Here is a 72,089-nt window from a genome sequence, read left to right on the forward strand (position 1 = left end):
GAAGGAATTGAGGTGAGAAGGACAGTGAGTTTGCAGAGGTTGTGATGAAAATCACTACCCACAAAGGTAATGAGGTACGAAGCAGGAAACTTTCCTACCCTGCAAGGCCCTTTATTTATGCTCTCATGTCTCGCAAAAAAATTCTGTGCACATGTCCCGAAAGAAGCATATGTGTGTTTAACTGACACAGTTGTGGTGTGAGAGAGAAACCTAAAATATCTTAATGTTCTTGGAACAAAAGTCCTAGGTGTAGAGAGAGAACATGAATTGGGGTAGAGGTGTCGGCACGTCTTTGTCAAATGTTGTTTCTGACACTGTGGACGTTAACCTTATGTTAGAAGTGACAGAGCTTTGAACAAAAGACTTCATTTTAGCTAGCAACATGAAGGATTATTGAAAAGCACTGGACTGAAGACACAAAGAACCAGTTAGTAGGCAGTTATTATAATCCAAGAGAGAGAAGGTAAGGGTCTGAGCTATACTAAATCCATATCTTGATATACACATGGAGGAATCCCTTGCCTGACACATAGGCCCTTTATCTATGCTCTCATATCTCGCAAAATATTCTGTGCACATGTCTGGAAATAAATAGGTGCTTAGTTACTAACTGTGGAATGAATGAATAAATTCAGGATGTATTTAGGGAAAGATGGAAATCATAGGCATCAAATGTAGGACTGACAGGGTTAGAAATCAAGGATAATTCCAGAATGTCTTGGTGAGTGTTGAACAGATAGATGATGCCAATGACTAAGACGGGATGTCCTCTGAGGGTGAGATGATGAAACAAGTTTGGGACCAGCTCAGCTCTAGGCGATTGAAGATTGTCAGCCCAAGAGGTAACTCAGAAGCAAAAAATGGACACAAATTTTATTTTGTACCAGTTTGCCTAGGACATTGCCGGGGTCCGACCCCAGCAGGTAAGGATTTTCCCCTGAAGTTAGGGAGGGAATAAAACCCCTCAACTAAGTGCCAGGTGGGTAATTAATCCCTTTAACTACGAACAATCATGCTTAAACTACATAATCTTTTCTCCCTGGAATGGAGATAAGAAACGCCCTAACCTTTGTAATAGAGATTGATAGGATTGAATCAACTGGTATAAATACAGTTGTAACAAGACAGAAACACTCAGAACTTAGAACAGAATCAAGAAGACAGAATCTACACGGAGCCTAAAGACAGAAGAACTTCGCTGGAGAGAACATGCCAGAGGATCCTGGAGAGGGACTGGCCTCGGAGCCTAGAGACAGAGCCTAGCGGGAGAACATGGCAAGGGATCCTGGACTGAACCTGACTACAGAGATTGGCAGGAGAACCTGACTGGAACCTGGACACTGAACCTGACTGGAGAGCCTGGACAGAACCTGGCTGGAGAACCTAGCGAGGAACATGGCTACAGAACCTCGCTGGAGATCCGAAGCAGAACCTCTCTGGAGATCCAGACCAGAACTTGGCTGGAGATCCTGGCTAGAGATCCTGGCTAGGCTGCTGATCAACTGAACGCTGCCTCTGTGTCCTTCCTTCTTCGCCGACTCCGTCTACACCTTTGGGGACCCCTGGACCCGCTGGGGTTGGACCCCGGCAGGACATTAGTTAAAATACAGTTTTTTTAAGTCTCATCCTCAGACATTCTGATTCATGAAATATGGGATTAGGTCTAGGAATCTGCATTTTGAGTATGCATCTCAGGTTATTCTAGTGCAGGTTAATAAGACAATTTGTGGAGGCAATTTGTTTAAATCTAGAGTTTGGGTGATAGTTTAGAAATATAAACTTGTGAACACTGAAATAAAGATTATAACCAACACTAACCATTTGCAATGTAGCAAACCATTCTAAGCACTTTGTATAAACCTCACACCTCTATCAAGTAGGTATTATTATTATTGCCTGCATTCTACAGATTAAAAAAACTGAACCTCAAGAGGTTTGTGAGTGGCAAAGATGAGATTTGAAGTCAGGCAGGCTAATGTCATGGCGAGAGCCTGTGTTTTTAACCGTTATACTATTCTAGCCCTCACATTACCATAATACTTGCTAAAAGTAATTAATAGTGGCAAAGGGAGTGAGATTGCCCAGGAAGGTGTCATGTTTATGGGCCAAACACATAATCCTGGAAAACACCAAATATGAGTGGCAGATGAAGGTAGAAGATTAAGAGACTAAAAAGGATTTGAACCCATACTGGGTTTTTAAGGAATGCTATATTTCTTAACACAGAGAATACAAATGCAGAAATATTTTTTATAAATATTTTGGTAATAATATTGATGATGGAAACTTAAGTATTCTCAGGTATCCTGAAGGATTTCTTTACTAAGTTACCATTTAATGGCATACTGTGACATTTCTTCATAGTATTCTCAACTACATTGGATTTTGTTTTTTTATTTTGTTTGTTTGTTGTTATTGTTTAATCCTCACCCCAGGATATTTTTCCATTGACTTCTTAGAGAGAAGGAAAGAAAGAAAGAAACATCAATGTGAAAGAAACATCAACTGGTTGCCTCCTACACACACACACCGCAAGGCACTGGCTGCGGAGGAACCTGCAACCCAAGTATGTGCCCTTGACCAGAATCGAAGCCAGGACCCTTTAGCCCATAAGCCAACGCTCTATTCACTGAGCCAAACCAGCTAAGTTGTACATTGGATTTTTCACACTGCCAAAAAGGGAAGAAATAGTGAGAGAGAATATAACCTAAGTTAAAATTTTTAAAATGAATATGCTTTACAGGTGAATATAAAATAATGGATGACAATGTGAAGAACTGCTTTTGTTACTTTTAAGTTATCCAGTTGTAATGAAAACAAGTATCAGAATAGGGACTTAAATTCTGGTCATTTTTGTACAATTCATCCTCAATATCTCAGCCAACCTCAAACATGAACATGAAAATGGTTTTTCTTAATATTTGCAAATGCTTGGAATTTACTAATTCTCAGTGTCTACAATCCTTGTCTAGTCATAGGGATACATTTTAACCCCCTGAATTTCCTATTATTTGTTTGTTAGCAGTGTGATAGTGCTGGCAAGATTTTGTTGATTTACATGTTAGGAGACACAAAATAAAGGCCTTTATTTAGCCTAAGAGACAATATTCTGTCAATAATTTAGTCAAACATTGAAATAAATTTTGACAATTATGGAATTATTTGCTCCACTTGCATATGCCTTGGATTTCTAATATGTTTGTTTTGGTTCAAAGACATTTTCTTTCACGTGTAGGTCCGTGAAACCATAGATGATCTAAACGTTTGAAGAAACATAGAACTTCTCCATTATCCCGTCTGGACTCAGTTACAGGAGAGCCTTGACTAATGTGTTTAGGGTAAAAGAATATCCTTCTTCGAAGGGGGTCTACCCCAAAAGAATATCCCTTATTGTAACTTTGCTGGACATTTTAAAACAAAGAACAAGAAAATGCTGATAGTAAGCACCTGTGTCAGAACCTTACGGGAGCAAAGGCAGCATTTGTCTAACAGCCTGTTCTAGTGTTTGGTTTTGCCCATCATGACTTATCTCATATTGCTTCTGCCAGATAACAAGCAAGTGATGAATGGGTGTTTTGACACAGAGCATGTTGTGTGAGTGCTGGAAGGACAGGTGAGTGCTTTTAGAAAACATTTTGAACATGATCTGTCACTAAATCAGAGGATTTGGGGTAGGAGAGAAAGAGTGTAGAAATGATATTAATACAGTGAGGCGCAAGACCCTCATTTAATCATATAGCTGAATGTAGATCTGCAGCAATTTGCAAATAACACATAATTAAGGATAGTTTTTGTAATGCAAAAATAAACCCTCTAATTATATATAGAACTGATTGCAGATAATGATAGTGATCTACTAGGAATAGATTAAAGGATTTAGACCATTTTTTCCCATCCCATTCAGCACTGAGGTTTTCTGCACTGACCTGTAGAAACAACATTCATGGGAGACACTGAAGAGAGATGGTCTGGATTGTTGCAGGGGCTTGATTTCCATATCCCCCAGGAGCTTCCTTGTCAGGAAACTTAGAATATAATTATTCTCAAATCCTCAACATGCTCACTAGCTAGTCAAAATATGAAAGACAGAAAAAGACCATTAATTTTGATCCATTTTGTAAGACCCAGGTAAAGGTTTTAGAACTTTGGACACTTATCAGAAAACTTTATTTTTTTCACTCTCACTTCCACCCTTCTCTTCCCCTCCTCTCATCTCTCTTTCTTTCTTACCCTGTTTTTCTTTTTCTTTCATATTAGTGTATTACTTGATACTACTAGATATTTTTGATTTGGGGCATTTAAAAAATATCTAAAAAGTACTTGAAGCTCTCTGAAAAACAAATTTATCTTGGGAACCCCAAGAGGGTGAGCTGTGTTTGGGTCAACTTGAAATATTCAAGGAGCAAAGTCAAAGTTGTCACTGGATGTATGAGAGCATGAAAAAGATAGAAAAAAGAGATTTAGAGTTATCCACATATGGGGTAGAGTAAAAGTAGGTTTACAAATATTTGTATAAAAATAAGACAATAATTTAATAATAATACAAAAATAAACTCACAATGTAAACCTACTTTTGCCCCAACCTGTATGGGTGGCAATTAAAAAAGTAGGGAGAGTATGGTGAGATACATATACTGTAGGCTTGAACTTCAAGGAATTCTGACATTTGTTGTCTGTGCAGAGATCAGCCTGGAAAGGAAAATGGAAAAGTAGTCAAATATGTTAGAGAAGAGTCAAGTGTGTGTGATATGGGAATTAAGGGTTAGAGTATGCAGGGAGCAGCTCTAGGGTCAAGCTTCGGATTGACCTGTGGCAGGGACACAAACAAGTCCCAGCTTGGAGGGCAGAGCCCTCTTCGCATAATTAAGCTTAACCTTATAGCCCTCCCTAGTTCCTTCCTAGGTAGCTAATGGGCTGTGGGAGGTGCAGCAAGAGCCGCCAAAACAAGGTGAAACTCACAAGAACATTGTAAACATGTTGACCACTACCCTTGTTTTGATCTGACTATAAAATAAAGCCTCAGCTTGCAAGCTGGGTCTTTCTGTGTCCTCATCCAGGCATGGGAGATCCGCAAAGCCCCAGCTGTATTCTCTTGTCTGTCTTCTTTAATCCTTCACTACTCCTCCTCAAGTTCACCCTTGGCCGTGCTGGCATGGCACAAGGGTATTTCAAAAGGAATGAGTATCCAAAAGTAAATACCGCTGAAAATACAAGGAAGACTAGAACTAAAAAAAAAAATGACCATAGGATTTCTTGACAATGGGATTATTAATGACCTTGATGAGAGGAATTTGGTGGAGGAAAGGGAATAAAAGTCATCTTGGAGTGGACAAAGGGATAAATAAAAAATTAAAACATAGAGATGGTAAGTGAAGATACTTCTTTTGAGAATTTTGACTGTGAAGAAGAGGATGATAATGGTAAATGAAGCTGAGGGAGATGGTTTATTCATTTATTTATTCATTCATTTATTGTTTAAATATGGGTATAGGCTTTCTTGTTGTCTTTTTTGTATTTTTGTTATTTTTTAGGGGAAAAAGACTAGACAAAATTATGAGAAAGAGGCTGAAGAAAGGGGGAAGTTGATTCTCTAATTTTTTTGTCAAAGAAAAGAAAGGATAAGAATCAAAGTATGAGCAAGGGATTGGCCTTTCATAGTTGTGCCTCTTCCTCACAGGAAAAACATACAGATTTCCTCTGAGGAAATGCATACAGATCTGATTTGGTGGATTGTGTGGACAACTTTAGGGAGTTCTTATCTGGTGTTTTTGTTTTTCTTAAATATCTTACTTTAATAATTCCCACTTAAGGAAAATATAAGAATGTAAGAATTATCTTTGATATCCACAGATAAAAAAACAATATTTTTCATACCAAAAAAGGAAAAAAATATGCAAAAGGTGGGAGACTTATTGCAAAGTCTTTTACATAAAAATTTTGTCAGTAGTATAAAAGTTAAGGTATACATAATCTTGCAATTAACTAACACTCACCTAATTGTCTTAATTGAAAAGAAGAAAGTTATCTAAAATTGGAACTGTTCTGAAAAGTAAAAATATATGTAGACTCTTGGTTGAAAGTTCACACAATAGCTAAACTGCTTTAGGCAAAAATAAAATGATATTACTACAATTTTTAGAAGTAGGGGATGCCTTCAGCATATCTGTATTCAGGCCTGAACTGATACCATGGAAACCTCAGCTCTGCCTTCAGCTGTATTATTGCAATGTCAGCTAAACTGGGAAATAGCAGCAGTGGAATCTTGTGCTTTATTCTTTTAGATTCACATCCAGTAGAGAAGGTCAAGGATACCTTTCCTAGAAAACCTAGAGAAATCTCACTGGTTTTAATTGAGCCATGTTCTAATCCCTGAAATAAGGCCCGATTTCAGGGAGGATGAGATGCATTGATTAGCTTAGGTTTGTGGTCACTGTTGGAGGTGAGTGTGGAGTCACATAGTCTACAATGGGAATACGTAGATCACCAAATGACCAAGGAAGGTCAAATTCTGATTATTCAAAGTATAATCAAACTAATTGACAGTTTCACTTTTCTGCCCAGTATATAACCTTTGATGGTAACAGCTAATAAATATGACAAATCACTGATCTGAGTTTCTCTTCTGCTTGTCTTTACTGTAAACTTCTGCTGATGGTGCTGGAGGCTGAAGAGATGACCAATAGGAATATGCTAGATGGATAAGTGATGAATCATGGTGAGTGGGTTGTGATAGTAATTAATAATTAAGGAGCTCTAGCTGATTTGGCTCAGTGGATAAAGCGTCAGCTTGCGGACTGAAGGGTCCCAGGTTCCATTCCAGCCAAGGGCACAGGCCCGGGTTGCAGGCTCAATTCCCAGTAGGGGGCATGCAGGAGGCAACCACTCAATGATTCTCTCTCATCATTGATGTTTCTCTCTCTCTCCCTCTCCCTTCCTCTCTGAAATCAATAAAAATATATTTTTTTAAAAGAAAAAATTCTTAGGGCAAGATAAAAATTGTCTTATTTTATTTAACCTTGAATATGTAGAGTTTACTATAAAATGTGAAAAGATGCAATTTCAATATTATTAACTATAACTCCACCATTATGCATTTCTCTGAGTAACTTCTTGATATGGTACTTCCTAAAATTAGTTTTTATCATCATAATCATTAAGCATATTATAGCACACAACATGATTTTCTTCACACTTAATAAATACAAAACAAGCCGGAACCGGTTTGGCTCAGTGGATAGAGCATCGGCCTGCGGACTGAAAGGTCCCAGGCTCGATTCCAGTCAAGGGCATGTGCCTGGGTTGTGGGCACATCCCCAGTAGGAGATGTGCAGGAGGCAGCTAATCGATGTTTCTCTCTCATCGATGTTTCTAACTCTCTATCTCTCTCTCCCTTCCTCTCTGTAAAAAATCAATAAAATATATTTTAAAAATAAATAAATAAATACAAAACAAGACTTCTGTCCAGTAAGGCTTAGGTCTGACCCAATGCAAGAACATAAAAACGTATCAGCTCTAGTACACTGTGAGTTTCTCTAGAGCCACAATTAAATTCTTTGAACTCTAAATGTTCATGGTTCTTCTCACCTTTTAGAGGTTCAAGTACATGAACATCATCAAGTGAGCTTTGTTCTCATTGTCCTTTTGCGTATACGATATCTACATTTTGCTTTTGTGCATAAAACCTATTCCTGTTGTATGTTCTTACAGCCACAGCAATGCCCTTTTCATTCTGAAATACTACCTCAGTGCTATAGTAGGAGCAGATTCAGTTGAAAACTGGGCTTATTGTAAACAGTGTAAACGTGGGTTCCCAGAAACTGGTTGCTAGGCTATCAACACAATGAAAAATATCCACATCACCAGAAGATAATAAAGGACCAAGGTGATGGAAAAACAATCAATTGTCAGTGGCTCCATTGAGAGGTGGTCTCTGAGGTCAATGTCAACAAGCATCTTCACCATTGTCTTTTCAAAAAGGTTAAAGTTTCCCAGTCCAAATGTGAGAACAAACAAAAAAAATGTATACCCTGGAATAATAATCTGCAGAGACAAGACAGCGCCAGAAAGACAAAGCCTGTTCAGCTGTGTTTCCTGACAGCCCTGCCCAGTACACTTCCCCTAAGGCTGAGAACCCAGTTGCTAAAGAATAATTTTATCAAGTGATGTCATGATGGATGGTCTCTTTCCAATAACTTCATGGCTTATCTTTTGGGACAGAGAAGTAGGGGAGATAGCAGACTATAAACTGTTGTCACCATTTGATGGGGGTGGAGGGGTGGGAAGAAAGGTCAATTTTTGGTGTTCTAACTCATGGGAGTGCAAAGTCTGATTTCCACCCTCCAAGTCCTTTGATAACCAAGTCCTTTATTTAGCCCTGCACTAATGCAGGTCCTTTAATAAAACAAATCTCAATATGAGATCAACTTCACTTATGAATGTAAATTTTTGTCCAATAGTTTTGTAAAACTAGGCAACATTCAAAGTGTTTTACATATATTTACTAATTGAATAATCATTGCAACCCTACTTAAAAGTAGTATCATTGTTCCCATTTTATAGGTGAGGAAAATGAGCTCAGAAGGTGAAATGACATGTGTAGGTCACATGGTATGTAGGTGGTAATGCCAGGAACAAAAACACCCCGGAGGCTGTCTTAGCCACTCATGGTGCTATATTTATTATGATTTTAAAAAATATTATGGTATTATTATTTCTAGTTAACTTTTAGGCAAAGCTTACAAAAACAAACCATCACATATTTCTTAATAAGATTCAGTCAGAAGTTTTCATTATAGGATGCCAAAAACTTGATAGTTCTCTTTGTATATCTAAATCACATGTAATTACTGCTTTAAATCATGAGTGAAGTAGCTTATTCTTTAAAACATAGCAAAAGAGTCTATTTTCTGATAGTCTTAGCTCATACTTCTCAAACAGGAGTACACACACCAATGTGGATGTAGCCAGATCACAGGAAGTACAAGATACATCTCTTGGGAATATCCACATTTATATGAAGATTTAGAGGTAATTATGTTAAATCAAATGTGAGTATATATTATAAAGTAGAAAGAAAAATGAATAAGATAAAAACAAAAATCATCCAAGAAATGTTAAACGTCAAACAGCTTGCTTCAACTTCTAGCTGAAGACTGGGGGTTTCTGGGTTTGTGTTCATGACCTTTTGCCACTTTGAGCTACTTTACTGGATAAGTCTAAAAAGCATTAAAGAAGAAAATGCAAATGCCATTGGTGCAAGAGTAAAGTGTCATGAGAATATTTTTCTTGATTTCCACAGAAATATTCATAATAATTCTCATCATTTTTATAATTTGAGGGAATGGTGAGAAGAATTCAGTGATGAAAATAAGAAGGGATCTCCTGATGTGAGAGCCATAAATAACACAGTTTATAAAAAGTAAGAACAGAAAGAACTAACCTCTAGATTTTAAACAAAGAAATTATTATTATTCCCATATTCTTAAAAAGGTAGAAACAGCATAATTGTCTCTCAGGGACCATAGTGTTCATTGAACCATCCCTGTAGGCACAACATTATCTCAGGTACTGTGTCAGCTTTCAAGGAAACGAAAGGAGAAGACATGTTCTTAACCCATGACAGCATCCAAGAAAATGGCACAGATGAGATGGATACAAATTATAATGCTTAGAAATACAAATACTAGTACAGTGAGTATGTATAGCAGCTGAGGACAGTTTTGTTTTGGTAATATGGTTATATATATACTAGAGGCCTGATGCATGAAATTCATGCAAGAGTAGGCCTTCCTTCCCCTGGCTGTCAGCACTGGCTTCCTCTGGCACCCGGGACCCAGGCTTCTCTCCAGCTTCTGGCAGGCACCCAGGACCTGGGCTTTCCTTGCAGCCCCGGCTTCGTCCGGAAGGATGGAAGGACATCCAGTCTAATTAGCATGTTATATTTTTATTGTTATATATATATATATTACAGGCCTGTTGCATGAAAAGATTCGTGCAATAGGCCTTACCTTCCCCTGGCTGCCGGCACCAATTTTCCTCTGGCACCCGGGACCCAGGCCTTCGCTCAGGCCGGAGCCGCCTTCAGTCTTCACTCGGCCGCTTCACGCCTACATATGCAAATTAACTGCCATCTTTGTTGGCAGTTAATTTGTATATCTCGCTGATTAGCCAATGGGAGGAGTAGTGAAGGTACGGTCAATTACCATGTTTGTCTATTATTAGATAAGATATATATATCCTGGATATATATATTTGATACTTCAATGCTCAACAAGTGTAGCTACACCAAATTAAATAGGTAAACTTATTATGCCTCTTATAAATAAAATGTATGTCAATCTTTGTGTAACAAAGCAAATCTAGACTAAGGCATAAAAACTTCTGATAATTCAAGTTAAATGTTCATAATCCCTCTGTAAAGGGACCATTGAATACATAATTAAAGCATTGAATACATAGTGGCTGTTGGCTTTGATGGTTTGCAAAGTTCACACACCCAAACCTTCTACCTTCCTTTGCTACTTCCCTATTCCCCCTACATTTTTTAAACCATGTGCACTGTCATGTGAGTGCTCTACTCAATACTGCAATCCCTCCCAGGAATCATCCCAGTGAAACACATAAATATTCTGTTCTTTTAGTTGTAGTAATATTCTCTTAGACTTTAGTATTTAAAATATAAAGTTCATTTCAAGCTTAAGGGAAGCTCAACTTCAAACATGAAAAGAAATTCAATGCAATAATCTAGTTTTGCAATTTTCTCACTCCATCTGTTTGACACCTTGGTTTGGTTCTTACTTAAAAAAGCAAAATTGAATTAAAAATCCATATCAATATCAACCACATGAAGTCACTATTTGCTGATATGTTATTGATCTCAAGGAAACTCTAATTCCATTCAATTATATGGCCGATATAATTATATAAATCTAATTAAAATGCAATTATATAATTCTCCTTTTCAGGCACAGATATGCTCCAATAAAATCATTTCAAATTTTATACTCAGAAAATGAAGCACAAATAGTGCCAACCTTTATCCATTACAAGAAAAGAATAGTTGCTTTTTAAAAATTCAATGATGGCTCCTCAATTATATTTTTTAAATAAGTTGGTTTTAAATTTCCCCTCCTAATTAGAAAGTTGAATAAATGTAATATGGATAAGAAGCAGAGACTATGGCTCTGGTGGGGTGGCTCAGTTGATTGGAGTGTTGCCCTGTATACCAAAAGCTTACGAGTTCAATTCTGGATCAGGGCACATGCCTAGGTTGCAGTTTCCATCCCTGGTCAGGGAGTGTGTGGGAGGCAACTGATTGATGCTTCTTTCTATCTCCCTCTCCCTTCCTCTCTTTCTAAAATCAATAAAACATAACCTCAGGTGAGGATTAAAAAAAAGAAGAAGCAGAGACCATATTCAAGAACAGCATCATTATTCAAATATTTGTTTTTAAAGATTTTATTGGTCTGAATAGCAATCATTTTTTAATTAATGTTTTATGAATCTGTTGCTATGCATAATATTCTACTTATGACATTTTAAAAAAAATTTTTATTGATTTCAGAGAGGAAGGGAGAGGTAGAGAGAGATAGAAACATCAATGATGAGAGAGAATCATTGGTTGGCTGCCTCTTGCATGCCTCCTACTTGGGATTGAGCCCCAACCCGGGCATGTGCCCTTGACCAGAATCAAATCAGGGGCCCTTCATTCCATAGGCCAATGCTGTATCCACTGTGCCAAACCAGCTAGGGCAACTTGTGGCATGTTTTAATAGACTCTTTGGTCATGTTTTAGCACAGTTATAAAATAACAAGTACAGTGCTATTATTGCTCAACAAGCACATAACATAACTCATCTTATGATAACATCATTAGTAAAGGGGAAGACGCATGCCTATGCTATGAGCAAGGATGGCAGCCCAGTAATTTCAAGGAGCAAGCACATTGATGCATCATGAGGTGCATTTGCCTGGTTGGACCTCAAAGCTTTGCAATGGGTTCCATTCCAGAAAGAAAAAGAAGGGTGTGGGTGTGACCTGGAAGAAGAGCTACAGGTTAGCCTTGAGAAAGGTGATGGTGTGGCCCCAGTATGGTTTTCATCTTCTTCCTCTTTCCTGCACTATGTATAAAAACTGTTTGGGAAATAATAAACTGGGAACTTTGACCATAGGATACATGGTCATAATACATTAAAAATATTTTTTGCAAGAACAATTATTCAAGTTTGAAAAATCTTCTAATAGTTATCTGTGGGCCAGGGGCCTACAGAACATTACTGCTCTAGGAAATGCTCTTTGAACCATAAAGAAACAAAAACTCACTTGATTTCAGGGAAGAGGGGCTGGTGTTATCTCAACATATTTATACAAACCAGAAAGAATCAGAGGTTATAGGCCCTAGATGTTACCTAGTTTTAGACCCTAATCTCCCTCCCTTGGTCTCTTTCTTATCCCCTTTCATAGCCTCTCTCCAATTCAGTCTCTCACGAGGACATTCTTTCCCGGACAGCTTTTTCTCTTTCCTATGCCACTTCACAACTTCATCTTGCACATGGCGTTGGCTTACTCAACCCTATGGCAATTTGACAACTCTAGTAAAATTGCTTCTTGGCAATTCATTCCTTGTTTCTTACTTCAGATTTGCAAGGCAAAGACTCTAGCATGTCATCTCCTGAGTAGGTGATGATAAGTCTATGATTTGGCTGTCCTTGGGCCTGGCTTGTCCAATCTCAGTGTGTGTGTGTGTGTGTGTGTGTGTGTGTGTGTGTGTGTGTGTGTGGCAGGGGGGAATTGGGGAACGTGCAGCTCATGAAACAAGTCAAGACTTCCCAGGCCTTCCTTTGAAAGGCCTGCAGTGGGGCTGACAGTGACTGATATCTCTAGGACACTTTAGTTTTGATATCCCATCTGTTCATTATTAAAATATTCAGTTATTCATCTAACATTTTTATTAAGCAACCTCAATGGATCAGATATAAGGGAGAAAAAACAACATAAGGCAGAAAGTGAGTTTGTTACAAGCACTTGTTTTCTAGTGATTCCCTTCACTGCAAGTTTCATGCCCTCACAGACCTGTAGAGGTTCCCATGGTTGGCATTCATCTCTGAGAGCACATTGTGACTTGACTGCTCTATGAAATGTACTTATTCTGTCAGTATGAAGGAAAGATGTCTCTGTATGCGTAATCTCCACCTTCACATGAAAAATCAGCTTGTGTCATCATAGGGCAAAATTTAACATTGCAGTATTAAGTGGTGACATTTGATTGATTGATTGATTGATTGATTGATTTCAGAGAGGAAGAGAGAAAGATAGAAACATAAATGATGAGAGAGAATCATGGATTGGCTGACTCCTGCACACCCCCAACTAGGGATTGAGCCTGTTACCAGGGCATGTGCCCTGACCGGGAATCGAACCATGACCTCCTGGTAGATAGGTCGATGCTCAACCACTGAGCACACAAGCAGGTCGGTTTTTGGCATTTTAATCTCTAAAATGATATCTCATTAAACTATAAATGAAAACAAATATAGATATCAAGGCAGGGAGGACTGGGGCAGATGGATATATGAGGAGGATGAGAAGAAGGGGACTACATAATTTAATAAATTCTGAGAGTCACAGATTAGACTTTTTTCATGTTTGTTTGTGAGTTTATTGTTTATGTTTTTTGTTTGCCATTTTTTAACTCATCTTTTTTGGCAAGTTGTGAAATGCTTTAAAAGGTTTTTTACTAGGTGATCAAGGTAAATATCAACAGTGTAAGTCATGGTGATAGTATGTACCCTTGATATGATGTGAAAATAGCTCTTTACTTCTGTGTTGTTGTTTAAAAAAACAGACACAAAAACACATAACCCCAGAAAAATCACCATTGAGGGACATTCTAGAAAGTACCTGACCACTACTCTGACCACTGCCAGCGTTATAAAAAAGCAAGTCACAGCCATGAGATATAAGGAGACGATGAGCAAATGTCATGTGGTATCTTGGATAGGATCCTGAGACAGAAAAGGGACACTAGGCGAAAACTAAGATGTGAATGAAGTGTGGGCTTTAGTTAATAACAATGTATCAATATTGGTTTAATAGTTTTAATAAATATATCATAATAATGTAAGGTGTTAATAATGGGAAACTGATTAGAGGATATATCAGAACTCTGTATTACCTTCCTAACTTTTCTGTAAATCTGAAGCTTTTCTAAAAAATAAAATAAAATTAATTTTAGAAATCAATACTATTTAGAAAAACACGAAAGGCCTTTTTGTTTGTTTTAATCTGAAATTTTTATATGATAATTCTAATCTTTTATGCTTGTGCTTCAAAGATTCTCTTAAAAATTCTCTAAAGTGATGATACTTTATAACATCTAGCTCACAGGTTCTGGAGATTTAAAAAAATAGAGAAAGAGGGAGTGGAAGGGGTTATACTACTCTAGACCTTGCCCCTCTATCAAAATACATGGCTTAAAAAATCAAGTATTTTATAATACAATCATTAAATACTGGGCTGAAAATCATTTCTGTCTAGACTCCACTTTAAAAAGCAATACAACCATAGTATAACAAATATTATACACATATAAAAAGAGAAAAAAGCTCCCAGCTCAACCCATATAAAAATCATCTATTTTCTCTATTTCTTTTTTCATATTACTTCCCTCTTTTCTTCACTCATAGTATTGATGAAATTGGGCATTCTGATTTTTATACAATAATTTTATCATAAACATAATAGTCCATCAAGTGGATATAGCATAGTTTAGTTGAACTCCGTATTGCTGACATATCAAAGAACCATTGCTACCATTGGAAGAATCAAATTCTCTCTCCCCTTTCTGTGTTACCCAGATGAGGGTGAGATGCTGACTGCAGTGTATTTATTCCTTGGAAAAACATTCAGTGTCTGACCCCTTGACCTGTACCTCCTGCTGGGGCCCAGGAGGGGCAGTGTACAGAGCCCTGCTCAGCAGTCTTCAGGCTGCAGAGCAGAAACTGCAGCTCCTGGTGCTATGCTAGGCATCAGCCACCCTCTCTAGTTCTGACTGACGATGCCTCACTCTAAATTCAGTCATCTGGCCTCAGGCATTTAAATACCTCCAACCTGCTCACAAAAGAGAAAATGAAAGTGGCTGCTCTTAATTTTATGCATCACATGTCTTAAAAATGAAATCTCTCCATGGACAGGACCGTGAAAGAGGGAATAATAACAGGTGAGAGCAGCAGTGCTAGATAATAAATCACAACGCTGCAATGTCTTGGAAGGTAATGTGTTATTTGTAAGATGTCATCATGCTGAGATCATCTCTGAAGCCTGTCAACTCCAGAGAGATAAATGCTACATACAGCTGCCTTCTTTTCACGTGTGTGTGTGTGTGCATGTGTGTGTGTTTAAATCACAAGTGACTAAATGAGACTTATTATTCTTTCTAATGTCACTTCAAAAGCACAAGCTCATTTTTGGTCTTGTTACAGATAGAGAAAGGAAGGGAAATAGACTGATCACGAATTTTTAAAAAATGGTCTATGAGAAAAGGCACAGAAGAATGGGGGGCCGGTACCCAGATGTTGTAGGAGTGCTCGGTACCAACTCATAAAAATGATCACTGAATTGGCAGAACTTACATCAGGGAGATGAAGGGCATGAGCAGTGTTCCTATCAGAAAAGGATGTTCTGGACTGTCCTCTACAAACAAGCAACAGAAGGAGGCTGGAGTCCTGCCAACAGCCTCATGAGTAAACACTGGAGCGGTCAGGCCCCCTGTGGAAACAGGTAGTTCCTTTCTTCGTGAATTGGAAGCAATACTTAGAGCCCATGCTCATCCCAAGAGAGAATGGACGAGCCCAGAAAACTGAAATGGAGTAGATCATGTCACCTCAGTCAGCTGAGATCCACCCTGTGACAATGAGCCAGATGCAGGTGGGGAGAAGGATGATGTGGAAGCAGAGACTACTGCCTTGGTCTGGATGCATTGGGTCAGACTTGGACACCTTGGGAAAATGTTGCAGGATGAGGGACTTACAATCTATTGGGGATTTTTATAATTAGTCATGATAATCATCTTTTCTTTGTTGGTTAAGTTACCCTGTTTCCTTTAGGTAAGAGTCCTTTGTATGTCAATAGACCTCAATCCAGCACAGGAGAATTTAAAGTTCTAAAAATTCCATGCATTCTTTTTCCCCCTATAATTTTTGTTCTCTTCATATTTTCCTGTTTCCAGATTATTTCTCCCTTTTCAAATTCTGGTAACATATTTCTATGTTTAAATGAATAAAACTCAGACAACTTATAATTTATTTTGTTTAGTTCAGTTGGCCTTGTAGTGCCAAAACTTCTCTTTCTTTATAGAAAATCAATCTGGGTTTTCAAGAGCTTGCTTGATTCATAGTCAACCTCAAATTCTAGTCCCTTCTACTAAATCAGCCACCAAATCAGGTTTAGCAATGTGGGAAAAGATGCATTTTTATTTAACTCTTCAGAACCATCAGTTAGTGAGTTCCCAGGGCACTGTATCCACCCTGTCCATTTTTGTATTACTCATAGGGCCTAGCTGACATAATTGTCCATAATAGTTTAGCAGTGTCGAATAAAGTAGAAAAATACAGTGTGGAATAATGAAGACAAAGTTAGAATGTGAATATAGGCTAAGGACAGAAATCCAAGGCAAGTTTCTTCAAGGTGGGTTTTCCTGACCCCCTTCGCTCCCATGCTGGGGGCATACAGCTGTATTTAGGGGGTAGTCTGGTAATCCTACCACAGACCTGAGTCCCTACCTCTGGCTGCCTGGACTGGGAGCAGAGGCTGGTAAGGAAGGTAGGGCCTGGCAGGCCAGCCAAAAAACAGAGGTCTAGGTGTTATTTGTGTGTGTGTGGGGGGGGGGGTTTCACATGCATATTTTAAAAATTTTTGTAAAGGTGTTATTTGAATACATGAAGAACTTTCTGGCCATAAAGTCTTGTGAAGGTGATGCCAGGTTGCCAAATGGAAACAACCTTGGCTGGGAAAGCTGGGTTGGATTTTAGCTGCCTGTGTCCTCTCTGTAGGGCCTCTTTACCAACACAGTGTGATGTGAGAGACCTGCTGGGCATGGTGGTATGACTTGTAAGAAGTAAGGTGACATTGCTCCGGGCAAAAAAGGGGCTGAAGGTCAGGCAGGGGGGAACGTCAGGCAGACAACAGCAGCGGCTCCGAATGGGGACCCTGCTCAGCTTACACAGGTGCTTTGGGTATCACTCAATGGACATGTTCGCCCAAAAGCGGCTATCACACCCCTGAGCTTGCTGCACCAGGACTGTGTCTTCTGAAATGTCACGTGGTCCCAAGATCAGAACTGGACACACATCCACGAGTCCTCAGTTGTATCGAGACACAGAGGCCACACTGCATGTGGACCAGGAAAGAGAGATGTCAGTGAGTTCAGTGTAGGAGTTTTCCCTCCTTTACTGAGGGTCTGGGTGGTTATTTGGCAACATTTTTTTTTCAGGCCAGAACCTGTGTGCTCCCCTCAGAGCAGGCGTCATTGATTTCCCTGGGAGTGAGCTCATTCTGTGGCATTTGGTAGGAAGGCAGTGGATTGATTGCACTGCAAGGGCAATGTAAGAGTTTGACGGTAAGGAGGGGTCTATTTCAGCAATGAAATGTCCTGCTCAGTTCTGATCCTTGCCTCAGCCTTCCTCACAGGTCAATTTGTTTGGGAAGCCAGAGGGCCTGTGATGATAAGTCATCTTGTAGCACCCCCCTGAGGACTCCTCTGAGCTGTGACTACCGTGCTGCCTACCCCGCTGACCATCCTAGCGCAGGCCCCTTGTTTAGAGCTTGTTCTAAGCCCTTGGCTATTTCTGAGTCATTTGGCACAGGGTCCTTGACAGACACTTCTATAAGCCATTTAGAGTGGCACGTGGATTCCCCACTGGCTGCTTGACAGGGGAGAAAAATATCTGGTGTGCAGAAGTGGAAACACTCTCGGATCAAGTTCAAATCTGCAGTATTTACTGAGCAAGCACCAATGATTTGGGAATTTGGAGCAATTCTGGGTTTTTGAACTTTCGTTGATTGGAAGGAGAGAAGTTAGCATTCTCCCATTCTCCCAGCCCTACTGTGCCTGTCATGCCTTTTACGAGTGGACACACGCAAGGCTCCTATATGACAGTGCATTGATATCTACCTATATAAGCTATATTTGGCACTTTTTAAATATTTGCACCAAAAGGCTTCACTCTGTAATAGTAGAAGGCATCTTATTTTTTTTTTTTTGAACATAGAGTTGTGAGGCACTAATCCTAAAATCAAATCTTTTTTTTAAGATTTTTTAAAAATATATTTTATTGATTTTTTTTACAGAGAGGAAGGGAGAGGGATAGAGAGTTAGAAACATCGATGAGAGCGAAACATCGATCAGCTGCTTCTTGCACAACCCCTACTGGGGATGTGCCTGCAACCAAGGTACATGCCCTTAGCCAGAATCGAACCTGGGACCCCTGAGTCTGCAGGCTGACGCTCTATCCACTGAGCCAAAGCGGTTAGAGCTAAAATCAAATCTTAAAGATGAAGGAGTCTTGTATTTTTTTTTAAAGGCTGTAATTGAGATGATAACACTTTATTCCGTAACAATGTTTTTGGAGTAGAACACTAAGTATTTCTATTATATTTTTGTTTTTTTAAGTTTTTGTTCATGAAGGCACAGTGATGGCACATAGGTGCTGGTTGAGTCTGGGTTCCCTTGAAATAGATCTTAAGACAGTTTGCAGGCAGGCCATCTATTTAGAAGTGCATGCCTATTATGCATTTACTGTATACTGGGTGCTTTTGCTTAGTTTGTCTCATTTAATTTTCACAACAATCTTAAAATAAAATAACAATAACAGATAGACTTTAAATGGTTCTATTCTAAGTAGCACACAGATACTCAATAGTAATCACCAACAACACTTATGGTGCCCTGTTTTTTAATGAAGAAGCTGAGGGACAATGAAGTTAGGAAAGTGCTCAATGTTTTGCAGCTAGTAAACAGCACCATCACGGCCAAATTAAGATTACCTGGTACCAGAGACTTAGCTCTTAGCCATGAAGTTCTTCTGACTCTTAAATAGTGAGATAATATATTTGTTTGTTTAGATTTGCCTGTTTGTTTTTTTTTTAAGTAGACTATATTTTAGAGCAGTTTTAGGTTCATAGAAAAAAAAATAGTGGGAGGTAAAGAGATTTTCCATATTCCCCTTGTCCTCCCATGCATAGTCTTTCTCATTATCAACATCCCCTACCAGAGTGGTAGAGCTGTTACAATTGATTAATCCACATTGACACACCATTATCACCCAAAGTCTATAGTTTACAGTAGGGTTCACTCTTGGTGCTGTAAATTATACGGGTTTATACAAATGTATAATGACATATGTCCATCATTATAATATTACTAGAGGCCCAGTGCATGAAATTTGTGCATTTTGGGGGAAGTCCCTCAGCCGGGCCTGCACTCTCTCACAGCCCAGGAGCCCTCGGGGGATGTCCAACAGACGACTTAGTGCTGCCATGGAGGCGGGAGAGGCTCCTGCCACCACCACTATGCTCGCCAACCATTAGCGCAGCTCAGGGCTTCTGGCTGAGTGGCACTCCCCCCGTGGGAGTGCACTGACCACTAGGGGGCAGCTCCTGCATTAAGCATCTGCCCCCTGGTGGTCAGTGTGCATCATAGAGACTAGTTGTTCTGCCATTTGGTCGATTTGCATATTAGCCTTTTATTTATAGGATACCAAGTAGTTTCATTGACCTACAATATTTTTTTTTCACCTATTCATCTTTTCTTTCTTTCTAAAACCTGGAAATCACCCATCTTTCTTACTGTCACCATAGTTTTGCCTTTTTCAGAATGTCATATAGCTGGAGTCATATAGTACGTAGCCTTTTCATAATGGCTTCTTTCACTTAATAATATGTATTCAAGGTTCCTCCATATATTTTCATGACTTGGTAGCTCATTTCCTTGTTAGAACAGGATGATAGTCAATTGTATGGTGGCACGACAGGTTATCCATTCACCTGCTGAAGGACATCTTGGTTGTACCCAAGTGTTGGCAGTGATTAATAAGTGGTTTTGTGAAGGTTTCTGTGTAGACCTAATTTCCAACTCTTTTTTTGGTAAATACCAAGGAGTGTGACTGCTAGAGCGTATGGTAAGAGTCTGTTTAGTTTTGTTACAAATCATCACATGTCTTTCAAAGTGGCTGCACCATTTTGCATTCCCACCTGTAATGAATGAGAGTTTCTGCTACTCCACATCAGTGTTCTGGGTTTTAGCCATCCTAACAGGGGAGTAATGGCATCTCATTTTAATTTGAATTTCCCTGATGACAGAAGATGTGGAGGATCTTTTCATATGCGTATTTGCCATCTGTATATCTTCTTTGGTGAGCTGTCTGTTAAGGTCTTGGGTCTAATTTTTAACCATGTTGGTTGTTTTCTTATTGTTCAGATTTAAGAATTGTTTGTATTTTGGATAACAAGTCTTTATTAGATGTGGTTTTTACAAATATTTTCTCCCAATCTGAGTCTAGTCTGCTCTAGATCTCTGCTGTGATAAGCTGTGATCTTCTATCTATCTGTCTGTCTCTCCCATTTTTGAGGGCAATAGTTTGCCCTGTGACCTCGTTTTCATTATGGTGCAAAGAATTTATTGACTTTTCAGATCAGTGGCTGCCAGGAGCTGGGTGTACCAGCTGACTACAAAGTGGCATGAGGGGCCTTTTTGGAATGATGGAAATATTCTACATTTTGAATGTGGTGGTAGTTATTATATGCATTAGTCAAAACTCACAGAACTGGACATTGAAAGTGATGAATTATTCAGTAGGTAAATTATACCTTAGGGCCCTAACTGGTTTGGTTCAGTGGCTAGAGCGTCAGCCTGTGGACTCAAGGGTCCTGGGTTCGATTCCGGTCAAGGGCATGTACCTTGGTTGCAGGCACATACCCAATAGGGAGTGTGCAGGAGGCAGCTGATCAATGTTTCTCTCTCATCGATATTTCTAACTCTCTATCACTCTCCCTTCCTCTCTGTAAAAAATCAGTAAAATATATTTTTAAAAAATTATACCTTAGGGAAAAAATTGTTTTGTAAGTCCAGGCATTCAAAGTCAGACTGCATATAAACCGTGGCTCCTCCACATTTCAGCCATATGACCATAGTTTATGTAACCTTTCTGTGTCTCATTTTCTTAAAAATAGATTTTTTAACTTGTAAAATAGATTTAACAACTCCAGAGCGTATATAATTGTTCATCACAATGCCAGGCCATGCAAGTGGCCCCCCCACCCCCCAAAAATGGTAGCCATTGTTTTCATCCCCCTATTAAAGAGTTAAGAGGTTGTTCAGGACAGAGGTTTCTAAATAGACTTGTGTCAGTTTCTTTTTTAAAAAGGAAATAGAAGTTTTATTAGAGTTCCTAGAAATTAAACTGAGGAAAACATGGAACAAATAGATAAATGACCTTTCAGAACCCAGACCACCATATTAGCTCCTGAGATATAATTCATTCATTCATTTAACCAAATACTGACTGCCCTAGGTGCTGGAGATCAGCAGTCACCCAAGCAGGAAAGAAGTTGCTGTCCTAAAGGAACTTTGGTTTTGCATCTAATGAGATCCACAGAGTAAACTTCCTATGCATCCTAACCAAAGAGATTTGAATGAGGCCCCTCTAATCCCCGGTCACTTGGAAACAATTATGAAGACACCTCCCTCAACCATCCATGCCCTAACATTGAGTCCCACAGTGTGCATTGCCTTCATTTTCTCCCTCTTAAGACTATGATCCCCTCAGACTATACCATATATCCTCCCTCTTTGTTAACTTTTTATTTTGAAATAATTATTAATTTGTTAAAAATTGCAAAAATAATACAGACAGTATTATTGAAATTTAAACCCATACTCCTTGTCATTGATTGACATTTTCCTCATTCCTAAACTTCCAGTCCCTTCCTAGGTAGGAAAGAGTTTCTTCTCTCTCGGAAACCTGAAGCTGAGGTCTCTAAGACTCACCTGGAACATTTCAGACTTCCCTGATTAGGGAGATTCTACTCAAATGCTGTTGTCACAAACACACAATCTCAAAACCAGTTCTTCTGTATCTCCACCAAGACCTCATGCCAGATTTTATTTGAATCCACAAGGACAGTTGTTTCTACTTTGCATCAAATCCCATCCCAGGATGCCACTGTCTGAAATTCAAGCTTGGTCTCATCTCTTTTTCCCATTCTCATTCTCAGAGAGCTCAGTGTTGTGTCCTTTGCACTAGCCCACTCTTCCACACCTTTCCTTTTCCCCCAAATTTTCAACTATATTTTCTGAAATTCCTATGACAATTAACTTCTCTTACAGATACATACACACACACAAACCTAAATACATCTTCACAAAATGATAACTACATATTTTTTATTTTAAGTAAGACTAGACTTCTTCACAAAGTCACCATTTCCCTAGAAAAGCTTACGTGGAAGATGTTAATTCTTCCTTGTTGCACATCAGTAGAAGCCAGCCAAAGAATGGAGCCATCAACTGACTGCATGGCCACAGATGGTATCAGTATTCTCCCAGCTTTCCAACATCTCAATGCCTCTTCCAAACTCTTGTTCCTCCATCTTTGCATAAAGACCCCATTGCATCTGACTATTCTGGCTTCTGCCTTCTTGATTGCTGTCCCTTACTAAACACTTGACATTTATTCTAGACCGTGGTACCTCACTCACAGCTTACTTCTCTACATCATGTCCTTCTATCATATAGAATAACACTGATACCTATCAATGTCTGTGTACATGACTTTTCCAACACTCAAGCTTCTCAGTTTCTTGAATGTATGGATTACAGAGGCATTTCCTTTCTCTACCCTCTAACCTCCTACACCCATGGCCACATTGTAGAAATAAACCAGAACCCTTATGCATATGACACACTGAACTCCAATCTCCACTCTGATCTATCTCCTGTTTTTTGAAGTTTTTCACATCCATTTAATACCTTTAAATCTACTTTTGGTGTTCTATGTTTCTGATTCCTGCATTTTCTGATAACTCCATTTTTAAATCAATTTATCAGTTTATTCCTAAACTCATTTATTTTTCTACTCAGTCTGGAACCATGGTTAATGACTTGAATTCTTCACCAGCAACCCAACTCCCAGGTATTCCCCTTTCTACACTGTATGCTCTTAATAAAGTCCAAACACTGCATTACATGCAACGTCTGTGCTCTCTTCTTCTACAGCTAGAATGTTTAGCATTGCAAAGAAACATTCTGAACAATCAGGTTGATGTCACTACAGATTCATGACTTCAACTGAATTCTCAATTCTATTCAACAAATCTCTTTGCTTGGCCACCTGAATCTACTGCTTTCTCTCCCACTCTCTGCAACTGTGCTAAACCTTCACTATTCTGCACTGTTTCTACCCATACTATACTGTCACCACTTCCACTTTCAATCAACAGGTATAGTTGAAGAGATCACTCTGATAGCAGTGAAGAGGATGTTAAGGTAGCCAGCCTCAAAGATGATCTAGATCAAGCATGATAAACTCCCAGCCCGCGGGCCACATGCAGCCCACAACAAATAGTTTTGCCGCCCAGCCAATATAACAGTGTGAGCAGTTATTTACAATTATGAAAGGAACTAAGTCTCCTGTCAGATCCAGAATTACTGACAATAACCTTGGGTCAGTTTTGAAAGTAATAACTGTGAACAAGATTTCCCCTGAAGTAGGAAAGATGGTAGCAGAGAAGAAATACCAAGTGTGAAGAAGAAAACATTAATTTTATCATTACTCTTGTTCTTTTTCTTTATGCTATACTTTTCGAAATAAACCTACATTTCTATGAAAATTGAAGTTTTTGCTTTTTTGCGGCCCACATAAACTTAAACCTTGTTTATTTGGCCCGAGTTAGCCTTTGAGTTTGACATGCTTGATCTGAACCTGGTCTGTTATGACTTCGTTAAATTAACATTTGTTAAGTGGAGCACATGGTGCTGAATGGTGAACCAAGATTCAACAACAGATCACAAGAGAAATTGAAATAGAGAAGTTTATTACCCACAAGATCCTGGAGGAAGTACATGGCACACCTCGAGGGGTCACATGGGAAGGTCAAGGCAGAGTTCAGACAGAGAAATGCAGCACCTGCAGCGTATGCCTTTGTTAGGGTACATTAAAGAGTGCTTTGGGGTTTCCAGGGTATGGCTGGATTGGTTAATTTAAAACAAAAGAGTAGAGTTCTTATAAGCCCTGCAATGGTTTTCTCTAAGGAGATATGAGGTGCTGAGGGGCAAGGAAGAATGCTGATCATGAGGGCCATTGGGGAAGTCATATCAGGAAGTTTCATTTGCTTGTGACACTGTGGGGTGCTATCTAGGGCATGCATTTGTATGAAGGGACCCGTGTCAGTTTGAGGTCCCTTCAGGCAGTTTAGACAAAAAAAAAAAAATGGATGATGAGTCACCAATACCATAGAATAGCTTAGCTAAACTCCCAACACCTTCTGATAACCGTGCCCTTGTGTGCTCTTCTCTCTCCAATAGACTTTGTTGATTATGCAAAGTATGGTGCAGGTGACTTTCAAGGCTAGGTCATAGAAGAAAATATAGCCTCTACCTTGGCATCTTGGTTTACTTGCCCTCATGAAAGTTAAGCTGTATAGCCATGAGGTTATCCAAGCCACTCTGTGGGGAAGACTATCATAGAGGTATAGAGGCCTCCCACCAACAACTGTGAAATATATGAATCATGTGCGGGAGCCACCAAGGAATTGGATCTTCTAGTCTCAGTCAAGGCCTCAGATAACTGAAATCTCAGTCATCTTAACTACAACTTTATAACTAACTTTCAAATTCCTGTCCCACAGGATCTGTGGGAGATAATGAATGTTTATTGTTATTTTAAGTTATAAAATTTTAGGATAATTTGTTATACAAACATAGATAACTCATACAGATTTACAGAAATAAGGACAGAGGCAAGGATACAGGTTAGGAGACCATACAATAGTTCAGGCAAATGCTAACAAGGGCTTGAATTATGGCTATGGAGTACAGATGGATAGAAGAGGGTGATCTGAGAAATAATCAGGAATAGAAATCTGCATGACATTGAGTGGATGTGGGTGTTCTAGGAGCATATAATTATTCTCAGCTTTCTAGCTTGTGGCTAGATGCCAAAAAAATAAAATAAAAATGCAGGAGGAAGAGCATGATTAGAGAGGAGGAGGGTGGCCTCAGAATTGTGAACTTGGATTTGAGGTGCATTGAAGTTCTATGTAGCTGCACCACCAAAGCCCTCCCACAGTGCCTTCTGAAATGGTCTCTTTCAGTCCTTAGCCTCCTGGAGTGTTCTGCTGCATTTGACCATGTTGAGAACTCCTTATTTCTGCAAATTTCTATTTTCTTGGCTCAAGAATCCTTCAGTTCTTCTAGAGTTCTCACATTTTCTCCTCAGTTTTTCTCATCACTTCCTTTGCTCATTGGTGTTCCAGAGAATTCCACCTCAACCTACTACTCAATACTTTGCAGTGGGCACCCCTGAATCTTAGATTTATCTCCTTGAATTCAGCAGAATGAGGATTTAAAACAAGTAGCCTGATATAGTTGTCTGCTTTTTTTATGGTTACATATTCAAATACACACACACAAATACATATATATAACAAGAAAACTCTTAAAGTGTATATAAAACACTATATATATGGAGAGAGAGAGAGAGAGAGAGAGAGAGAGCACTTGATAGCAGAAGGAGCCCCTCAAATCTTTGATTGATGCCCGGATAGCTGGTAAAACATTATTTCTGGTACTGTCTGGATGTTTCTGGAAAAGATTAGCATTTGAATGTGTAGACTGAGTAAAGGGGATCACCCTCATCAATGCAGATTGGCATCATCAAGTCTTGAGGGCCTGAATGGAACAAAAAGGCAGAGGAAGGGGAAATTTGTTCTCTCTTTGCTTGAGCCTAGTCATCCATCTTCTCCTGCTCTGAGACATTGTAGCTACTGGTTGTAGGGAATTTCAGATCCAGACTGGGACTTACACCACTGATTCCCTTGGTTCTCATGTCTTCTGCTTGGACTGGACCTACATCACCTGCTTTCCAGGGCCTCTAGCCTCCAGATGGCAGATTGAGAGACTTCTCAGCCTCATTGTTGTGAGCCAATCCCTCATAATAAATCTCTATCTATCATCTATCTATCTATCTATCTATCTATCTATCTATCTATCTATCATCTATCTCCTATTGGATCCGTTCCTCTGGAGAACCCTGATAATAGAGAGAAAAAGAGAGAGGAGAGAATGTTAGATTTGCTAATAAATAAATAAATTAATAAATAAGGGAAAGGGGGTATGACGTGAAGGGAGAGGGCTAAGGCTTAGATTTTAGATAGAAAGATCAGGGAAGGCTCATAAGAAAGTAACTTTTAAGTAGAGGGAGACACACAGGTATCTGGAGGAAGAGCATTCAGGCAGAGAGAACAGAAAGTACAAAAAGGCCCTGAGGCAGGAACATGCCTGCTGAGTATCAGAAACAACAAGAAAGTCAATGAGGTTTGAGTTCATTAAAAAAGGAGAGAAATAACCAAAGAATCAGAGGTGGGTGGAAAACAAGCCATGTGGGGTCTTGTGGGTCCTATCTTAAATACAGTGGAAATGTTGGAAGGCTTTGAACAGAGGAGTGTCATGATCTATCAAAATTTATTATGTCTGTGCTCGCTTCGGCAGCACATATACTAAAATTTATTATGTCTGTCATTTTCAGATTGTACTAGAAGAAAGAATAGAAGCAGAGGTGGTCCAAGATAACAGAGTGATATGAAAGATTAAATGTTGATGACATGGCAAATGTAGAGCTGACTTGATTGTTGACAGACCAGATATGGGAAAGAGGCAAGAATGACTCTAAGGGTTTTGGCTCGAGCAATGGAAGAATGGAGTTGCTATTAATGATGAGAGGAAAGAATACTGGAGAAGCAGGTTTAGTGGAAATATCAGGAGCTCAGTTATGGACAGGTTAAGATGGGACTAACTATAAATCAACCATGTGGAAAAGTTGATAGGTAGTTGGATGAATGCGTTTGTATTTCATGGGAGATTCTTGGCTAGAAATATAAATTTGGGAATCAACTCAGCAAATAAATGGCATTTAAAGCCATGAAACTGGATAGGATCATTTAGGGTGATCATAAATATGAATATGCAAATAGGTCATCTAGGGCTTTAGCTAGAAGGCAGATTCTGATTAAACAATCTGGGGTGGGGCATTTCTAACACTCAACCAGGTTAAGTTGACATTGAGTAAGAAGGTTCTCAGCACTGAGTAAGAAGAATGAAAGGGTGTCCTGTAGGTAGTGAAGAAAAGAAATACATAGTCTGAGTCTGGAAGTTCTCCAACAGTTAGAGGTCTGAGAATCAGCAAAGGAGAAACAACTAGAGGTAAATGAAAAACCAGGTATGTGTGTCATCCTGGAAGGATGAACTCTGCAAATGCTTCTGATAGGTCACATAAGATGAAAAATGACCATCAGAACTGGCAGTGCATAAGGCACCAGTGACAACAAGAATAGCTATAGTGGGGTGGCAGGGGTTCCACCTGATTGGAAAGGGTTCAAGAGAGATGGGAGGAGAGAAGTTGGAGAGAGCTGACATGATAAACTTTCAGGGAGCTTCTCACTAAAGGGAATGAAAGAAATGAGGGTATGACCGAATGAGAAAAGATCAAAATAAGGTCTTTAATGGTGGGAGAAAAAATAAAATATTTGAACCCTAAGAGGAATGATCAGTATAAATAGATGCAGAAGGAGAGGAGAATGCTGGAGCAATGTGCTTGAGTGGGCAAGAGGGGAGGGGTTATATGCTTCAGTGGAGGGGATGGTTTCAGCCAAGGACACAACAGTTCACCCATGTTACAGAAGAGAATATAGACTACACAGCTGCTAGACCAGTAGGAAAGAAGCAACCTCCTCTAATTACATCTTTGTTTCCCCCCCCCATTGAAATAGACACATGATTATTAGCTGAGAGTGAGAATGGGGGAGGTTCGAGGCTAGACAGAAAAGTATGAACTACTCACCTTAGAGAGTGAGAGGATGACTGGATTAGAGAAATACAGTATGATAACTGGGCAGCGTTAATTGCCCACTTGAGATTAATGGTCAGGAATTTAAAGTTAAGCCAGTCAACACGGTTGTTATTCTCTAGCCACAGTTAGCCCTGTAGGTAAAAGCACAGCATGAACATAGAGCTGAATAAGCAGGACTGTGGTTTAGGCATAATAATTCAATTTTTAAAACTTTTTGCATCTCATGTGAGTCAACAACCATGCTAGTCACTGGCATCACAACAATAATAACAATAATAATTGTTAGAACTCCTTTTATATGAGAAACACCATGCTAAGCTCTCTACCCTCATTTAATCTTCACCAAAACCCCTACAACAAGGGATGAATACTATTATTATCACAGTTTTGTAGATGAAGGAAAGAAACAGAGGCTGTGCTGAATAAATAATGCCAAGCTCATACATCTCATAACAGAAGTAATTGGGAGTTCAACTTAGTGCTCTTGATCAGCTCAGTCTAGTAGGGAGACACATTAGACAAGGGTGACAGTCTTGAGTACATCATACTACTTTAAAAGCATGCACAGGCAGCCCAGGGAACACAGAGGAAGCCTGCTTTTATTAAAAAACACACTAAAAAAATGTAGGTAAACCCAAATATTTTGATGTAAGTATATATTTCCACATTTGTGAGTATATTGCTTGTATTCTAATCAAATGGCTGTTACCCCCAATGTGACAGAAGTAATAACTCCCCCAACTTGGGAGTGGCCCAGAATGACCATGATTCTTGTTCAGTGACTTCATGAGCCCATGATCGCGGTCATCCAGGCAGGCTTCCCACAAAATCCATCATCAAAAAGGTTTTGGGGCACAACGAATTCCAGGACTTTGAGTATGTGCCTTTATCCTGATGTTGTTAACGTAGCTTTGATAAGAAAGCCCATAATGGGCAAAATAAGTGAAATAAAGTTTTATTATGTTGAATTTATTTCAAGTATTCTTAATTATGAAGGATTGCTAGGTCCTTTTTTGACCCTCTCTCATTCTCTTATGATTTGAAGTGGCCCTTATGGAAAGGAAATCCAGAAACTGATTCTGAACTGCCTCCTTTGGAAGAATGCTAAAAACTTCCAGCTCAAAAAAACTAGACAGGCATCCAAATGTCCTGTTTAGGCCTACTGTGTGTCAGGCTGGGCAGGCCAGTTTACTAATGTGTTCTCATGTAGACTGCTCACCAATCCCGTGAAGGGGCTTTTCTGAGCTTGAGTCATTACTCTCCCAACCTCAGACAGAGCTGGAAAGAGACAGAACTGGAATTCTAACCCACCTCTCAAGGAATAAAGCTTTCAGCTAGTTAATAAAAAACAAGTCTGCCTTTATTAGCTCCTCTTTTTTGGTCTAATAGAATCTCCTTTCAAACGTTTTAAAAATAACCTAACTTTTTCTACATAACTCAAAATAAGCTTCAAACTTGATTCCCCCCCCCCCCCTTAAATCAGAAAATGAAAGTCTATTAGTAAGTGAGTTTTCTCCTAGGTACTTTGTGGATCATAACTGGAGCCAAGAATAATAATAACATATTCTTTCTGTGCTTGGTAGACCAACTCTACAAAGAGATAATGGCAAATCCCCAGGCTGCTAGGCACTGTGGCATTGCCAGATGAGGCCCACCACTTTCAAAGATATAGATTACCCACGCAGGTTTCGGGCAAATTAATAAATGCCCTTTGGAGAAATGGGGGGGGGGCTGCTCTACACATATGATTGAGGGGTGCCCTAAATCTAGCTCTCCAACCCTCTCACTTAATGCTCTACTTAGACTAGGTGTGCTGTGTTTTAAGAAGCAAATCCCTGTTACAGAGACAGCTCTTTCAGACGGACAAGGATGTCATCATGCTTTAGCTAGGATGCCACATCCGGGTACCACAAAGATGTGAAAACGTACACTTCCCTTGGGAAAGGAAAGGAAGGCCAGGATTCCATAAAGAATGTGAAGTATGTTCTAAGGACCAAAAGCATCTCCTGAAGTCCCGCCCTTTTGTCCCAGGCTGCTTTCTTGGAACAGGTCTTTCAAGGTCCACTAGTGGCACATTCCTGCGAACCTGGGATCACTGCTGGTCTGGGAGTGCCTGCCGTCCCTTCTGGCAACAAATGAGTTCTCAAGTTCTTATACACCTCTGAGTCAAGCCTCAGGGCACTGTCGAGGTGCCAAGAACACCGAGTCTCCACAGCGGGGAAATTGCAGCCATTAACAAAACAAGATTAACTAGGAGGACAGGTGAGGTAACCTGTGCCTTTGTGCCAACCTGTCAACCCAGGCTGATGCTCTTGTATTAAAACGCCCTGCCTAGCAATAGCTCCGATGCCCTGTTAAACTGGTGAGAGCTGCTTGCTTGCTTAAATATTTTTCAGCCTCGAACAGGAAGTCTCCAGTGACTCAATTCAGAAGGAACACTGAGGTAAGATTACAGGGAAAGGGGACCAAATAGCTAAAGTCATAGAGTATTAAGATAGCCCTTTGGGAAGTCACAAGAGAGCAGAATAAACAAACAGGTGAGCCAGAGTGGATTTTTCCCCTGCTGGTGTGTTTCAGTGTAATTGAAAAAAACAGAGGCTTGTCTCTAGACACTGAGAACTAAAGACTGACCCCATGAGCCCACAGCGCTGAAATTTGCACAGGGGCCGGCTTGCCATTTAGTGAGCATCCTTCCCCACTGGCGCTTCTGCATAAGCCCTGTTGACCTCCCTCAGAGCCTTTCAAAATGAAAAGCTCTCTCCTAGTGATTGTGCCTGGACCTGGGCTCTTGGATAATTCCTTGGTCTGATCCTCCTTGGCAAACCCAAGGGACTGAGGAAGCCTGCCAGTTCATTTTGTTTCCACAATAGGACGCTTCCTCAAAGAGGAATATCTCAGGCTCCAGCACATTGTTTGGGATTTGAACTTTTGATTCTTAAGGAGAAATGATACATGGTGCCTTGCATCAAAGAAAGGTGATGAGTGGGGTGAGGGACCTAATCATGGGTAAAACCTTTGAAAAATTGACAGGTAATTCCATTGTAGGAAATGGGACGAAGGTCTGTAAAGCGAACATCTTAAGAAACTGGATTCAACAGCTCTGATGTAGCTAAGTGTATTGCTGAGTAATTCCAAGCATACTCAGCAGCTTAGCATCCTCTTGTGGACTCTCCCTTTATAAGACATTTCCTTAATAAACTGCAGCAGGTGCTCAGCTTCCTTAACCTGAGAAGGCTGAAAAAAATAGCATCACAACCAGAGAGAGCTGGGATAATTCTCTCTGCCCTGACCTCTATATGAGAAATGTTCCCTCAGCCTCACCCTTGTTTTGCATATTTCTTCATTCTAGTTTAATGTTCTTTGATTTCAAGGAATAGAGATCCTGTGAAACTAGATCTTCATAAAGGCAGGGAGAAGGTGAGGGAGGGTTGTTTAAGATATAGAACTCCCCCTAAACACAGCAAGGTCACATGCAGACTAGAGCTGGGACCCAGGAGTTCTCAGGAATGGGGTCACTTCTCTACCCTTTCTCCCCGTGCCACTGCATCTTATGGCTCTGCTTGTTTTTCACAACCCTTCCATTCTCCTCACTGCAGATCTCTCCTCAGATTCCTATGAGACAGTACTTGTAGAGGTTTTGTAAACTATATTGAGAAGTGCTTTACCTGGGTTGCCTCCCAGCTCTGTCATTTAACAGCTATGTGATCTTAGGAAAGTGATAACATCCCAAGACTTGATTTCCTTGTGCTATAATCAAGATAGCAATATGAGCTACCGGAAGGGATTAGCCCAGTGCTTGGCACACATACGCATTTCATAAGTGTTAGCTTCTGTTATTACTATTACTTATTATTGTTGGTGCTATTGCTGTCACTACTGTAGTTACTGCTTCCCTCTAACTGTAGCTTGCTCCTGGCTTTGGCTTCCCATGCACAACTGCACCTCACTTCCTCTGTGACCTTGCATTCTTTTCCCCCTAGAGAACCATTGTGGTGTTCCCAATCAACCTGACTTTGGTGCCTGCCTGGGTTCCATCACTGAAGCCAGGGATGGTGGCCTCACTATAGGAATGCAGTCACCTAAACCCTCAGCCTCAGAAGGTGAAAGGTGTTCCTAAGACACAAACCCAAAACATACCTATTACATTCTTCCATGAAATTTAAACAAAGCTATTTTCAACATCCCATTTTCCTATTAGAAGTCCAATGTATTCTGAATGCTGTCAGGAAACATTTTTAATTCTGAGGGTCTCCTATATCTGTTTTAATGCGAGGGTGGGATCCTCTCAGAGGTCGATGCTGGCCTGAAAATACCTGTAGGCCCCGAGGATGCATTGTCTACCCTCATCAAGTCCACACAGTTCAAATCAGTGGCCTGTTTCTGCTGGATGCTTTCATGTGAATGGTGTCAGACTCATCTACAGCATTGTTTCTTTTTAATACTGAAAAAAAGCAATGCCCTTTATTAATAGGCAGTCATAGTTCAACATCTTCTGTCTTTATACTTGTTTCTGATATGTGATCAGTTCTTGGCAGCTTCCACATTTTCTTCTCATTGATCATAAAGAGTGCCCTCACTTAGTATTATACTCAGAACCTAGCCACGTATGACATGTGCTTTAAGTGGCCTGTCCAGACACGTTGTAGCTGTAGTCACTCACACTATCTGTCACTCAGGTTATTCTTCATGGACATGAACACCTGGACCTGAGATCACAACAACTTAGAGTGTTTGAGTCGGTTCACACTGGAATCACAAGTACAGAGATGGCTAAGAGACTAGATACCCTTTAGTAGATAGTTGGTTCCAGGTAGAGCCCTAGCATTTTTTTTCAATATAGTAATATTCAAATGGTTTGAAATGATTTTGTATAAAATTTTAAATTAAGATAATTTATATACAGTAAAATTCACCCTTTTTAGTGTACAGTTCTCAGGTTTTGACAAACATATACAGTCATATAACTACCATCATAATCAAGATACAGAACAATTTCATCTCCCCAAAAAGTTCTACTATGCTTTATAGAATGCATCTCATTTTATTTTTAAATTGTTATTGTTGAAAGTATTACATATGTCCCCCTTTCTCTCCCATTGAGGCATCTCATTTTAAAACACACATCAGGTGAATGTGATGGGCAGCCATACTTGGGTATCACTAATATGGCCCAAAACCTTTTGCAAATGGAAAAGGTACATGACTCAAAACCAAGATCTATATCACTGATTCTCAGTTTTATCTTGTTTTTTAACACACAACCCTTATTCTAAAAGATCTTCTATATCATGATGGTTCTTCTAACCTATGAAATAAACAATAAAACAAAATAACCACAGTCGGAAACAAATAAATCTCAAATTAAAACGGAATTAAAGCAACCACAAAACATAACCCAGAAAATCCTTAAATTAGCCTAAATATAGTCAGAAGCAGTAGCAAAATAGGAAGGGTTGATTATACCTTATTCCTAGCATAGCATCCTACTGTTTTTGTCCTTTTTTTCTCTTTTTGCAAATACTTTATGTGTGCTACCCAGCGCTAAAATACACCCATGCTGAATCACCTCTCAGCAATACCCCACCACATAACCAACCTCTTTTCCTTTTACTTTCCCTCTGATCCAGACAATGGAAATGGGCAGACCTGGAGAAAGCACATATCATAAGTATCTCAGGGTGACTGGCAGGTAGACTTCATCTAATTATGCCTTTGTGGTTAGCCTACAAATGAAGTGGCCGAGCCTATTTCAGATGAACTTCTCAAAGGTAGAAGCCATTTTGCTTTGAGAAACACACAGCCTCACCCAAGGATGGACTAAGCAAGGCCAAGGAATTGTGAAATCTTACTTGCTTCTAAAGGGAAAAGTGCTGGAACTCCATGTGGGTGTGTCTGCTAGTACATGTGGTAGCACAGCATGTGGGAAAGATCTATGCTGGGGGTAAGAAGCAGTGACTGCTTGGTTCTGCATATGTCAGAAGCCAAAGTCAAGGATCATTGAAAACCCGAGGCATGAACTCAAAAGACAGAACGGTAAACAACAGTCATCCTTTCTAACAATGCGAACCTTTCATGAAGCCTAAAGTAATTTTCCATCCAGAGATTTTTTTTTTTTCATCTTATCCCTTGGCTCTTCTCAGGAAATGATGCCCTATGTGTGCCTCTCAATTCCCATAGGTGCTTAAGAGTTCCACAGGTCCTCAGGCCTGAATCCTAAGCAGTTTCCTTCCTTTTTTCCCCCTCTGGTCTATTTTGCTACCAGCATGTGACTGAAGGTTATGATGATCTTATAAAGCCCTGGTTGGAGTCCTTTCTGTAACTTTGAACACAGTGTAGCATTCATTGAAAAATTAACTTCCCAACTAGCAGCCTGGCTGTCTCTGAATTGTATAGTCTGGCATTTTAAGTCCCCAGAGGCTGGCACCAAACTACCAGGGTTCAAGTCCTGACTCCACTATTTTCCTACCATGTTATTGGGCAAGTTAATTAATCTCCTTTGGGGCTCAGTTTTCTCCTCTGACTATTGGGTGCAATAATTTGGCCTATCTCAAAGGGGCTTTGCCTGAAAATGAAAGCCCTGTAAGTAGCACAGAATGAAACGATTATCTTAAGGAAAGTTGGATTATTTTAGCCATCCTGACTCCCTTAAGAGAGACTATGTCTGAAGTATCTCTAGTTAGGGAAATGTAACTGAGCACCAGGAGTTACAGAGAACTTGTGGCTGATATTCAATATTTAACTTAAAAATCATCTTAGCAAGTTTCATCAAACTATTTAAAAATATATAAAAATGAGCAATCTGCCCAGAATTTTTAAGAAAGTCAGTGGCTGAAGAAATATTCTTCTGAATGCCCATGTGTTTTTGCCATTGTTCAACATACAATGCCACATCACCATTTCCAACATTCTTAACAAACCACGGGTAGATTTTAGAGTGCCTGAATCTAAATAGACCATTTTTATTCATTGTTCTTATTACCATTAACTGTGCCACACAAGACAAATGTGTTTTCCATGTGTGCTGACAGGGCACATGCATGCGAGCATTACGAGTGTTTTTAATTCCCCTGTAGTTTCTCAGTTTTCTATACATTATGTCTCAGGAATACTGAAAAGGCTACCTGTATAGAATGGAAAGCAACATTTCTCCACATTTACACTCTGCTCCTTCCTCAGAGTTGGTTTGAGAAGGGGAGAGTCAGTTGTGTTACCAAAGGCTGACATTTTCTGGCCAGGACATGTCTCCAGAAGCAGAATGGGAGATGGCTGTGGGAGATTAGCTCAGCATGCCCTTCTTTACCTGAGGTTTCTTCCACTGCAGTTTGCATACCAATCGCATAAACAGATGCATGAAAAGATTCAGAACTGTCCTGTAGTGGAAAGGACATAACTCTGGAGTTAGAGGGACCTGGGTTTGAATATCCCACTGCCACTGACTATCTGTTTGATTGTGAGTAAGAGTCTTAGCCACTTTAGCCCTGTCAAATAGCTTGCAGGACTACCATGAGACTTAAGCAGCAAATGTAAAGTACTAGCACATAGTAGGTGCTTGAAAAACTGAAGTGTTTATCATTATGAAATTTTAACACAGTCCACTAGCATCAAGCACCATTGCCTAGGCATCAAGGTTTTTAACGAGTGAAAAAACAGTTCCTGTGTCGTTAGGTTCTGCTCTAACACAAGGGTATGGCTAAGAGTGAAAGACTCCCAAGCCAGACCTCCATAAAAAGCTCAAAGCAGGGTTATGTACAGAGATTGCAACACATGAATAGATGGTGGCAAACATAGTATAAGTTAGAATTCAAGTGTATATTTACAATCCCCATATAGAATAATATTCCTTTCAGGAAGAGAGGGAACAATTTATTAACTAGATTGAGATGCCTTTAAAAAATCATTATTGCCTCTTAAAGGATTAGTTGCTTGGCTTTTTCCATTTTCACTTGACTTGTTCTCTGTATGTGATCAGACTACAAGCTAGTTGGAGCTAGTTTTCTGAGAGCTAATAAAATTTCCCACATCAACATGGAAAAGTTAATTAATCATAATAGCTGTTCAGGACATTGTGTACCCATCAAATGAGAGGACTTATTAGTACGAAGCCAAAGACCTATGTGTTTATAGTAACCTGGTGGCTGGTACACTTGCCTAACTATATTTCCAGTATAAATATCATCTGCAGTCCTTTAAACCGGCCAGAAATAAAGAAGAGACAGAACAAAGAAATGAATTGGTATTGTATTTAGATTCACATGCATCCAGTTGGTAGATGGATATAAGATCACTGTATTTTCAGGTGAAGAAATGAGTCTAAAATTATTACTGATGAATCCTGAGTATGTATGCAAAATATAATTCTATATGGTGTGTTTGATCTATTTTATCTGAAGGAAAGTCCAACATTATGTGATAGAATTATGCAATGTGGTACTGGACTTCACGAAGAGCTATAATTAATTAATTTGACACATGCGGGATCATCTAACTTTCAATACAGATATTTAGTGTGCCAAATAAAAGGCACATAGTCATTCTGACTCCACAAATGCTTATTTTGAGGAAGTTACAGAAGTAGGCGTTCAGCAGAATGAAGATGAACATGTCCCAGCTTCTAAAAGAGCCCTAATCATGTGCTGGGGGATAAGGTCACCACAGAAATGGCAAAGAAACAGAGGGAAGTGAAACTGGTGGAGGACATAAAAGCTTGCGTAATCACACTTTTTCAGAATGTATCAAAATCTCTCAAAGCTTGTACCATTTATTCAGCAATTTCATATGTGTAAAAATTTATAAGAATGGCTATGTAGCCCTGGCTGGTTTGCCTCAGTGGATAGAGCGTCAGCCTGCAGACTCAAGGGTCCCAGGTTCAATTCCAGTCAAGGGCATGTTCCTTGGTTGTGGGCACATCCCCAGTAGGGGGTATGCAGGAGGCAGCTGATCAATGTTTCTCTCTCATTGATGTTTCTCTCTCATTGATGTTTCTAACTCTCTATCTCTCTCCCTTCCTCTCTGTAAAAAAAATCAATAAAATATATTTAAAAAAAAAGAATGGCTATGTACAGATACCCACACACAAAGATAATTTTAAACATGTTTCATAGCAAAGACAAATTGGAAACAAATAGAATTTCTAACAATAGGGGATCAGTTAAATAAGTTTTGTCACATCCTAAAAAGGAATAGTACCCATGCTGGGAAAATATTTATTGACTTGGGGGAAATAGTTATGAAATATGTGAGTAAATAATGTGAGATATACAGCATAATATCAATTTTGTAACATATATATATAGACATAATAGGGAAAAATATGATTACATCATCCATGCCTCTGAGGTAGACTGTTTGACTAACTGGATGAAGATGATGTTAATGATGAACCATGCAGTGGTTCTCAACCTTCCTAATGCCGCGACCCTTTAATACAGTTTCTCATGTTGTGGTGACCCCCAACCATAAAATTATTTTCATTGCTACTTCATAACTGTAATTTTGCTACTGTTATGAATTGTAATGTAAATATCTGATATGCAGGATGTATTTAAAGGGATCGTGACCCACAGGTTGAGAACCACTGCAAAGGGATCCCATTTCCCCTTTTTGAGTCCATGAACCCTGAAAACCATGAACATAAATATCAGAAAGACTATATGTATTTTTCACAGACTCTAAATACATATATCAGTAAGTGTCACCTTCTTAGCTTCCAGGGTAAATAGGCAAATTAACATTCATAAATCATTTGCAAACATGAATAGCCCAATGTACTTCTGTTATCATTGCCTCATCAAAATTACTTTTTGTGCCATAGGAACAATGTTAAGTATTGTAAAGTTTAACTGAAAAATAAACAAGTTATTTAAATCTAGAACATTTGTTAGGAACACAAATAAAAAAACAACCAGGCTGAAAGAAGTGTCAAGATTGAGCCCAGCTCTTGTCAGAGAGATCTTTCACCTTGTTCAAAACTCAAGTCCCCGCTGATCTCTGGTGCAATAAAAAATGTACTGTACATCGTGAGACGGATCACCACAAACATTGTGTGTGGACTGTCATCCTGTGGCAGCGTGGAAGGCCACCTGTTCCCTGTGCAAAGGGCACAGACACAGGCTGGGACCTGAAACTGAGAAGAGGAAGGGGACTAAATAAGGACACTGTCCCAGACGAGTGTTGAGTCAGCCAGTGCAGGCTGCGACATCACAGTCCTTTTATTGCTCAAGCTTCCGGAGTCACTTGCTGAAAATTAGACATTAGAGTCAAACAGGGGTAGGTGAAGGAACGACACCACGAGTTAAATGACTATTACCCAAGTAACAATGATCTGAAGAGAACTGCTAGAGGATGGGACTATTTCTACACTGTTGTCTTAAGCTTTTAAAACCCAAAGACTTGGGTCCTGGTCCAACTTAGTCTTTTTTTTTTTTAATTGATTTCAGAAAGGAAGGGAGAGGGATATATAGAGAGAAACATCAATGATGAGAGAGAATCATTGATCAGCTGCCTCTTGCACATCCCCTATTGGGGATCAAGCCTGCAACTCGGGAATGAAACCATGACTCCTGGTTCATAGGTGGATGCTCAACCACTGAGCCATGCTGACTGGATGAACTCAGTCATTTTTTAGTTGTTCGAGTGTGTGCAAGTTTCTTCCCGCTCGAAATATGCCTCCTGATGCATAAAATTATGCTCATATCTACTTGTCGAGAAGGTTGTGAGGATTAGAAGAAATATTATATTTAAAATGTCTGGAGAAATGCCTGTTACACAATAAATGTTTAATAATAAGGTCCTTTCTACTTGCCCTCTTTTACTACCTTCTCTAGGTATAGTTCTATTTATTAGTTGCTTTAAAATAGTGAGAAAGTAGAAGAGGAGAACAAAGAGTGAGTTTAGTGAATTCAGACATTATAAAAATCTCCCAATAAAATGACAGGTTATTACATACTCCAGAGGTTTGATATTTATGTATAGGTGCCAGTCAATGCCGTGTGTGTGTGTGTGTGTGTGTGTGTGTGTGTGTGTGTACTCCTTTTTGAAGTACAAGAAATATTGCTAGCGGAATGTTTAACTGCATATATGCTGTACTGACTTTAGTGTATTCGTTTTTGTTTCGTTCATAGAATTAAAGAAATGAAACCTGGACACAAAATTTGTAGGTATTTTTCGAAAGGTCAAGAAAAACACAAGACCTGTTTTCAGCAGAACTATATAAGAATTAACTGAAGAGATGGTTACATTTTAGTTAATTTGCATGAAGCAAATGAGAGAGGGGTGCTAGAGAGAAATTGTGACTTCAGGGTGTGGTCCTGTATCTGGACATCTACATTATAAATTTGTTCACTTAACAAATTTTTACTGGGAACCTTCCCTGTGCCAGGATTGTGCTAGAGACATGGATTTTTCCCAAGCCACCAACTGCACAAAGCCTCCCACAAGAGCTGCAAGAACCCAGTCATTTTCTAACTGCTTTCCTGTGATTTCCAATGAAGTGTCAGCACTTGGGGCTACTCTGACGCTTCACGCCCAACCTGAAGTTCCAGAATATAATGCTTCACAGCTGGTGATGATCAGGAACTAGAAGGAACAACTAAAGGTTTAGCTACTTTTACAAGCAGTGAAGACTATGAAGCATGAAGCAAAACAGCAAACCGGTGGCTGGTCCCAGGAAAGCCACTTAAAGTAAAGTGTACCCAGTTTGAGAGGTGGTTAATCTCCAATTGCTGCAAAATTTGTTCCCATGCTGCCTGTCCCTGATCTGAAAGCTCATGCAAGGTACAGCTGCTCCATGTTACCAGTGGGAGAGCTCAAAGCAAAATAAGATAGTTCTACACAAAACTTGTCAGTGTTGTGAGGAAAACCACTTTGCAACTGTCAAGAAGTGTTATAATTACACCTATTTTTCTGCAACTAGAACTTGTCAGCATAATAGCCAGGTAAATCACAGTTCTCAACACTTTCAAGGAGGGAAAATAATCCTGGCCTATTTTTCCAGGTCCTTTGGTAATGAGTCTTGTTAGTTCTTTGGTTTGGGGAGCATTTCTCACCCTCCCCATCTTCCTTTTAAAGCATTATGTTGTAGAGTTTTAGCTCAAAGAAAACAACTGCTATAATTTAAGATGTAATATTCATAAAAACAATCCTTCCAATCTTGTTACTCTTTTAGAAACTTTTTGAGAGGAAAAATAAGCAAAGAGAAGAAAATTTTTAAAAATTTACTCATAATCACTTCACGTAGAGACATTATTAAAATTTCAGGGTGTCTCCTCTGGTTCTATGCATGTACAAATAGAAAGCTATATATTTCCTTTAACTAAAATGAGATCATACTCTTCATGTCATTCAATGTTCTTTTACATCATGTTTAATGACAGCATAGTACTCCACTATATTATGATTTATTTAACAAATGAAGACATATATTATGGCTTCAGGATAAATAATGCCTTTAGAGCACACTTTCCCCTGTGTTGGAGGCACTTTCCCAAGGAGTAAATATCATTTTAGACATGGTCTGTTCTTAGTTATAAAGCAGAAGTAGATATACAAGAAGCCATACAGCGTGTTGATCAAATAGGAAGCTATTTAGAAAACAGTGGGAATCTGAGTATACATTAATATAAAAATGGTCAAGTAAATTATAATACACTCATTAGAGGGACTATTATTCAGCTTTTTAGAGTGAATGTGTAAGCTTTATATTAACTGATTTGGGAAGACATCTATGGCATACATGTATATGAAAAAACAAGGTTGCAGAGTAATGTATAGAGGATAATGCTATTTTTGCTTTAAAAATATGTGGGGGGTAGATGGGGAGAGATAAAGTAGGGAACTTATATGCATATATGCATAACCCACAGACACAGATAATAGTGTGGTGAAGGCCTGGAGAGGCGGGCACGTGGAAAGGGTCAATGGGGAAAATAGGGGACAACCATAATATATTCAACAATAAAGATAAATTTTTAAAAAGTCATTATAAAAATAAGAGGAATCCTGTATATCTGCCCATATGTTTGAATGTGCTTGTATGAGCATAAAAATAGGTGTGGAAGACTACCTACCTAACAACATTGATTATTTTGGATAGATGGAATGGGGCTGAGACGGAGAGACAATTAACCCATATACAACATCTTTTTACAATAAGCAGGTACTGGCTTGGTAATTGTAAAGTAAAAATTAAGAAAAAAGTTGTAAGGTGGCCAGGACTGAGAACATATTCTTGAAGCCACTTACTGTAACATTAGTATTTATTCACGGAGTACTTACTATTTGCAAGGATGAGAATACAATATTAGACTTACAACCTGCTAAAGGGCCAATAATCTAATTGAGGAGATAAGACCTACTCCCATGAAAGGATAGGTATTTTTATGCTGAGAATAGAGTTAGCTAATTTACATTTATTTTTTAAATAAGTGGAATGGAAGTGGAGTCATGAGTACAGTTGGAATGTGACATTCATCTCCAACTCTGCTACTTACTGGCCATATGAACTTGGACAAGTTCCTTAACATGTTAATCCCATCTCTCAGGTCCTTCGCCTCTGGCATTCGGAAAGAAAACAACTGGATGCAAAGCTAGTAAGATTGTCCACTGGCTTGACAAGCATGTCTCCCTCCCCCACTGCAGAGCTTGGGAACATGAAGCTGCTCCTCCAGGCCTTTTTCTTTGAAGGTGAGTCCTCTCCATGGTCATCTGGAGACCCCTTAGAACAAATCATTTACAACAGCCAGTTCAGAATTCAAAGGTCATAACATAAAACCAGACAACTTTTGCTCCTGGTGCTAAGTTGCAAACCATCTGTCTCTAGTCTTTAGTGAGTGCCTTTGGGAAGCATCAGAACAAAAGTTATCATCCAAAAATTCCTATTCTAAGCTTCTCTTAGTCTGGGCTTAAAAGCCATAGGCAATTCTATATAGGTAGCATGCCAATGCCATCTTACTGCCAATATCTCCTGTGTAGTGGTTGAGGAAAGGGGTCAAGGAAGAGCCAGAATAGCCAAAGGATTACACATTAATTTAAAAATGGTCAAGGAAGGAGAAGAATTCAAAGATAGGCACTTGCCATAATCCATGTTGCTGACAGCGTCAGCAAAAAAATAACCATTGGTTCTCATCCAGGGAATTCCCCATCCAACTGCTGAATGCGTGTCACGGGTCCAAAGAGCACACAGAGCCTATACCTGGTCAGTCCAAGTTCCCATCCATCCTGCAGTGGGTGACAGGATGCACTTCATGGGTCTCCTGTCCATGGGCCTCCCAATTTAGAGGGAATGTTAGAAAGAAAATGACATGCATTCCTTCTATGTCAACTGATCTATTTAACAGTATTGCACTTTTTTAAAAATGAAAAGACTAAATATTGAAGCTTAGACTGTCTTATGGGCCCCTGTCCTGCTACTTTCCCTTCATCCCCAGCTTTTAATTGTATCCATGCTAGATGCTAGGCAAGGAAGATAACAAAGGCACAGTCCTTTGGGAACTGACAAAACTATCTCAACATGAGTGAGCAATGAAAAATAAGATATATTGAACACAAGGGCTGAGTAAGTGCATTTTAGGGATAGAGGTGAGAGCTGCACACACTGTGTGGGAAGACTGAAGCAAGCTGTCAATCAAAATCTCAAGATTATTTAGCAGGAGGAGAGAGAAAGAGGGGGCAATCACTTAGTGAGTTGAACATGAGGGGAATACCTTGCAGTTTTAGAGAAAGTTGAGAGGTGGAGTGAGTGGGCAGCCTGCATTTCTTCTGCACCCACCCATCACACTATCTCCTTGTCTGCTAAAATTTTTTATTTCACCATCTAGCATTCATGCTCCAAATTAAGCAAACCTAAAATGCATCTGATTTCACATAAGTAGACTATGTTCAGCAGGCAGATGCCCTTGCATAGGAATGGTTTTTAAGGAACTAAAACCTGAGGAAACTTGATTATCTAATCAGTCTACTGATGTTCTCTTAAGCTAGCCTGTACTTTCTGTTCAAATAGTACCCAGGGAAGAAAATGTATTTCTGTGAAAGGAGCAATCCCCTGAGAATCTAGAGACTGGCACCCTAGTTCCTAGTTTGTGACTCAGAAACTCTGAGCCTTGGAGAAAGTCTTCCACTGTATTTGTCCCTTAGATTCCCCACTGAGATTCTAAAAATGGGGGGGGGGTGACTAAGTCACCTGTAAGTTCCCTTTCTACTCCAGAATTCTGTGTTTTGCCAAATATCATTCGATGAGGAGTCATATTTTAATAGCGTGTCTCCAATGATTCAGCATGTATTTATTACACATTTACTTGCTGGTGAGCTCGCTTGGCTTAAAAATAAACCCAGGTGGTTGGTAAAAGTGCTTTGCATTCTTGGAAGCATGCAATGCACTGGAGAATCATAACCATTTCATAAACATGCTGTGACTACGCTTTTACTTAATCTACAGGCCATACAAACTCCCAGGGAGGCAACTCAGTGCAGTGGCGGCTTCAGAGTGACAGGGACTTCTCATAACAAACTGACTCAGTGATTATCGATGTGAACTGTGGCAAGACACTTAATTTCTCTTAGTCTTCATTTTCTCATCCATGACTTGTTGACAATGCCGCCCAACTTGAAGGGCTCTGGTGAGGAGGAACCCTGCTTTTCCATAGGGCACTGGAGCAGATGTACCTATAGGAATATATGAAGCTTTGGGCTCAGACAGGCCAGGTTCAAGGACTGGTTTCATGGTTTCCTAGATATGCTACTATTTGAAAGCATCTGGCCAAAGGCTACCACTGGAACCTCTTTGCCATCCCTGAGGAAGAACAGATATCTGCATTCTTTGCCCGACCAATACTACCCACACCAAGGAGAAGCTAATTCCCCAAATGCAATAGAGCTGCTAACGGGGAAAAGGATAGTCCTGGGTGATCAATGTCAGCACAGATCCACTATAGAGTCAGACAGATGTGTTTTCACATCAAGCCCTGCTATTTGCTGTGCAAACTACCTGACTCTCCCAAGTTGTAAGATGGGGATAATAGTAGACCCAACTCTACAGGGCTGCTTTGAAGTATACATACAGTAATGTTTATGAAGTGCCTGGCACCATGCCTGGCACACTTTCCATACTCAGACCACCCTTTGTTATTTTAATTGCACCTGTGTTAAGCTTTTCTGGATTAGCTCCCTGTATATTTACTTCTTGTATGTTTCTTACATCCATGCATATTAGTGTTCTATATTAATGTGCTTCCAGAAGGAAAAGATCATGCCTCCCTTAAACAGTACCATTTGCTTTTAATTGATGACTGACAATGATGATAGTAACAGGGAGTCATGCCCTAGTGATTAGCTCTAAATACTATTTTGAGATTATGTTTTATATCTGCATAATATGGTATTTATAAACAGTCTATGTTCATGGTTACACTTATGCTCCCATTTTTTCCCCACGATCATGCCGAGGGGCCTTGATGACACATAGGCCGCGTTGTCCACACAAGGCTTTTGACTACAGAATGGTTGGCACAGCCTTACCTTCCTAAATAGTTTGCTGATTCACTTGCTCCATTTTTAAATATCAGCAGATTGCCATTGGTAACATCTGCTATTTATTTGGTTTGACTCATAGCTGGCAGTAGACTTCCATCTACAGCAACCAGTAAGATATGATCAGTGTGAGGTTAACACTACCCAGACCAATTTGTAGTAATGAGTAGCTTTGTCTATTTTTTTTGTTTTGTCTTCCCCGAAGGTATCATTATATATCATGTGTTAGAAACATAGCTGCCAGAAGTTTAGCATAAACCTGGGGAGACTGCATCTAACTTCATTCAAGTGAAAGTTGTATGATCTTTATACTAATAGCATATCAACTCTCAAATTGCATTGGCCTATCAAATTGCATATGTAAAGGCCTTCTACATTTCTCTTAGGGTCTCCTCCAACCTTTATTCCAGTATAGATCAGTCTTGAAAGAGCTGAAAAATTATTCTTTCTTGCTGCCTAGTACTAGGTTTTGAAAAGTCCTCTCAAATAGCATTAAAAGAAATCATGATTATGTGATTGCCACAACTTTATTAAGACACATTAATTATGCTTTCTGGTTTAATTCACATTGAATTACATTATCCCAGATAAACTCACTACGAGTTTTGTTCTTTTGTTTTTGTGATGCTCTGTTGAGATTGGGAACAGTGGCCTCAGACTCTGGTAGTAGCCCTATTTGCTAAATCCCCAGTCAACATTTGAAGTCAAAATTAATGTCCATACATTTTCACCAATTTGTGGTCTACCAAAGCAAAGGCAGGAGAATACCATCCGCCCCCTGGTGCTTCTTGCCTGTAATTGCAGCAGGTGATTCAGAAGAGGAATCTTCTGGGCGGAATAGAGGCATAAGTCTACTGCTAATGGCACATGGGAAAGCCACAGCATTTGATGACTTCACAGATCAGCTAGGCACTAACTATGTAAGTATAAGGTAAATTCATAGAGAAGAGCACTCAACTCAGTAACAGTAGGCTCTGTTGAGGAGAATGGCAGAGACTCTGAACACTGGGTCTTGATGCCCTCCTTGGCCTCTCATGGGGGAGCCCGCTGGGGTGCTGCCTTAGCCACGCTGGCCATTGCTCATTCTCTTAACTCTGCCAGGTTCCTTCTGCCTCAGTACATTTGACAACCGTGCTGCTCTCCCTGCCTAAAAAGCTCTCCAACCTCCTTCACCCACTAAACCCTAACCCTCCTTGAAAATTTATCTGAAAGGACACCTTTGCAGGGAAGATTAAAGAGGACTCCACTAAATCTCACACCACCTGGTTTTTCTCCTTCATAGCATTCATTACTATGTAATTAAATAATTAATCACTTAAATTGTTGTTTAATGAGTGTGTCATCTGCTCAAATGCAACCCCTCCAAGGGTCTTATTTACTTGTGTTTGAATTTCAAATTTTTTTGTACATAGTAGGTGTAGGTGCCTACTAATTTTTTTAAAAAAAAATAAACATATTCTGCATAGAAAACTCAACTTTCTCAAGTTTGATAACCCCTCTTTTAGGTTTTGCAGGTAAGCCAGAGCTAGGTTTATTATAGAGTACAGTTTCAAAGATACCCAGGACGAGAAGAGAGAAGGCAGGGAGGACTGGGCCAAATGGGGCCAATTTTCATCCTGTTTCACCTAGGAGTAGTTGTATGCTAATCTAATTAAATGCCAAACAAGCTAGTAGAGACTTTTCTCTTTCCACAAACCTCTCTAACTGTAGAAAGGGTAAGAATTCTTTTCAAACCCTGCTACATTTTACCATTTCCCTGTCCTACTCACCTACCCTCCAAGACTCCGACAGTTTCTATGGTGGTACCTGAACAGAATCTTAGGTACTGAGTCAATGCCCTTTGCTTTGTATGTCAGCAACAATGCTTCTCATTACTGGGCATAAGGGACTCTGTGGCTATTTTCCTGATAGTCTAATACTGGAAATAAGCAATGCTTTTTATTTTCCTTTTGCAGATGGAGGAGGAAACGAGCACAGGCAAATCTGGAACCTTGACCGCAATCATACAGAGCCTCAGTGGCAGGCAAGACTGGGCCACCTAGGCAGTTTCCAAAGCCTTCAACGAATCACAGATCCTGTTTTTTCCCCCATTGGCTAAAAGTATAATAAGTGCAGGTTACAGCCTGACCACCATCTGAGATAATCCTGTAATGGTTAGTAAGGGAAAGGAGAGAAAGTCCAGATGCTGCCCTTTTTTCTCCTGCTTAGAGTGAGTTGCATGCTAACTTGAAAGCAGTTTTAAAGGTAGACTGGAAAGTGCTTTCTCTTTAGGAGGCAACCCATTTAAGAAAATCAGTAGGACACAGGCAACACGGCTACAATGGGACATGGTTGAAGAAGGGGGAGGGGCACAGCACATGGGTAGTTATTATTATTCTACCTACCTGATAGGGAAGACTCCAAAAGCAACAGCCACACACAAGTCTATTGTCTTAAGAGCATATTGATTTTTTTTTATTCATTTAATTCTCAACAAATATTTACTGAAAATTGGCAGTATACTAAGCTTTGGGATACGACAAAACAAATTGAAACCCCTGGTCTTTTAAACTTCTCATTTCAAGACAGAGGCAGATAGGGGATGGAGACAGAGAGATAATATACAAATAAATAAACAAACAAAGTATCATTTCAAACACTATCAAGCATTACTATCATGATAAACCATGGCAATTTAACAGCAAGTGACTGGAGGTGGGGGGTTAGTTTAGGCCTGTGCTGTCACTAGTCACATGTGGCTCTTGAGCAATTTAAGTGTGGCTAGTCCAAATTTAGATGTCCTGTAAGAGATGTGTTCAATTTTCAAAGGTTAGTATGAGAAAAAGAATGCAAAATGTTTCATGAATATCTTTATACTGATTGCCTATTGAAATGACAATATTTCAGATATAATAGGTTAAATAGATATATTATTAAAATTAATTTCACCTCTTGAAAAAATTTTAATGTGGCTACTAAAGAATTTACAATCGCATATATGACCCACATTTGTCTCTCCTAATATGTCTACCCAGCACTGTTTAGACAGAGTGGGTAAGTAAGGCTGACCGAGGAGGTGATAATACACTTAGGACAGGGCTGGCCATGTGAAGGTCTGGGGGCAAAGTGGTTCAGGCGAGGGGACAATAATTGCAGAGAGCCTGAGGTGGGACCCAGCTTGGTGAGTTGGAAAAGACAGAAAGCCAGTGTGCCTGAAGAGAAGGCCAGGAGAGGGAGTGGTAGAGAGAGCTAGGCCCCTGAGAAAGATTCTTGCTCATGGAGGGCCTTGTAGCCTAGAGGAAGAAGTTAGGATTTTATATAAATACAAATTTTCTATAAATTATTGTAGCAGACTTGTTTCTGTGCAATTTTCCAGGCACTGTTCCAAAATATTCAGTATAGAACCCTGGCTAAAAAAAAAATGTAAAGAATCCTACTCAGCTCAGAATATCTTCATGCTAATGGAGGCTTATGAGATATGCATTTATTTTCATATAATAGTTATAATGTTTTCATATGGGTGCTTTTTTATAGGAAGATGAACACAGGTGGACAGAATGTACTCAAATAAATTGAATGAATATCTGTCTCATCTTCCTCTACTTTACTCTTCTCAAGCTCAAACTCTGCGTGTATGTGTAATAAAGGGAAGGCAAACAAACCCAAGTTCACCCAGAAAGTACGGAGTGCAGGTTGAGAAATATATACTGAAGTTTTCCCTTCTTTACACACCAGTGTGTGTCCACTATATATGTTTTTCTCCTGGGCGACTCCCAGGAAGAGGAAAGTAAACTGAATATGTTTTTCCTTCCTACCCTGGGGGAGTGCTTATAAAAAAAAAAAAAAAACAGAAGAAGTGAATCATCAAATGGCCAAATGTTTCTGATATATTTTAGAGTTTATATAATAAATGTATTGCCATAAGAGCAAAATTTTGAGTTTCTCAAGTGAATTGGAAACACTTCCGTTCCCAAATATGAAAGGAAAACTGACACCCATAATTATCAGGCAACTTTCTCATACACAATAAAATACAAAGTAGACTATGCCCTAAAGAGGGACATGTGATCACTAAATTAAAAAGTAATGAATCCAAGTGTTCGGATTACCCAGGATACTGTCAAGATGGATGAGTAGTAAAAATATGCTAAACCCTGTCAGCCATGATCATCAAAAGTAGAGCAGGGTTCTTGCTGGACCCAGCCACTGGAAACGAGTGTATAGGTGAGAAAACTTGGTTCTAAGGCACAAATAGGGCCCAAATGAGCTCACCAGGTGTACTCCTTTGAATAAGTTTTATGAAACTCACAATTTAGTCAAGTTGAAGTTCATGGTGAATAAGGTACTTTGCCAAGGCCAAATGGTAAACTACTAGAGGAGCAGATATCTGAGCCCAGGTCTGTGTTTCTTCTCTGTCCTGCTGCACATGGACATATTTTATGAATCAATGTAAGAGCAGAATACTTTCAACAACATTAAGGCTGTGAAAGTACTAATAAAATTTGCCAAATAAAAAATTATCTGTTTGTTACACTGTATTATTCATTATTGTTATTGATCTAAATTGTATTAATTATAGTTATGAAGACATAAATATTTAATAGTAGAAAATGCAGTAAGGAGCAAGCATCTGTAACAAGAATTCCATCAAGCTTACAGCAAGAAAACAAACAAACAAACAAAAAACATGTGTTTGGCTTTGGTTTCCTTTCTCAGCATGCCAACCCTAAACTGTATTTGTAGACATCTTCACTTCACACTCAATATGAATGTATAAAATTTGGTTTATTAACTTCTTTCCCAAACCAGCTCATCTTTTAAGATATCTGAAGAGAAGGCAGTTTCAGGTTTGTTTAAATCAGTGGCTCAATAACATCTTCAAAAAATCAGGAAACATAGGTATTTGCTTTGTTCACAGATGAGCTCCTCTTATCACAGCAAAATGGTGGCATGGTAGTTCCAAGTGTCACGTGGAGAAGAAGAGATCATCTCTTCCTGTGTTTCCCTTTTTCAAAAACAAAAGGCATTTCCCAGAAGGCCCCTGGAGGACTTCCTTCACATCCCATTGGCTAGAAATGGCATAATTCAAAAGCAGAGTTATCCCCTTTAGTGGTTTCCAGAGGAGATGGGGCTTCCTCTGCTGGAGGCTGTGGCTAGAGAGAGGAGGGTGGACAATGGAACAAATCAGGATCTAGTTAGGAAGGAAGGGCAGGGACAGAACTCATGGAGGAGTGACTACCAGAGGTGTGTATGCATCTCCTGCCTGAGCTGTCACTGTAGACTCCAAACTGTGCCCCAGGCCTTAGGGTATCTCCATGACAATCTGTTTCATAGATCCTTTTCAGATTGGTAAAATACAACATTGGTGGTTTTCTATTGTCACAGAACTCAATGTCAGCTTCTCATCTAGCCTCAAGACTCTCTACAATTCACTCCAAATTTTCCTACTGCTAGGCAATATTCCTATGCAAGACTTTTTCTGTTTAGGGTGCATTTTCCTTACCTCTCTGGCACTATATCTCATGTATCCCTTCCATCATGTCACCAAAGTGATACTCCTAAAAACAAATTTTTTATAGGATAAAGTTTAAGTTTCATAGCATGGAATATATTGCCTTTCACAAATTAGTCACTACGTATATTCCCAGACAGTTTTTCTATTAATCCCCATTCCTCCCACACTGAAACCACATAGAAGGTTCTCACCCTTTACAAGCACATTTTGCTCTTTTATGTCTTCATGCCTTGTTATATGTTTTGCTCACTACCTGAAATATTTTTCTCATCTTTTTCCAGCTAGTAAAATTCCAGTTATCCCTAGATAGACACTTTTCGAAAGAGGACATACAGAAGGCCGAAAGACATATGAAAACCTGCTCAAAGTCACTCATTATACGAGAGATGCAAATCAAAACGACAATGCGTTATCATCTCACACCTGTCAGAATGGCTATCATCAACAAATCAACAAACAACAAGTGTTGGAGAGGATGTGGAGAAAAAGGAACCCTTCTGCACTGCTGGTGGGAATGCAGACTGGTGCAGCCACTGTGGAGAACAGTATGGAGCTACCTCAGAAGACTAAAAATGGAACTCCCATTTGACCCAGTGATCCCACTACTAGGAATATATCCCAAGAAACCAGAAACGCCAATCAGAAAGGATATATGCACCCCTATGTTCATATGTTTGGAAACAGCCTAAGTGCCCATCAGCAGATGAGTGGATTAGAAAACTGTGGTACATATACACAATGGAATACTATGCTGCGGTAAAAAAAAAAAAAAGGAACTCTTGCCTTTTGCAACAGCATGGATGGAACTGGAGAGCATTATGCTAAGTGAAATAAGCCAGTCAGAGAAAGATAAATACCACATGATCTCACTCATTTGTGGATTATAGAGAACAACATAGACTGATGAAAAGGGACAGACCCAAAGACTGAGAAACAGCGATCAGGCTATCAATCCCCAGAAGGAAAGTAGGGGAGGGCGGGGGTAAGAGGAAGAGATCAACCGAAGGACTTGTATACATGTATATAAGCCAAACCAATGGACATGGACAACGGGGGGATGGGAGCATGAGTTTGTGTGTGGGGGGGAGGTTGGGGGTTAATGGGGGGGATGAGGACACATTTGTAATACCTTAACTAATAATAATAATAAAAAAAAATTCCAGTCATCATTCAAAGCCCAGGTCAAAGCTAATTTCCCTCATAAATGTTTTCTCAATTCCCCAGATAGAACTAATTTCTTCCTCTATAATTGTTTCTAAAGAGTTCTATTATGCTAGTAATACATTACTTGGTAACAATTTGTTTGTACCCATGTATTCCACCAAGATGTTTTTCTATAACACACCAAGCAAATTTATTGTGGGCAATTATTTATTATTGGTATTATCATATTATATTAATCTTTGTGCACTTAGCTCTTGGTAAAGAGCATATTCTCAATATAAGTTTGAGGGTGATCTATGTAGAATACCAATCCTGTCTAAATTCTCCTTACTCTTCAATGCCCATCTCAAATGCCATCTCTTCCAGGAATTTGTTGCTATTCCCATACTGTTGAGAAGTTTTCCTCATTTAAATCCCCATAACTTTGGCTTGTGCAATTAAGGTCTTCAGTCAGATCCTGTCTTATCTTGTGGTTGCCTTGCTTTCTTCTCTCTGTCCCACTAGCCTATGAGCTCCTTCCGTAGGCCTTGTTTTTTTCTGTAGCTCTGTTCCACTGAGCCAGTGGTCCAGGCACCACTATAGAGGTTCCAGTTACAATATGGTTTGTTAGTAATGTGTATAGATACAATCAGGGGAGAACAGTTGTTTTTCTTTCATTGAAGCTTTATGGACAATATTATTCAGGGTTTTTTAGTTTTAAAGAGTAGGGGATTAGAAAGAAAATAGTTAAGCAAATATGTTTGAGAAACCAAATGTTTCTCAAGCATCTGAGGTACAGGGGGGATCTTGTATGTATTCTGCGATAAGCTCCAGAAGTTCTATAAACATTTTGATTTTAATATTTTCACTTAGTGAGTTTTCAAAACATACAAATATTCTTGGTTTTTGTGATTTTTTTTTAAGTCTTGTCACAAAATTCCTTGTGAGCTTGTTGATATCAACAGACCAATTTTCAGAGACTTCCATCAAGTTTAAAGATACAAGGAGCTACCAGTGGATGTTTATTTACCTCAGGGGAATTTAAAGACTTTATCTTCTTTAAAACCTTCATTGGAGCTAAATGTCTCAGACCAGTTGCATTTTATTAATACATGGCAAATTTGTAATTACCAGCAATTACATTTATTTACATCAAACGACCAATTGACTTGGTTGATCCAGTGAATAAATCTAGCTTGAGAAACACTCAAACATAGCACTTCCCAGAAACCATTGTTTCCTAAGTTTTTATTGTTCACATACCAGATGCCCAATGGGTACTATATCTGTGTTTCACCTACACTGCAGTAAACTTAATAATTCTTGGAATAAAACAATCAAATTAAATGCCAACATAATTTGTCATAAATAAGAGGCAATTATCTTTAAAGAAACAATAAAACATAACAATGTGATTGTAATTCTAGCTGGAATGTAGGAACGCCTCATTGTCTTAGGCCTGCTTTCTTCATTCAAGAAGGGGCACTAAGTTAAAGAGTTGTAAAGAATGCTACCACTGAGAAGAGGACTGAAAAGAGTTTAAAAAGGACATGACCTTTTCTCCATGTTATTTATTTAATATTAATCCTTGTTATTATGTCCCTCTGAAAATCACTTCCATACTATGAAGGGCACCAGCTTGCATTAGGGAAATACAACCATAACTAAAACAATCAACTGGTGGATTAAAATTACAATTTTTAAATCAGAGTTCTGATTTATGATCATGTGTTTTGCATCATGACAATGTGTTTTGCTAAAGACAATACTTGACCAGTTTTTAAGGATTTACAATATTTATCTAAGTAGGCAATGTTCTGGAGTTAAAATATGAACTTTATTTTATGAGAAAATAAGTTACACTTAAATAAGACTTTTGAAGAAAGAACAATGAAAAACTGTAGGTGGATTTAGAATCATTCCTTATGTCAATTTACACCTTAATATTATTTCTCTTATTATGGGCACTTACTGGCTCACTGAGTAGAATGCTTACTTCTGAAAGATAAGTTAAGAATTTTTAATTAATGTTTTTTATCTCCTTTATTTCTTCCAGAACCTAAAGAGAAAAATTAAAGTCTATTACTTGAAGATATCTCTTGGAAGTGTTTCATGCATCAGTCTTTCTTTTAATCATTCTGAAATTTTTCAAGTTTAAAAAGTCATCTCCAAAGAACTTTTTTGTTTAGAGGATATTCAGAGCTGCAGCAATTCACTTGTGGAATTCTGGGAAGAGAGACCTCCCAGAGATTACAGTCAGCATCCAGCTGGGGTAGTGGAGCATGTTTTACTAGTGGAGACAGATAGTAAGAGCAGTTCTCTATCACTGCTAATCTATGTCACATGTGTCCCAGGCAATCAGGATTCAACTTCCAGTAAGGGAATTCTGAATCATAGAGGTTCTTTCATCCTTTAACCAAAATGCTATGTTCTTTTAATGGGCAACTTTGGACCAACTTATTTCCTGAGATGAAGGTAGTAGATGACTTTTAAGTGCCTGAGCCATTTGGTACTTAATACCCAGTTAATGATTTGTTAGAATGACTCAGCCATAGAGGGTCCAGGAATTAAAAAGAACAAGTATCCATCTAAGTGGGTTAAGTTTTTAAGGAGCAGATGCAATTGTAGGCAATAGGAGAAGATCAGTTGGTATCTAAAGGTTGAAGATTGGCAAGAGGGTATGATATAGGTAGCTAGTAGACATCAACAAGACCAGCAAAATTTGAATATTACAGCAGGTGGGTAGAGCAAAGCAACGAGAAGTCTAAGTTCACAAGCAGATGGGCAGGTCAGAGAAGACTGTGGGCAAGTAACAAGGACAATGTTGCAGGGCTGAGTTTCTGGGGCAGGAGTTGAATACACTGGGAGAAATTACCTGTGTGTGCTGGGAATAAGAACAGGAAGGAGTGAGCGCTGGGTGGGCTGGCAAAGCACAGTCTTGGGCATAGGCAAACAAGACAGGGACCCCCAGAAGAGGTACAAGAGGATAATTCAGTCATTAAAAAAAGAGTTCAAAAATCCATTTATTAGAACTGGGGTAGGGCTAGCATTAAGTGAAAGAAGGGGGAAAAATGAAGCCATTCCCTAAATGATCTGAATTTCTAAGGTTTCTTCTTTTCTAATTGTATATTTGATTTCTCTTTTGTGTTGCAAACTCTCCTGGAATATCTGGTGATCCTTGGCCACCAACAAACAGTTAACAACAAGGCACTAAAAAGCTTTGTGTGCAAGCACAGACTTTACCAACTGATGAGACTCATTGCAATCAACAGAATCAGAAGAATCAGATTCTTTAAGTGAGACACTCCTCGCCGCCTCCCCCCCCCCCATATCCAGATGAAAATTTCTTCCCAGGTATCATCCATTCACTTTCTTCAAAAAGGAATTCTCTGCCTTCTGCCTAAGAAGTAAATATCTCATGGATAGAAATAGAGCAGAAAAGGGAGTTCCTGACATTCATGCAGACTCTTTCCATTCCCCCATGATCAGCTCATGTCTCACCCATCTTCTTGATGCCTCCATATTTTAAATTTCCCCCATTCAATGCTTGAGAATAAACTTCATCTCCTGCCCTTGCTTCGAATGTAGGTTAATCACAGGTCATCTTTGGTACAGAAAGAGATCTAGTCACTTCATAGCATGACTCACAATCAATCCCTTTGTTTTAAATTACCACCCTCTGCAGAACCTGGTCTCTTTAATTCTAGTGAGTCTTACTGATTTTGTGATGAGAATAAGCTCATTTTTCATTAGTACTTTACTTTGGAGGCCCTATAGGCTATAACTTCCTCCTCTCTTTTGAGTTAGTTACCACTTCTCCGTCCTCTTTCTATTTCACAAAAAGGTTGAAATATAAAGGTTGAAATATAAAGATAAAGGTTTTTATCTCCTGATTTTTCTTCTGTTTTCTTTGTCTTTGAGGCTTTGTAATTTTTTCTTTACTAGCATGTTAGGTTCCTGAGAAGGATTCAAGTTATTGTCTTTAATGAAAACTCTCTCTAGGTAACTATTGGCAACATGAAAAATGAGGTAAAGTTTTGGTACTTAGAATTCTAAAGGTAGTCTTCATATTTACTGTAAAATTAATAAGTAGACATATAGATGGAGTTATTGATACATGTCTTGATGGAAAGGAGAAAGAATGACTCATACTTACTCTGATGGCTCATAAAGAACAGGAAATAGAACTCCAGAGCACACTGACCAGTCTTAATTTACTTCTTCATTTGGGTATGGATGGGGCTGAGCTTGCTAGGCAGAGCTGACCCAGATTTCCCTCAGAAGATTAACTTTACCTGAATTATCAAACCATGTCACCTCTAGTTGATCTAAGTTGAATGATTCACAAATGCTGCTGGTACCAGGTGCCTAGCTGGCTATATGTGAATAACCTGAAAAGTGTTTTCAGAATAATAGATATTTAGATCCCACACTTGTACCCAGAGGAACTTAATCATGTAGGACCTCATGAAGGTAATTCTGAGTTACTATTATAAATAATTATTATATTGATTTGTTCATACTTATTTATATCTATCTGTATCTATTTGTCTATATCTATATTGTACGCTAGACATACAAGATGCAAAGATGAATAGACATACTTAATCTTTGAAGAATTATTATTTAGTAGATGATATAGACTTAGCAAAAAGAATATTAATTAAAATGTAATTATGAGGACATTGTGATTTACCTAAAATATTGTGGATATCCGGAAGAGTCACAAGTGACTAAGAAGATCAAAGAAGGTCTTGTGAGAAGGTGTTCACTACATTGCATCTTAAAGAATAGGTTAGATTTCTATGAACAGGAATGGATAGCATTTGAATAGGTTTTTCAGACATTTTCCTGAAATAAAGTGCTAAAAATAAAAATTCTGTTACACTAGATTCACTTTAATTTTGATATATTCTATTAATGAGCATAAATAAATATTTTAAGTTAAATATCTAAGTTTGTTCATATGGCTACAACAAAATATTTTCAACAGCCTTAATTAATATTAATAATCCTTATCACATATTAACTAAGTATTCATTGTGTATTAAAATATTTTAACAGATATTGGACAAATTGCAACAGTAGATAAAATTTGTCTGACTAGAAAATTGTCATATAAATACTAACTTAAATATACTCAATATTTTCTATTAAATATGTTGATAATATTCTTTCAACTTGATTTCCCTCTCTTGTAAATAATATGTAGTCCAAATATTCTTATAGGTCATTTTTGAGGGACAAAGATGAACTTTTTTAAGCTTCTATTTTAGTATCATAAATTCTCATGTGAAAATGGGGAAATTTTTATATTCTCTTTTCCCTATTCCATTTATAGTTAGAAGTAATTTTTAAATTTTTTCTTTCCTCTCAAGCATTCCATTTCATCTCTTACATTGCTTTTCCAACTTTAGGTTGATATGCCTTTGCTATTTCTTGGTAATCTTCACTTTCTTTATTAGTTTCAAGAACAATATGCCCTTTATATTAGCCTCATGCTCTTCTTTCAGTTAAAGTACAAAATTAAGTTGGAATTTTTCCAGATCTTTTCCAAAGAAAAATGCTAATGATAGTAGGGTGATATACTCTGTATGTCATCATTAAAATGATTAAAACTGTTATAAAGCACCTATTTGTGCTCTGTGGTATACAAAGAGATGGAAATTACTGCTCTTCTCTAGGGAATCTGATATTAAGGAGAATGCATTGGTAAAGGACATAAATTGTGAGCAACAAATACATAAAACAAGATAATGCAGTTATTTTAGAAGATAAGCTCTAGGCATTAATGAAGAGAAAGTATTACAGGATATACTTAGTTTCAGAAACTATATACATACAAGGGTTGCATTATTATAGGATATACATGATTATGTTCTTTCCCTTTGACTCTACTCAACTGCCAAAGCTCCTTCTCTACATTCTACTCTCTCTTTTCTTCTCCTTTCTTGCACATTTTTCTTATCCTTTCCCCAATCTCTTCTTTACTCAATGAAAGAACATTTCCCCAGAATTTCTTGGTCCAAAAAAAAAGATCAATTATTTTCTCTCAAATTATTCCTTGCCCAGTGACACTAATCCTAAATGGCCACTCTGGATACTCCAGGTCAGTGCCATTCTCATCTGGCTGAGAGCTCTACCTTCAGAGAGCACCACCAATTCCTCCTGGAAATCATGAAATATGAGCATCATGGTACAGTGAAGAGAAAACTGGGAGTCATCAGGGACAATGAGTTGTAGGCCCAGCTCTATTCCTAGCTCCTTGCCTGGCCTTAGTCCATACTGGACCTGATGGTTTCTATCTGTACCATGTGGAGGTTTGTTTCAGGCTAAACAATTTCCCCCATCCCCCAATATGTCTATATCCTAATCCTAGAAAGCTATGTTACTTTATATGACAAAAAAGACTTTGCAGATGTGATGAGGTTAAGAAACTTGAGATGGGGAGATTATCTTACATTATCTGCATGGGCCTGAGGTAATCACAACTGTCCTTATAAAAGGGACCCAGAAGGAGTCAGGCAGAGGAGAAGGCAAGGTGATGATGGAAGCCCTGATGCACTGATGCGATTTGAACGTAGAGGAAGTGGCCACAAGCCAATGAATACAGGCATCCACTAGCAGATAACAGTCTTCTGGCCACCTTGATTCTAGCCCAGTTAAACTTATCCTGGACTTCTGACCTATAGAACTTTAAGATAGTAAATCTGTGTTGTTTAAAGCCACTAAATTTGTGCTAATTTGTTAAGGTGGCAATGAGAAACTAAAACAGGGTTGTACTAGGTGATTTCTGTAATTGCTATTTTATAGCTATGATTCATTGCTAAGTGGACCGGACTGTGCAGTACTTGGGTGCCTTAATAGCCCTTGTTAAAAGGAACATTCTGACAAGACTGTTAACCAGGTGTTGCTTATTCTAAAGAGCAAGTGCTACCGAAGAAGAGTGTTTGTACTGTCATCTCAGGTTAGTTCCAAAAAAGACTTACTAGTCAGAAAAAAGCATCAATCTTCTCCCATAATCTGACCCCAATTTACCATCCAACATTGTCTCCCACTACATCCTACTCTCTAGCCTTATCGGTCTTCTCATCACTTCCAAAACAGGCCCTTCTGGGTCCCAATTTTTGTCAATGCTCAACATCAAATGCTGTCTTCCCGAATCTACCTAGAGCTCCAACCAAAAGTAGTCTTCTCAAAATCTCTCCCTGACCACCCAAATCAAATTGAATCTTTTCTTCCTTTATTTTCCCCATGTATATCATGTGTCCTACTTCTATGCGGACTCTTAAAGCCATCTGCTATTTGGTGCTTACACTTCAGTCTCCTCTATTAGACAGAAGGAGCATTGAGTTCAGTGTCTGTGGCTCATCATTTTGGTGTTCCCTGAGAACCAGGACCAATGCCTATACAAAGTAGATGTTCAATGTTTCTTGAATTAAAGTCACAGAGGACTAGAACCAACAAACCAATTATTGTTTCTTCTTATCCATAGATATCTTAGCACAAAATTCTCCCACGGGGAAAGTTGCAAAGGAACATATAGTTGTGGCCCCTATTCTTTCTCCTTATTTCCCACTGTGTTTTACTTTAGCATAAATTTTCCAAGATTAGCCTTCCTCTGACATAGCATGGACAAATTGAAAAAAAAATTTACACAAATATTACTTGCACAATTTGTTCCATCAAGAAGATCAAAAGTTAACTCAGGAAGCAGGGAATGAGTGAAGAGTTTTGTTAAAACACCATGTGTTGCCATTTATAGGAAGAACATAATCCCTTCTGATTTACTTTCATACAATAATTCTTTCCATTCTTTTAAATTAGGATTAGGGGCATTTTAAGACCTTAAAAATTATTTCAAAGTGTAAGGAATAATCATTGATACATCTATTTAACCCCTTGTTCCAGACCAAACCCTAATTAAGTAAAGCTCTTCAGAGCCTGAACAGTGAAGGCAATTTATTCTACCTGCTTAATATTAAACAGTATCTCAGGATGGGTTTGATAATGGAAAATCAAGAGGTAAATTAGTTCAATCTAGAAATACCTTCTGGTGGTAGAATGCCTGTCACTTTACCCATTTCTTTAATCATAGTTGGTGCTATGTCAAGCCATGCAGTTAGATAACTAAGGGAACTTAACTCTTAAATCCTTAATATACCAAAACAGGAGATAAGTAGGTAGTACCAAGGTGCCTATTACTGTTATGTTTCAGACAGGTAATTAGACCCAAAGGTCAAATTCTCATAGTCTGTCTGTGAAAGGACATAAAGATAATGAAGGTTATGGATGTCCAATCTTGTTTTATTACCACCAGCCTAATCAAACATAGTCAGTTGGAAGCCCCTGACTTGTTTGAACAGATGTGTATGAGTTAACCTGTATTGGATTCAATTGGCAGTGATCCTGGAGGAGGTCCTACATAACAGCCATTTAGATTTAGCAGTGCCATAAATAACTTTATCTTTATAAACAGCAAACGGATACTGGTTCTTCAAAGAAAAAAATCTGCTAATTCCTCTGACCGTAAAAGAACCTCTATGGTACGCTACAATGTACAAGTATATAAACAAATCTCTCAGACTAAACCCAGGTCGCCCACACATGCTAACATCTTCTTTCATTATTGATTCTCAGTGGAGTTCTATAGTGCTTTCCAGTCCAGAGCTGGAATAGAAAACAAAACTTCACTAGAAATGGTTCTTGGCAGAATTCTGTCTGGCTATCAACTAATTTCTAAAATTAAGTGTTCTTTGCTTCTATCCCTAATTATTTGGATGAGTCAAATTTGGGAGAAAACAAGCATGACATCTCAGACTGCAAAACACTGTGTGTAATTAGACATGTGATTTCCAACAGGAAGTACATCTCAAGCTTTCATAAAAAGTACAAGCTGAAGTCAAACCAATGTAAGTTAACATTTTGATTGTGCCACTTGGTCTATGTGTCCTAGGACAAGGAACTTAAACTCTCTGTGCCATATATATATATATATATATATATATATATATATATATATATATATATATATGTTTTTATTGGCGTATTTTTTTTAGAGAGAGAAAAGGAGAGGGATAGAGAGATAGAAACATCCATAAGAGAGAAACATCATCAATTGGCTGCCTCTTGCACAACCCCTACTAGGGATTGAGCCCACAGCCCAGGCATGTGCACTGACCAAAATCAAACCAGTGACTTCGTTCCTGGGTTGCTGCTCAGGAACTGAGTGACACCAGCCGGGCAAACTCTCTGTGGCTTAGTCTCCTCATTCTTACACCTGGAATAGTAATACTTCTTTGTTATGCTAAATGAAATTAAATATTTAATCAAGTTGACAATCTATAGACATTCCAAAAGTAGCTGCTATTATTAGGAGTCCTGGGAAAGTAGCATTATTTATGTAATGGATATATAAAATATCCTGTAGAATATTTTAAACTCCTTGAGCTTGAGTTCCATTGTACTTCCTGTGTATCCCTTGCAGAATCTGTCAGACCTCATGTCTAAGTAGGTATTAAATAAATATTTGTTCATTTAACTTGATCATATATTGTCTTTAAAACAAACAGACATGCCAGGTTTCCCCACAGCTTCCATTTCCTGTGCTTTACTTATTAATTTCACTGATATCTTTTCAAGCAATTTGCCACTAAATGGCAGACAGCTGAAGAATGGGAGACTCCTAGCAAAGCAAAATAAAGCAAAAAAAACACCCCACTCTTACCTAGAACAACACATGAGCCTCAGTAGAATATAAATGAAAAAATCTCAGGAGGCAAGGCTGTTTCAGGAAGGTTGGTCAGTCTGTGACAGTATTAAAAAGAAATGACAGCTAATTTGGTCTAACAGAGAAGACCAGGTCCATAGACACTATTAACCAGGCCAGGCATATAGCCAAGCTCTGAAAGGCTACAAAAACATTGGGCCTAGTATAGCTTTGTTGGTAAAAAGAGAATAAATCACTTGCCTTTTTAGATACTTACAATTCCTAGTGTACAAATAAATTGCTTGTAGTAGTTGAAAAGGAGATTTAATAAATTCTGTCCTGGGACTGAAAGTAGTAATTTACTACCAACTAATGATCTTACCTACTGCATGACTCATTATGTCATTAGTCTTCAGAATATCTCTTACAGGTCTTCACTTTCTAAATACAGATTGGCTTATCCAACTGCATTCTGGTCCATTCATCTCCATTCCACACATACCCAACAGTGTCCTAGAGGCTGAAAAGCTAAAGATCTTATATCATTTCCCAAATGTAATTATAGCTCTAGTTTTTTTTCCAGGTAGTTTCCACAAAACAGACCTACCCATGCAAGATTTGAAAGACAGAGGTAATCTTCATAATGTCAGGCCATTCTGCCACCTCTGCTATTTCTAATAGCATCATCAGAGTGGTATTCGGTTTTGTTGTGTTTTTTTTTGCAGCAATTATTGCAGAGGTCCTGTTATGGGTTGAATTGTGTCCTCCCAGAATGTTGAAATCCTAACCCCCCAGTACCTGTGAATATGATCTTATTTGGCAATAGGGTCTTTGCAGATAATCAAGTTAAGATGAAGTTATTAGAGTGGGTTTAATTTGATATGCTGTATCCTTATAAGAAGGGGAAATTTGGGCACAGAGATAGATGCATACACAAGGAGAACATCAGGTGGACATGAAAGTAGAGATCAAAGTAATGCATCTACAAGCCAATGAAAGCCAAAGTTTGCTGGCAAACCACCAGAAGTTGAGAAGCATGAAAGAGATTTTCCCTCATAGCCTTCACAAGGAATCAACCCTCCTGACACCTTGTTCTCAGACTTCTAGCCTCCACACCTGTGAGACAATAAATTTATGTTGTCCAAGTTAATTTTTTTCTGGCAAAATAATACAGGTCCTTTGTAATACCTTAACCAATAAAGAAATTTGAAATAATAATAATAATAATACAGGTCCCAATATCTGGTCCATAGCTTTGTAGTTGTTGAGAGGTAGGGAATGGGGAGAGGGTAATACCCATTTTGATGATGCACATGATAGCATAGTGGGAGGCTCCTAGAGCTAGCAGTTATAGGTTCCATTTTTTAAATTTCCTAGATTCCTTATTATCTTAAAGGAAGAAGCTATGTTTGTAGCCAATTTAGTAGTGGTTCTTAAAAACTCAACCTAGCCCTAGCCAGTTTGGCCCAGCGGAAAGAGCATGGCCTCCAGGCTGAAGGGTCCCAGGTTTGATTCCGGTCAAGGTACTTCGGTCAGGGTGCATGCAGAAGGCAACCAATCAATGTGTTTCTTTCACATTGATATTTCTCTCTGTCTTTCCCTCTTTCTTCCACTCTCCCTAAAATCAATGGGAAAATATCCTCAGGTGAGCATTAAAAAATAAACAATAAAAACTCAACCTAGAACCTGCTTCTGCCCTTCCCATTCTCTGACTTCAAACCTTTCTCTAACACTAAGTCCAGTGGATTCTGTAATCTACAATGTGTGTCCTGTATCCTGACTAAAGGATACCGTGATGCTCAAAAATGCACCAACAATTTTAGCTCATAGAAAACAGAAGTTCTATTTTTTCTTTGAGCAGTACAGTTTACAGATCCATAACAAGTATGAATAAGTCAAAGTAGAGTGAAATTAGGTGGTAGGTCTAATTGAAATTAGGTCCCAAATCTCTAAAAGATGTCTATTCCCTTTAGAGATTTCTGTATTCCTGACTTTACTGCAGTAGTAAGCTTGTCGTTTTTCCCTAACCATGAAATGGGGGAAAGTGGACAGAAGTGTGACTACATGCATAAGGATGAATTTTTAAATATGGTCATAGGCACTGTAAACTTTGTTGGTCAAATAGAATTTTTGGCAGAATTTTGGTTTTGGAAAGCTCCTTTCAAGACCTCAAAAAATAAAACTTAAGAGATAAATCAGTCACTAAAACTCGGGCCCAAGTCCTACATGGTTTGTAGTTAACTTTGTATAAACAATGTGAATGATGTACAAGGCATAACTTGTAACAATATTGTTTATAATCTCAATAGGTTAGAGTTGGCTTTAAAAATCTATAATGCTTATTACTGAGCCTTTTCTACTTCAAATGGATATACCAAGTCTCAGAGTAGTTAAGTGACTTACTCAAATCCAAAAAATTAGTGATTTGATTATTTAAAAGACAAATAAATTCTTATGTAAGAAATATTTTCCCCCAGTGTAATCAGAATGCATGTTTAAAGAGCCGATTGTATATTAAACTCTGATAGAGATACACAGAGGAATCTGAGCAAAGTCTTGCTACCTAATGCTGGGAATACTGACTCAGATGAACAAAGAGCATCATAGAGAGAGTTCAACTGATTCTTCAAGGCCTAGTTCAAATGCTGTCTCTGTCTTGAGCCTTTCTAGTCTCCCAGAACATGTCTGCTTCTGAATCCAAGAGCACTTCAGTTATTTCTGTGTTAAAGGATATGTGTTACCTTTTTGTTTAGAAAACTCTTACATAGCATTTACCTAGTGCCAACACTGTTCCAGTGCTTTCCTCATAACAATCCTATGTGATAAATTCTAATATTATTTGTATTTTGTAGATGAGGGCCTAAGGAACAAGGAGATAACTCTGTTAATGTGGATCAAGATTCAAACCAATGTGGTGTAGGCCCATAGTTCATGCTCTAATAATCTCTACTTTATACCTCCTTAACCATTTTAGGTTATAGGCATATATTCCCAACCTTTTCTTCTTTCCCGAAAGCTTATTGAGAACAGAGTTCATTATGATTCATGTCTATATTCTATATAACATTTAAAATGGTGCCTGGGGCAGACTTAGAAATCAAATCATTAAGTAAATGAGTCAAGAAGGTATAAAGGCATCTAAAATCAACTAGACAGCAAGAACACATTCATGGAAAACACATTGGTGGTAATGGGGCTGGAGGAACACCATCTTTTCTCTTTGGTCACTTCATTCCCAAGGACTCCCTACATGCCACTTTGCATAAACTGATGTGCTAACATTTGTGAAAATGGATAAGTTGTAGGGAAAATAGCTGACTGCAGGGAGTGAACTAACTCGTGATGAAACTCTGAGGTAGAAATGGGACTTTGCTGCTCCTTTTCTTCTCTTTCTGTTGTCTTTCTTCCCATATGAGTGGCCTTCATTCGACGTGTCCTGGGCTTCTTTTACTATGTTTGGAGAGGTCACCACTGGGTCTCCAGGAAGAGAACAGTCTGACCAAAGGAGTAGGACAATTATGTTAAGGATATGCAGGCACACTCTATAAAATATATACTCACTCAGATGTATGATTCAGCCACTGAAATGTTCCCTGTAGTTTAGATTTGTACATTTGATTTACCCTTCCCTCATAACCATCATAAAATCGCCCAAGTGCATGACTCACTTTCCTTCATTTACTTACATTTCAGAGATGGCAATTAACTTTGGCTAATAGTTCTCTTCACTAGACTGACTCAAGGATTGTTAAAAGCAACAAGCTTACATAATAGATGGTAGAAGATGGAAACACAAAATTCAATTTGGATCATATGTTCTGGTATTGAGATCTAACATGTGCCTATCTATTTGAGCTCTCAGCCAGGAGGCCTCCTGATCAAAAGCCAGGGCTCTGAGTTCACATCTTTGATTTTGATCAGTCAGTCTTAAGGTAGCAGCAGTTTAAAAACCAGTAGCTAGGATAGAAGGTCAAGAAAAAAAGGAACTATTTACTTGCTATTATTATATTTTATAATAAAATAGCCTATATAATTAATTATTTAGCTTAAAACTGCAGTCTTGTTCCTCAAAAAGTTAAACATAGAACTGCCATATGACCCAGCACTTTTACTAATAGGGGGATTAACTAGTCCTCTCATATCCAAGACCCATATGGTATGTTCTAAGACCCCCAGTGAATGCCTGAAACCATAGGTAGTACCAAGCCCTATATATACCACATTTCCATATATATTTTTTTTCACTTGAAGGACTTTGTGGCTTCTCTTTGGTATATCCAAATTGCCAGCATCACTACTCTTGCACTTTGGGGCTATTAGTAAGTAAAATAAGGGTTACTTGAACACAAGTACTGCGATGCCACCACAGCTGATCTGACAACTGATATAGCTATTAAGTGACTAAGAAGTGTGGGGCATATACAGCATGGATATGCTGGACAAAGGGAGGATTCATATTCCAGGTGAGATGCAGTGGCACAGCTTGAGATTTCCACACTACTTGAAACAGCACGCAATTTGTAACTTATGAATGCTTGACTTCTGGAATTTCCCATTTAATATTTCAGACCATGGTTGATAGTGGATAACCGAAATCATGGAAAGTAAAACCACAGGTAAGTGGTGACTACTATGCCCAAAAGAGTTGAAAATAGGTATTGAAACTGTTGAACAAATTAAACAAGATTTTAGAGACGTTGGCTAGAAATAAATGATGAAGATGTACTTAAGGGTCTTAGAGTTTGAAAATTAAAAGCACAGCTAGACAAAAACCCAGAAGTGTTTCAAAGAAAAAAAAGTTAAGAGTTTTTGTAGTAAAAAGTGCATTTTTGAGAATAAATCAGTCCTACATTCTTAGCCCTGGATTGGTCTAGGACAGTGTCAATCAGATTCTGACGGTCTGCAGGAGGTCTTGAGGGTGTGTGCCAGGAGGTCTGGTCTTTTCCAGTGGTTTGGATAATGGATGTCAAGTGGTCTGGATACATGAGTCTTTCAGGTGGGGAATCAGAAGGTTATCTGGTGGTCTGGCATATGTCCAGATGTGTATCCAGACACTGACACAGGACTCCAGGATAGTTAGAATAGGAATAGAGTCTCCTTATACCTCAACTGTCATAATTTTAATAATTTCAGGAGCTTCGTTAAAGTGACTCCATTTTACTTTCTCCCTATCTTCAATCTTAACTCAAAACAAATACATTTCCACACGTGTTCATAGCAGCACTATTCACAGCAGTCAAAGGATGGAAAAAGCCCCATGTTCATCAACAGATAAATAAATAAACAATTGTGGCACAGACATAGAGGGAAATATTATTCAGCCATTAAAAAAAATAGTTCTAATAGATGCTACAACATGATGAACCTGGAGAACATCATGCTAAGTGAAAGAAGCTAGACAGAAATGTCATATATTGCATGATTCCATTTCTATGCAATATTAAGAATCTATAAATCCATAGAGATAGAAAGCATATTAATGGTAGGCAGGGAAAGGAAAAATGGGGCAATGATTGCTTAATGGGTATAAGATTTCCCTTTAAGAGTATGAAAATGTTTTAGAACTAAATGAAGGTGGTGGTTGTACATTGTGAATGTACTAAATGTCACCGAGTTGTTCAGTTTTAAATGGTTAATTCCATGTTAATTGAATCTTGTATCAATTATAAAAATTGCATGTCTTCCCATTGAGATGTTATTAATAACTAAATGAAATGATAAATTTGTCTATTTTTTTTCTTTGCAAATCAGTATAGTACACATCCTACCATACAAGAGTGATGTTCAAAATATTAATAACCAGCAAGGCACACATGCCCCCAGTGAGAAATGACACATCCCATTAAAATTAGTGCAAACCAGCTGAAGTCATCCCTGCCAGCCTTCAGACAGAAAAACACCAAAGAATCATTTTCTGTGTGGGCCACACATTGCAGACCCTCAAGTATAGTTTCACTGAATCCTAACCCACAACCCGGACACATTTGTAAAGGAATATTTCTTTAATTTTGCAGAAACCACTCCAGTTCAGCGAGACAAAGTGATTGACTCAAGGTCACATAAATATTAAATGGCAGAACAGACTCACATTTAGGTGCCCGAAGTTCAAACAAAGATCTCTTTCTTGCACAAAAGTAATTTTTTTTTCAAGACAATTTGCATCAAAACAACTCAACTGCTACAGAGTTTTAGAAAAGGTATTGGCCCTCTACATGATCTCCCTGGTTTTTAAACTATTGAAAGAAGAGGGCAGAAAACACTAAATGAAGAAATAGACTAGACTTCCTGGAATAAGCTCAATGGTATAGTTATATTGATAAAAATGAATATTTGACAATTTAGTAATTTGCAGAAATATGTCCTCTGGAACTAAATGTGGTAAAAAATGACACCCCTCCCCACCACCAAATCTGATGGTAGTGTATTATCCAGCCTTTGTGAGCACACATCTGTCCGGGCACACAGGGCCTGACTTTGAGGTTTAACCATTTACCTGGTAGTACTCTGTTGATGCCCTCTTGAAGTTCTTAATCATTTTTTTAACAAGGGAACCTGCTTTTTCCTTTTGTGCTGAGAACTGCAAATTATGTAGCCAGACTTGCCAGTATCCGACTAATTTTAATTCCTACCTGACCTACTTAGAAGAGTTATTATGTAGATCAAAGAGGGAATAACATTATAACACTCTATAGTTTATAAAGTACTTTCACATAAAGCTATTAGTCTTCAGTTAACTGGTTTATAATTATTTAGGTTAATAGACAAGTAGCTCCTTGCTCCTTTCACAGGTGAGGAAATTATGACCAGAAAGGGTGGGAGAACTGAAGAAACATAGGCCACCTGCCAGCAAGGGCAAAGCCCACTGAGACCCCGGCCTCCTGACACCCAGCTTCTACTGCTGCCCTTCATTCCTCAGCACTAAGACCCCAGAAAGGCCTGATTTGCACCATAAACCATATGAAGGATTGCCCGCTCATTCTCATTCCCACTGACTCTCTATCTGTTCACCCTGTTCATGCTCTTCATAGCATTGTCACAATGTGTAATTATTTCATTTTTTTTTGTTTATTATCTTTCACCTGAATATTAACCCTACGAGGGCAGGAAGTTCTCTGTTCAAAGCATCATGTATTTCCAGCACAATGACAGGCACAAAGAAGACCCTCAATAAGTCATTGCTTGAATGAGTGAAGAAATGAATGAATGAGTGAATGAGTGTTCTTTTCCAGTAGACTGGAGAATGCTGCCTTCTGAGCTGACACTAAAGCACTGTAATGTTCTTTGCTCTTGTGGTCAAAGGGGTGGATTTTGTTGGAATGTATCGGTTTACAAATGTTTAACTATCAGCTTACTTATCTACCTCCTGTGAAAATGAGATTCTAAACGATAATAAAAATGGCTTTGGAATTTGTACTAAGCCAGCTGTGCCCATGGTACAGAATGTTCTCAGAAGCAATGGGACTCATGAATAATAAGGCAGCCACTTCCTGGACTGTACAGTCTCGTCTGCCCAGTGTCCTCCCTTGCCCACAAACCTTTTGTCTCCTGACCCGAGTCTGGATCCCCTCTTCTGCCATGAGAGATAACATGAAACCCAAGGAAATCACCTTTATCCTGAATCCTGGCTGCCTCCTGTGCTCTACCGCTTCCGCCCAGCTCCATGCATAGAGCACTGCTATTTTATGGAAGGAATGTCACTAACACCACATACCCCACACGGCTACCAGCAGAGCCCTGACCAAAGCCACATTATTCCATTCAAACTGTTAGTGCTGGATTGCTCCAGATGGCAAAGCTGAATCAACAGACCCCAGCAGGAAGGTTAGGTTTATTTCACAGTAGGTAGGAATATGCAGTTGCAGCACAAACAGAAAATTTCTTTGGCCTCCCCTAAATTGTGTGTTTGTCATGCTTAATAAAGTCAGGATCTGTTAGGCTATTTGCTACATACACAAAACTTCTTTCGACTAACAAATTTACACATAGCATTAACCATGTGAACCAGTGTCATTTACATACACACACATTATTTGAATACATGTTCATTGTAAAAAGTCAAGTAATATCAAAGTATATAAAATAAAAACATATAAGGTCTTTTTCTACCTCACCCCATTCCTCTCTCCCAGAGGTATTGTGTTAACATTTTAAAGTAAAATATTTCTCTCTTAACACTTTAAAGTATATGCATTTAAAGCATCTATTTAAAAACAATTATAAAAAGCATGTATAAGAATCCATAATTATTTTTATGCACATGTTTTGACATATTAACATTTCTGACATTGGATTGTCTTACATTCAATAGTTTCTTAGATTCAATAAAACACTAAATATTTTTGCTTTATTTTTTTAAAACAATATATATATATATATATATATATATATATATATATATATATATATATATATATATTTGTTGTTAATCCTCACCTGAGGATATTCTTCCATTGAGAGAGTAGAAGGGAGGGGGAGAGACAGAGAGAGAAATATCTATGTGAGAGAGACACATCGATTGGTTGCCTCCCGCACGCACCCCGACCAGGGCCAGGGATTGAGCTGCAACCAAGGTATGTCCCCTTGACCGAAATTGACCCTTCAGTCCATGTGACGATGCTTTATCCACTGAGCCAAACCGGCTAGGGCTAAATGTGTTAGTTTTTAATTAAATAGTTTATGTATGTATTGTTTTAAAACTTGCTTTTCAATAGAATCTAAATAAGTTCTTCACATAATAGTTACCATTCTCACTACATTTATGTCCCCATTACTATTTGGTATTTTTAAGTTGCAAAATATTTGGTTGCAACTCGCACATGTTCAAAGTGTTTCTCGGTTTATTCCTGACCCCTCACACAATGCCATGAGCATAAAGGTCCAAGTCCTTTATAAGCATTTTTCTGTGGATGAGATAAGGAATTTGAATCATACTCTTGGGAGCACCCTCATAATCAGTAGCTAATATGCACACAAGATACAAATAGCTTTTCTAATGCTAATGACAATAGGTGTGTCTTTTTTATTGACAGTATTACAGATGCCCCCATTTTCACACACACACACACATCCCTCCCCTCAGATCTGTTAGTCTATTCCATGCACCCATGTCTCTGGACCTATTTTGTCCATCAGGTGTGTCTTTTGACTTACACACTGGTTTATTTATATTTTCTTTAAGGCTGGGTACTAAGGAATGTCCCATCATGTCATACGTACATATGCCATATGAGAGTTGTGGGTTGCACAATATCTCACCATTATCTTCTAATAGGAAATGGGGAAGGGAGGTATTTGCTAACTCCGTTCCTGCTTTTTCCCACCACAACTGTCCCAGCATTCAGGTCACACACCCTCCCCACTCCCTTCCCCCAGTTACTGAGCAGCTGGCCCAGGAACTAAGCAGGATGGGGGTGAACACAAGAAGATTACAGCCACCAGCCACAAGGAGGAAGAGTACAGAGAAAAGGAGGAGTCTGACCTGGACTTGGATAGGCTTCAGTTCAGAAAATGCTCCCAAGAAGCAGGTAAACTCTAGACCCCACCAGGGGGAGTCCCAAGTTTCAGGTGAGGTCAGGACTCCTTGGTGCTTCCTCAGAATAAGTCACACCGCAGATGCCCCATCATCGATTCTGGGTCCTGCCCTATATCCAGAGCAGACCTCTTGAGACTAATGAAGTCTAGATTTGTTCTACCTCTGACATAGGGGGTAGTCATGTGAGTCCTAAGTGTCCCCCAGAATATTGAATTTAGCAGCTAGAAATGATCCCTGGGCACAAGTAGCATCTCACTCTCGGAAGGCAGTAGGGTGTTAGAATAACCACAGTATAACTATCCTAAGGGTCTAAGGGACAAATGGGAACTTGTATTTTAAACCTGTGGGATTAGTCAGCATTCTCGCCACTTACCATCATGGGAAGGAGAGGTTGCGTTGCTTTTGACTCAATGGCCTGACCTATATCTGCCACATAGCCAATCATGAATCTGCCACATATATCCTAGCTGCCATCTCCCTCCAAAGAGATCTCAACTTGTCCACCTATCCCCATCTCGTCTGCTACCCTCCAGTCAAAGCTGCCATCACCTCTCACCTAGGTTATTGCAATAGCCTCCCTGGTGTTTCCTTGCTTCTGCTATCATTCTCCACCATCAGCCTTGCACACAGAAAGTAATCTTTGAAAACATCAATGTCCAATAGCACCCCCAACCTGCCCCATTAAAAGTAGCTGTGGTTTTCTTCTGCACTTAGAATAAAATCTAAACTCCTTAACCTTAGTCTGGCATGGCTCAGGGGTTGAGCATCGACCTATGAACCATGAGGTCATGGTTCAATTCCCAGCACCTGGGTTTCGGGCTCGAACCCCAGTGGGGGGCATGCAGGAGGCAGCCGATCAATGATTCTCTCTCATCATTGATGTTTCTATCTCTCTCTCTCTCCCTCTCCCTTCCTCTCTGAAATTAATTTAAAAAAATTAAAAAAATAAACTCCTTGGCCTCGACAACAAGTCTCTATGCATCTACCATCCCAGTACCATTTTTCTGCCACTCTGTCTCTCACACGCTGTATTCTAGATATGCTAAGCTTTAATATGCCTTGCTCTTTCCAATGCAGAACATTGGCTTTGCCTGTGCCAGGAAAATATTCACTTCTATTGTAAGCATGACTGTTCCCCCTCATCTGAAAGTCTCCACTGTAGTATCACCTGCTCAGCAGAGCTGTCCCTGTGCACATGTCTGAAGGCTCCTCCCACATTACTATCATATCATTCTGTTTATTTCCTCCTTTAGGAGCACTTACTATACTCTATAATCATTCTCTGTGTTTCCTTCTTAATCTTCCTACATGAAAATGTAACTTCTGTCTCTTCAAATTTATTTGGGTTATTCGATGAGTTTGGTTTTCCTCCTGACTTCTTAAATTGGACTCTTAGCTAATTTTTTGCATTTTTTCATTCTTAATATATGCATTTAAGGCTATACATTTATCTCTCAGCACAGTCTTAGTTATATACCACAAGTGCTGACATATGACATTTTGGTTATTCTTTATTTCTAAGAATTTCATAATTTCTATTAATTCTTTTTGAGTGATTTAGAAATGTGTTCT

The 72,089-nt window shown here is 38.9% G+C and overlaps 1 long non-coding RNA gene across 1 annotated transcript; it reads left to right on the top strand.

Annotated features, from left to right (window-relative positions):
• The first annotated feature begins 30,139 nt into the window (after positions 1–30,139).
• On the top strand, positions 30,140–48,561 carry LOC132236907 (uncharacterized). Its single transcript, XR_009453405.1, has 4 exons — positions 30,140–30,561; positions 39,239–40,051; positions 41,657–41,798; positions 46,595–48,561. It is a non-coding gene; the product is annotated as an uncharacterized LOC132236907 (long non-coding RNA).
• Positions 48,562–72,089: the final 23,528 nt, after the last annotated feature.

The sequence above is a fragment of the Myotis daubentonii genome, chromosome 6 (assembly GCF_963259705.1).
Source record: "Myotis daubentonii chromosome 6, mMyoDau2.1, whole genome shotgun sequence".
Taxonomy (NCBI): Eukaryota; Metazoa; Chordata; class Mammalia; order Chiroptera; family Vespertilionidae; genus Myotis; species Myotis daubentonii.